Source organism: Dipodomys merriami, unplaced genomic scaffold (assembly GCF_024711535.1).
Source record: "Dipodomys merriami isolate MVZ:Mamm:240054 unplaced genomic scaffold, mDipMer1.0.p SCAF_335, whole genome shotgun sequence".
NCBI lineage: Eukaryota > Metazoa > Chordata > Mammalia > Rodentia > Heteromyidae > Dipodomys > Dipodomys merriami.
In genome coordinates, this window is record NW_027204882.1 from 886,134 (window position 1) to 958,222 (window position 72,089).

Here is a 72,089-nt window from a genome sequence, read left to right on the forward strand (position 1 = left end):
CACACACACACACACACACACACACACACACACACACACACAGGCATACACATGAGATAAATGAGATTTCCTTTTGTGAGTTGCAAACACCAAGGGCCCTGCTCTACACCCTTTATCTTGCAATGATTAAAATGTGTGCCGTGTGCGGAGCTCAGTGCTGACCCGTCAGTGCGTAGTCTGCGGGTGCAGCCGGGGCCAGCACAGCTCCGGACGAGGTGGATTCCCTCCCTCATCAAGTGGGAGAGCGAAGGGCCGGGAGTCGGGGTAACTATTTGGAGATGGCGGAGGGGAGCAGGCAGAGTAGTGGAATTCTTTAAGTTCTCCGGTCTCTCTTCTCCCCGAGCGTTACAGAAGCCTCCTCCCCCCTTGGGCCTCCCAAAGTTATCTATCCTTGGGGTGTCACTCCAGAGTCGAACCCGAAGCCAAAAAAGCCTGGCAGGACGGGAGTGCGGGCAGTCGGGGCCGAGCCGCCTAGAAGGCCGAGCTGCGCCCGGAGCGCGCGGAGTCCCGGGAGTGGAGGAGAGGGCGGGGCGGGCCCGAGGTCGGGGTTCGGCCGGGGGAGGGGATCCCGGTTCCCCCTCCCCACCCTCGCCTCCCCAGATTCTGGTGACGTTGCGGTTTCCTCCTCCTTCTCCTCCCTCCAGCGGAGCCCCAGCGCCCGCCCTCCGCCTCGTGCGCCCACCCTCCGTCCGCCCGCCCGCCCGCCCGCGAGCGACCTCACAGCGCCGCCGAGGCTGCAGCGGCGCATCCCCGGGCGCGGCGCCCACCGGCATCCATGGCGCTGCAGGAGCGCTAAGGACTCGGCTCCGAGGGGCCGGGGGCGGGGCGGGGGGGGGCGCCCGGGCGCCCTGGGGTGACGGGGAAGGGAAAGGGCTGGAGCCAGGGCCGAGGCTGCGGGAAGAGGCGCCGCCGCCGGGAGCACGGAGCCGCGGCGGGGAGCGGTAAGCCGCAGGGCGCGGGGGGCGGCGCTCGGGGCCCGGAGCGCGGCGCACGGGTCGGGCGTGTCGGGCGGCGGGGCTGGCCGCGCGCCGCGGGGAAGCCCGGAGCCACGTCCCTCGCCGCGCGTCCGGGGTGAGAGCTGCGCCCCGGCCCCCTCCACCCCAGCCCCGGGTCCCGCGCGCCGGGAGAAGCCCGAGATCGCGGTTGGGGCGGCGGGGAGCGAGTGGCCCAGCTGCGATTTCCCGGACGGCCCGCGGGGGCTGCGGCCGCCCTCGCCGGGAGTGGGGAGTGGTCGCGGCGCCCAACCTGGGGCTGGCGGCTCGACCTCGGGAGGCCCGGGGCGGGCTGGGGTCCAGCGATCCGGGGCGGGGGACGGGACGCCGGGCTGCGCTGCGCCGTCGGCGGGGCCGCCGGGCTCTGCTTCGGGGCCGGCAGGTACTCACCCTGAAACCCAATCTGTGGCTGCCGAGGCGTGAACCGCCTCTACCTGAGTTCTTTAGATCAGAGTTCACGTTGGTGTCTAGGGATCTTGGTGAAATAAAAGCTTTCCAAAGGGGAAATGTTCCCCCAGTCCTCGTGGCATAATGTTACATTCCACCCGAGACGGAGCCTCTCAGCACGTGGAGATATTTCAGTGCGTTTCCACACTGTGCAGTCTATCCTTCCCCAGAGGGCCCTCTCTCCAGGTCTTGTTTTTCAAGAAGAATTCTCAGGAGGTCATAATCTCTATGAAATGAAATACTGAAGGTCTCTCCTTCAGATGGTTCAGATACTACTGCTGTTCAGATCACAGACCCGTCATGGAAGGACGGAAATGTAGGGATCACTGAGGAGTTGCTTCTTGGGTTGCCTTTCTGCCTTTTCGAAAGTAAGTGCTACTGCTTTGGGGGGAAATGTAGAGAAGGCTGAATGTAGGGCCTTCCTCAGCTCGGGACCCTGGGGTGCTAGGGTTGGCTATGAAGAGCCCAACCTGAGAAACAGCCCTCTCGGGAAAGCCAAGAAAACACAAATGAACAGCACCCGAGAGTTAGAGGATGTGAGAGCCAGTGTGATCAAGTTTCAGTTAAATACAAAGTATCCTGCAAAGTACCTTGTTAACATTCAGATTAAATGTGATACTACCGTCACCTAGTAAAAGGCAATTCTTTAAAAAGCAAAAAAACGCTGAGGGAAATGTGCAGCAGACACAGTACAGGGCTTTGCAGGGGAGGGGGGTTAGGGGAGGTAGGGTCCCATTCTTGGTCCCCCTTGACCAAGTTCCTCCCTCTGACGTTGGAGCCTGGTGGAAGGAAAGAAAATACTTGGTAAGAAGTCAGCGGGGGTTTGCCAGGTGAGGTCAGTCCTATCGCAGCGACAGTGTGTGTGTCCTCTTTAGTATTTATGGAATACTAAATAAATAAGCGGGCGCAGTGCATTTCAATGAGGTCAGCCTTGCGTCCTGGCCAGCTCTGGGAAGACCTAGCAGTCCTCTCTTGAGGTGAAGAAGGACTTCATTTCACAGATGTCTGCCAGTGCCTCATCATAAAAATCTTTTTAATCTCTGAAGGTAGCTTAACCACATCAGTGAAATTACATTCTCTAAGGAAACAACATTTATTACGCATTTCTTAGTGTTGTGTGTGACTGGCTGTATTTTGCCCCTTATTTCTATTTATTTTGGATAATACTGCTTTGCGTGAAAGAACTGACAGGATTTTTAATATTGTGATTTCAAAAAGAGACTGGAAAGGAAAAAAGGAAGGTGCAAATCTCTCAATTTGCAGGGTCACTGGTGGCTCAGGCTTTTAATCTTAGCTACTCAGGAGGCTGACATCTGAGGATTGTGGGTCAAACCAGTCCGGACAGGAAAACCTGAGAGATTCTTATCTCCAGTTAATCACCAGAAAACAGGAAGTGGAACTGTGACTCAAAGTGGTGGAACGGCTCTTCTTGAGCAAAAAGAGCTCAGAGACAGTGCTCAGATCCTGAGTTCAAGTCCCCAAACCAACCAAAAAGTCTTCCAATTTGGGTTTCATGGTCATCTTTGTTTTCAGAGGAGGCAATGAAATTAGTAAAAGACTAGCATTTTGTAGTCATGCATATATTAAATATTACTTAACCCTTGGGATGCTTGAATCCCAAATAATGTATGTATAATATGTGTGTATATGTGTGTATATGTATGTGTGTATATGTACATATACACACATGTATATAAATATACATATATATACATATATTCATATATGTATGTGTATGTATACATTTATATATATGTATATACTTATTTATATGTATATTCCAATAAATGCACTCTGCCATTTTAGCCATGTCTTCACTTTGGCTTTTTGCTGGTTCATTGGAGGTAGAATCTTGAAGATTTTTCTACCTGGCCTGGCTTGGAACCACAACCCTTCAGGTAATTAGAATAGCTTAGCCTTCTGAGTAGGTTAGAATTACAGGCACGAGCCAGGGGCTCCTGGCAGAATATGTGTGTGTGTGTGTGTGTGTGTGTGTGTGTGTGTGTGTGTGTGTGTGTGTGTGTGTGTGTGTGTGTGTGTGTGTGTGTGTGTGTGTGTGTGTGTGTGTGTTATTTTCCCCCCTCATCTCAAACCCCTAAATTTAAAAAAATCCACTATTGTGTTTGTGACAGGCCTTTGGAAAACAGTGGGCACTGTGATAGAGGGAATGAGGGAACTTCACAGCAGATGCCTTATTCCATTTTCTAAGAGGGGCTGGATCTTTGCTCCTCTGTAAGGCACCTACAATTGCTGATGACCAGTACCCCTGCCTAAAGAGCGTATGTGAGCAAAGATCGGACTCTGCGAAATGCCTTAAGGTTTTCTCATCACAGAATTATCTTCCCCTATACAATAGTGTCTGTAGAATAAAATTCTCCGAGGGGCTACCAAATTATTAGCAGATATTTGAACAGCACAACAAAATTTTACAGACCTGGAATCAGTGCCAACATGGGAATGAGGCCAGTGTCTAAGCCCAGAGAATTAAAAAGGGAAATTATTTTCACATGAAATTCATATGGTGAACTAGTGGCTAAATGGACAGTAAGATTAGAATTTCAGACTCCTGAAGAACTGATCAGTCATACCTATTTGGTGATAATAAAAAAATTAGAAACATGTTTAAAAACAATGCTTCTCATGGGGTTGGGAAGGTGGCTCAGTGGTAGAGCGCTTGCCTTGCATGCATGAGGCCCTGGGTTCCATTCCTCAGCACCACATAAGCAGAAAAAGCTGGAAGTGGCACTGTGGTTCAAGTGGTAGAGCGCTAGCCTTGAGCTGAAGAGCTGAGGGACAGTGCCCAGGCCCAGAGTTCAGGCCCCACGACTGGCAAAAATAAATAAATAAAAATAAAAAATAAAATACTACTCAGCTTTATTGCCCAGTCTCATTGGAAATTCTCCTTTAAATATTAAACCTTGCATTAAGTGTGTCATATTTTAATTGTTCTTTAAAAACACCTTCTATTGATATAATGTTATCACAGATTCTGATCTCTCTCTGTCTTTCTCTCTCTGTCTTTCTCTCTCTCTGTGTCTCTCCCTGTCTCTGTCTCTGTCTCTGTCTCTCTCTCTCTCTCTCTCTGGGGTTGTGGTCGCTGTTGGGATTGAACTGAGGGCCTAGTGTTGATCCTGATGTTTTTCACTCAAAGCTAGTGCTCTCACCACTCCACAGTATCACTTCTGGTTTTCTTGTGACTAATAGGAGATAAGAGACTCGGGGACTTTCCTTACTGAACTGGTTTGAACAGTGATTCTCAGATATCAACTTTCTGAGTAGCTAGGATTACAGGTATAAGCCACTTGCACTTGGCACAGAATCTGATTTCTAGCTAGCGTCCCACTTCTGCTATATATGAGAGGTTGGTTTGGTTAGATGATGTTGAAGTATTTCAGGAAAGAATCAAGCCAGAAGAAAAGTCAAAAGTGTCTGGAATGGGATGAGAGAGGCCATTGTTATTAATAAAATTTTGTCTATACATTCACAGGGATATAGACAGTGGGTGGAGAGGAGAGGCCCCTAATAGAGAAGGTAGTTCTAGTAATACTTGGGTTTTCAAATTATCTAGTAACTTTTCATTGCTTTCCAAGGATCCTAATGTTTTCATAATTTAGCCTAGCAGAGATGGGGAGTGTCCTATAGCAACTATTTTACTTACATTTTAAAATTGTGTTTATTTTGGTAGTGGTGGAGTTTGAATTCAGAACTTTGCACTGCTAGGCATGCTCTTCAATACATGAACCACACTTCTAGCTCTTTACTTTTAGTAGTGTGAAAATGGATATACAGAAGGTAAGAGGCTTGTTTGTCATTTTATAAGTAATTAATGGTATATCTTGATGAGATTAACATTAATTGAACATTTAATGATACTTTTCCTTGTGGCTCCAAATTCATATAATTAGAAACTTTATATTCAATAAGCCTTTTATTACTGCTGCCCATAAACTGTCATTCCTCTAGACTATTTATGTGCTTCTCCAGCTTTTTTAACTGGTTGTTTATAGACAACACAATACCTCCCCCCCCACACACACATTCTGTCTCCTACCTCCATTTCCCCAGCTTCCTCCTCTTCTTTTCCTCCCCTCCAGCCCTCTGAGGATTTTGTCCAGGGGCCTCTACTAACATCTGCAAGAGTTTTGGGCTGATTGCTCAGTTTCCATTAACCCACTTCAGTCTTTCCCATTAATAAACTTCATCTCTGTTGTTTTACCAGTGGTACTGCTAACTTCTGCTATAGATGGGCACACTGTAGCCTGTTGAGGTTGAAGGTGTGAATTCCAGATCCTTTTTCAGAGCCTAGAAAAGTATAAACCTGCTGGAGGAAGAGTATCCACAGACCCTGTTAGAGATGACAGAGAAGAAAGAGATTCTGATTTAGAAAGAGAAGAAAAGATAGTTGAGGCTATCTGGTTCTTGAATGGAGTAGTTTGTTCAGTCCACTATGCATTTTCATGTGCATTATCACTAGGTTGCCTTCTGTTTGTTTCAATTCCCTTGTAATTTTCCTGTTCCATATGTAGAAAGTATAGGCAATGCTGATAGTTGGCATTCCATTTTGTAATTTATATTCAGGAGTAGTTATGGTCTTTAGATAGGTGTAGTCTTGCTACAAAAATATAATGTGCAGTAAGTATACATATAAAGTAGATGGACATGGTAAGAGAGAATTTGCCATGGATTATATGTATGTGCATGCTAGGACAAAAACTTCATAGAATTAATGGTGCCTCCCTTCTCTACCAATGTGAAATATAGTAGGATAATTATATTAAATTAAATCCCCAATGGTGTGTGTGTGTGTGTGTGTGTGTGTGTGTGTGTGTGTGTGTGTGTTTAAATTAGCTTCCCTACTCTTAGTAGAAATTGAGTAGGTGCCCAGTTTATTTAAAAAGCTGTCATTTTACACTTCCCACTTGAAATATTCATTGCAAACACACATGCCATAAGATTTTTAAAATAGTGTAGACTATGGAAGACATTTACACTCTTTACATCAGCAGCAAACAACAAGCATTTAATGTATGAATAAATTAAGCTGAAAAAAGGCTGAATCCAAATTTCATAACTTTTAAAAGGAATTTGTAAGGGAAATGGGTTCATTAAGCTTTGGGTCTATAATATTTTTATTGATAAAATATGCAGGCCATATAATGGCTTTACTGTTGCATAGCTATTCCAAGGAAAATCAAGGTATTTGTTGGGAATTCCTATAGTAGGAGTGTTGTTTGTATAAGTTTTGATGTACAATGCAGTAATTTGCAGATTATGTTCTTGAACCAGTGTAGATTACTCATTTGAGGAATAATTAGCTAGCAATTGATTCTTATTTACAGAGAACTCTTAGATTAGATTGGCATGTAGAAAGGTTATTGAATTTCTCTTTCCTTTCCTTTCTAATCCCTTATTGATCAACAGCTTTCACTGAGGTTCTATAGACTAGTTTCATACATAGTTGTAATGTATCTCAGTTATTCACTTTTCTCTTCCCCTTCTTCTCCTAAGTAGTCTCTTATTTAGACTAATTTCTAAGTTTGTGTGTGTGTGTGTGTGTGTGTGTGTGTGTGTGTGTGTGGTGTGTGTGTGTATGCGTATGTTCATGTCCATAAGCATGTCTTATAGATCTAACTTTCACAAATGAGCAAAATCAGACAATATCTTTCTTTTTTCAGTTTGGCTTGTCTTGCTCTAAATGACATTTTCCACTTCCATCTGTTTTTCTGCAAATGACATTATTTTTTTATTTATGACTTCATACTTTTCTATAGTGTGTGTGTGAGACATCTTTTTTTATCCATTCATCGGTTCTTGGCCACCTCAGATGATTCTACCAACTAGCAGGTGTCTTTTTTTTGGTGTATTGATTTACTATGCTTCCAATATATGCATAGTAGTGATATATAGCAGGGTCAGAGGCGATATCTATTCGTTTTTTTGGTATTTTTTGAACCTCCATACTGATTTCCATAGTGGTAGCGCTATTTTTCATTCCCACCAACAGTATAACGTATGAGGATTCCTTTCCCACTATCTTTTGTTGTTTGTCTTCTTGGTGGCTGCCATTCTGACTGGGGTGAGATGGAATATTAGTGTGGTTTTGACTTGAAGGATATTGAACATTCCTTCATGTATCTATTAGCCATTTGTATTTCTTCTACAAAGTGTTGTCGAATTCTAAAGCTACTTTTATCCAGAAAGTTGAGTCCGTAACAAGAAACTGGGGAACTACATGACAAAAGTCACCAAGTAGCTCAAAAATATCCCATGCTAATGTGCAGTCAGCACAAATCCATCAAGTAGAAAGGAAGTGAGCCCCAAGATGCTTGACTGCAGGAAAACGGCTAAGCTAGACAGTGCTGACTGTACACTTACACTCTCACAGTGGCCTGCTTTTATTGTTCTACTCTATCTGCAGATTGACTGTAATTGATGGATGTTTAGAAGGCCACCAATTCTGGGAAAATCTTTTCTTGAGACCTTTGCCAGTTAATGGCATTTCCCATGAGATATACATAGGAAGGTGGACAGGCTCTTCAGCCCCATGGCTACTCAGGCAGCGACCAGCTGCACTCTGGAGTCACCTGAAGCGGTTACACTTCTCTCCAAAGTGGCAGTGGGCCAGGCTGAAATGAAAGAGTATGCGCAAAGAGAATGTTGAACAGCTGTTTTCTATCTTCCCTGAAGAAAAAGAAAGGAAAATCAACGTGAAGCAGGCATCAAGAGGGCTTTATGCTAAATACAGGGAAGTTTTTTATAATGGTTTGTCCTCTAGGATTTCTGAAGGAGACTGAGTTTCTCTCTGTCTAACAGGGTTTAAGTGAGGTTATCTGAAAGGATGTTTGATTTTGCTTTCTGGAGCTCTGACTGATTTCTGTGACTTCTGCTCATCTGAACTAGGAAAACTTGGAAATGAAGAATGATTTGATTATAGGATGTAGAAGAGATTGTTCTACTGTTTTATGTGAAAGCTGCCTTTACAGTTTCTATTTAAAGCAAAGTTTTTTAATTGCCTGATTCAGTAAATACTGATATATTAACTTGGTTCCGTCTTCATTCAGCAAATGTTTCAAATTGCTCTGTCTGTACTGTGTCGCCTTTCCCCAATGAAGCTTTTTTTTTTCACATTTAAAGAAATATTTAATTGACAAAGATTCATTGGATATGTTTACGTGTTGTGTGATGACTGCCACAATAAAATTAATTAGCAAATCCACCATACTGTACTTAGATTCCCCATCTATAGTTCACTTATTCTAGACATTTACTTTTAGCTTTTTTTTTGGTCACAGCTGAAGAACAAATGCCTTGCACTTGCTAGGCAACTGTTCTTTCATTGGACTGAATCCTCAACTCCTAGACATTTATTTTTAAAAAACATCCCTGGTGTTCCATAGAGACCATATGTATGTATACACATACACATCTACATGCATGCACATATATATGTATGTATTCATATGCATGGACATGTATGTTCATGTCTATATGCATATATAATTATAATCTTTTTTCTGCTTTGTTTCTATGGTAGACCCAGACCTGCAGTGGAGGGAAGGAATCTCGGTGGTCACATGCAAATGTGAGGTTTTGACTAGTCATATGGTTAACAAGAAGTGGCCCATGTTAGAGAGTCCCTGGAAACTACTCTTCCAAGCTCCTTGTTTGTAGCTGTCTGTATGGTTCAAAAGAATAATGGTATTGTTAGAAACAATGTGAACTTTGTTTCATTTTGTTTAAGAAAACAGAATTTTGGCCAGTCATCAGCCTTTAGTAGTTACTTAAGAGGCTGAGGTCTGAGGATCACGGATCAAAGCCAGCCCAGGGAGGAAAGTCCTTGAGACTCTTTATCTTCAATAATCCACCAAAAAACTGGAAGTGACACTGTGGCTCCAGTGGTAGAGCTCTAGCCTTGAGCTGAAGAGCTCAGGGACAGCACCCAAGCCCAGAGTTCAAGCCCCATGACCAACAAAATGAAAAGAAAAAGAAAACAGAATTTGAATAGAGTCACCCTATGGTTTCAGACCAGTGGTTCTGTTATTTTTCTCAACATGAAAATCAGACATTATTGTACTTAGTATGTGAGCTTTTTTTTTTTTTTTTGCTCAAGACTAGTGCTCTACCACTTTGAGTCACAGCTTCCACTTCTGGCTTTTTGGTGGCTAACTGGATAAAAGAGACCCATGTAGTTTGCCACATGGGCTGTCTTTGAACCATAATCCTTAGATCTCAGCCTCCTAATCCTAAATATCTAGGATTATAGGTATGAACCACCAGCACCTGGCTCAACTTTGTTTTGTGGCCCATAGTTTTAAAGCAATTTTAAAATGCTGTCGACAATTACTTTTCTCAAAGGAAACTGACTCTTAGAATCACAGAAAACCTACAAAGATCTCTAAGAGTATTTTTTTCTGGCCTCTTTAGTTTTGAGGTAAGTATTTGTTAACTTCCTCCTCTGTGTTCACCCAAACTCTTCCAGAAGTTAAAGCCTGCTGGTTCTAAGGAGACCTCAGGAATAGTGAACAAACTAAGAATTGATCTGTTGCTTTTATGCAGTTGTTCAATTTATTCTGTCTTAAACACTAGTATAAATCTTGATATCACCTTTTTGTTCCCCTTGCAAAGAAACTCATATTCTTTAGGTATCTTGTTATAGCTATGTGTTGTGTTAAGATCCTAAGATTTTTGATCATTAATATTTTAGGACTTCATGTGACTGCCATAGAATCATTCTTCTTAGAAGAAAACAAATATAGTTGTGTGCTGTAAAAACTTTAAAATACAATTTGTTTTTAAAAAGTTGTTAACTTTTGTCTTTGAAATATGTTATCATTGAGAAACATATTGGAAAACACATGCATATAAGTATTTATGAACTGAATTCCCTAAAATTATATACCTTGTACCTAAAAAAAAAGTCAGTTGAGCTTACAGAATAATGGTGCTTAATTTAACAAATCCTTCTTTGTATTCTAACATTTTTCCTTTTCCTCTTTTTCCCCCTTGAAGCCATTGACTGTTCAGAGACTGCAAGTTGTCCAAAAGATAAATCTTTGTTACTTGGGAATGAACCCTTTGATGTATAACTTTCTCCAATGCACTTCTGAACTTGGAGAGCCAGATGAAAGGACACTACACTTGAGTGATAGGGCAACTGAAAGGACTTACTCATTCAGCAAGTATTTGCCAGGTACTTTTGTATTTAAGGAGATGACTGGGTGTCAGGAACATGGGAGACATGCAGAATAAATAAGATGTGTTTTTCAGCCTTGAGAAGCTGTAAAATCTAGGATAATTGAATATGAAACAAGAAGAACAACCCAGGGCTGAAGGGAGAAACATGCGTGCAGTAGGATTACGGGAAGCAAGAGATTGGAGAGAGTTACTAGGGCAGAAAATACTCAACTAGGAAGGAAGAAAGAATTGAGCCTCAAAGGATTTTATACAAAAGTAAACAAAGAAAAAGTAAAATAAAAGCAGACAAGACAGACAGCTGATGGGCTGGGAAGGTGGCTCAGTGGTAGAGCGCTTGCCTTGCATGCCTGAGGCCCTGGGTTTGATTCCTCAGCACCACATAAGCAAAAAGAAAAAAGCCGGAAGTGGTGCTGTGGCTCAAGTGGTAGAGTGCTAGCCTTGAGCTGAAGAGCTGAGGGACAGCACCCAGGCCCAAAGTTCAGGCCCACCACCGGACCCAAAAATAAATAAATAAATAAATAAAAAAGTCAGACAGCTGAGGCAAGGAGGAGATGGCAGAAAAGTAATGGCTGCCTGCCTGATCCAGGACTTGACTTACTGGCTTTTATAGAATCCTCTTTCTTTCCTTTTCCTTCCTTCTTCATATAGTCTTTCATTGTTTTCCACACATGTTTTGAAGGCCTCTATTGTATGTAATCAATGGTGCTTGGCACTGTAGGAAAGACAAAAATGACTAAGAGTGACTCCCAGCTGCTTAACCCTGAAATCAATCTCAACTCAACTCCCCTGCCCCCTCCCTTTTTTTTTGTCAGTCATGGGGCCTGAACTCTGGGCCTGAGCACTGTCCCTCAGCTCTTCAGCTCAAGGCTAGCGCTCTATCACTTGAGCCACAGCGCCACTTCCAGCTTTCTCTGCTTATGTGGTGATGAGGAATTGAACACAGGGCCTCATGCATGCAAGGCAAGCACTCTACTCCTGAACCACCTTCCCAGCCCTCTCAACTCACTTTTGTATCGAAGGGCTGAAATTGTAAATGTAAGAAAAGAAGGTAACTGTGCAACTTAAAATAATTCAGTATGCTTATAAGTTAGGACCAAATGGGTAGAGACATTGAAAAGCTGATGACATTTTTCCTGGCCCCTTTTAAACTCTAGTTCAGACAGTACCTTAGTGTTGTTCTTCCTTCATTTCGTATGAAGTGCTACCTGTACATTCCAATTGTAATTTATCATTCTCATGCAAACTGACTTCCTTCTGTTTTCAAGGATTTTGTAAATATTTTATGTCTTTCATCATCTTTTAAGATGGAAGCTGCCTTAATAACTGGCACCGTTCCTGAATTCTCAAAAATATGGAGTAATGCATGGGAGACAGCTTGTAGATTATAGATTGTCAAGATAAACTCCATTAAAAAAGGCTTTATCCTTTGAATTAGAAGAGTATCAGTCTGGTTGTTGGCAGGTAGAAGATAGGATCCCACTGAAGAGAGTATGTTGTATTTAAGCAAGGATGTACAGGTAAATCGGAGGTAGAGTTTGTAAGATGATGGTGCACCATTGCTGGATGCAGAAGCACATGGACGGAAGATAGTGGTTCATTTTGCTGAGGAAAAGGCTTGTAGGGAAGTTGATTGAATGGTAACGTACTTACTTAGAGAGTAATGCTGTGAGTTGCAAAGTTAAGTGTTTTATAAGTAGTCTTGGTCAGAGTGCCTGGGATTATAGATTGTCTTCTTCACTTTCTGTGTAAACTTGGATTACCCACTCAATTGTCCTGTGTCTCAATTTGGAAAGGGGTTGATATCACTATCTATGTGGGACCGGGGTAAAGGTGGTCTGTGTGAAATACAAAGGCCCTTGATATCACCAGTAGTTCAAAGGAGACTTTGTTGGAAATGCTCAGGGTACGTAGGGTTTTAACACAATTTATATAATGCAGGGCTGACTGAGAGCTGCTTCTCTGCAGCATCTGAGCTCCATAATGTGTGTGGGAAATGTCTCCGATCATGCATGTTCAAAGTATGTGTAATAAATCTGAGAATGGCATTTGTTAGCTACTGTATGTTTTTATTGGTATCTGCCGTAGATACAATAAGAGCTATACTACATACTTTAGAAATGAGCAAATTGGGAGAGTGGTAGAGGAAGTAAAATTGATTTGAATACATTGTGTACATAAGTAGAGATGTCATAATGAAATCGCCTCCTGTATAATCAACATGCGCTAATTTAAAAAAAAAGTAAATACAGGAAAGGAATGAGGAAATTGTAGAGCTAGGACTCTGTTAATTTGGTAGGACTACCATAAAGGAATATCACAAATTGGTGGCTTAAATACCAGAAATGTATTGTCTCACAATGCTGGAGGCTAGGAGTGCAGAGTGAAGGTATTGACAAACTGATTCCTCTTGAGATGATAAGGGAAAAACTGTTCTGTGCCTCTTTCTAATCTGTTGGTGGTTGTGTGTGTGTGTGTGTGTGTGTGTGTGTGTGTGTGTGTGTGTGTGTGTGTGTGTTCGTGTTCTTTAGCATCCCTGGACTATAAATGCTTCATTCCATCTCTGTCTTCATTTTCACATGTAATTGTGTGTCTGTCTTCAATTTTTTTTTTATAACATCATGTCATCCAGTAAAATCCACAATCTCTTTGTTTTCAAAGAGATGAGGGGTTTGGATTTTGACCTCTGAATTGGTGTATGGATATGGGGGGGAGAGAATTCAAGCTATAACAGATTCCAAGTCATATCTTTTAACTATATGCTATGGCCGTGGTGAACTGAAAGGATTATGGAAAAGAGATATCTGTAGATTTGTTGGCCATTGGCTAGTTAGCTGGTCCTGGCTTTTCTGTGTCTTGTTTGCCTAGACTTACACCATTACCTAGATAATCACAGGGCTCACTGCTGGAGTCAATGAGAAAAGAGATGCCCTTGGAGACTGAGGCGGCTAGTTCCTTCTTGCTTGCTGATTTTGAGAATGTGAGCTTTGTCTTTCTTGGGAGAGCACATCAGGGTATAGAGAGTTATGGCAAGTCAGTTACTTCATAAAATCCTTTGTTTGATATCTTCTGTTCCATTCCCAGTTCATTGAATATAAGAATCTCAAGACAAGTGGGTCGATAGCTTCCACATCCATTTGAGTCAAGACATGAGAAAAAAAATTCTCAAAACTTAGTACAGTTTTCTCCAGCATGGACAAGAGGGCTACCTCGTGTTTGACCAAAATCAGTAGCTAAGGAAAAAGGACCTGATGGGTTGGGTGAATATGAAAGTTTGGGTAGATAAATTACACAGGAGAAAAGATTATGAGATGCCAAGAATAGACTAGCACTATCTAAGTAGGATGCTAAAGGAAGTGAAGAACAGACAGTCAATTCATCAAGACAAGGCTGCAGACACCAAGTTCAGCATTCCTGACCTTGTGCGTGCACACAGACATAAACATTATGTATCTGGCAGTGTTGCCAGATTTGAGTTGCAATATTTCTCTCTTTCTTAAATAAAATAGAACTCTTTACATACCTTTAATATGCTAGCCATGGGACTGGGAACTTTGCTTATATTATTCATCTTTCCTGTGGTCTTGTGACATGGGCATCTTGTTGTAATTTTACAGCTATGAAACATAGTTGAAATATTTCTGCAAAAGCCTGTTTTTGTGTGTGTGTGTGTGTGTGTGTGTTTTTTGGGGGGGGGATCCGGTCGTGGGCCTGAACTCTGGGCATGGGCGCTGTCCCTCAGCTCTTACACTCAAGGCTAGCACTCTACCACTTGAGCCACAGCGCCACTTCCGGCTTTTTTTCTGCTTATATGGTGCTGAGGAATCAAACCTAGGACCTCATACATGCAAGGCAAAGCGCTCTACCACTGAGCCACCTTCCCAGCCCCCAAAAGCCTGTTTTTTGTTTACTGGTTTTGGGTTTTTTTTTTTTTTTGTCATGTGGATCCAGGTCATTGACTCAAAAAGTTTTGTTCTTTAACTATCCGCCATCATACATGATAGCACACTATAATAGGACTTGTATAGCTTACAGAAGACATGATAAAGAGTAGTAACCTTCACTTTAATTCATGGCATGAAAAAAAGTTAGCATTACAAAAAAATGATACTTTCTTAAACACTTGCAAAAGTGACACTAATAAAACCTCTATAGCAAAAATCATTACATAATAATAATATCCATGGACATAGGTTAAAAATTGGAACGTGAAGCGGATTGCTGTAAATTTCAAAGCAGAACAGTGTAAGTAGAAGTCTTAACATGAGAAAGTGAGGCCTTGCTGTTCTCAAGAAAGGGTGTTGAGATGTATAACCCCATGTTGGTTGGCTGAATGTTTCAAGGCAGAATTTTTTTAAGACCCTGACAAGACTCAAGGAAACCATCCGTAGATTGTCAGGAAACAAAAAGATATTTGGGACATGGACTGTGATCATAGGGTACCTGGCATGTTACTGGTGGCTTTGGAGAGACTTGGGGGTGATAAGCCCTGCCTGGCAGCCTGGAGTAGATCTAGTGAGAGCCTAGTACCTCTGGGAGGGTTGAGAGCAAACTGGGCACAGATTGCAGCACTCAGTCAACTCTCACAATGACCCTGCATGGTCCTCAGGGTTCTAGAATTGAGAGCATTTCACCTCCAAAAGGCTTGTCTCAGTCCACACACAAAAAAAAGATATTTATTGCTTCTTTTTTATATATTTGTACAGCTGTGTAATTATCTCTATTTCAAGGTTTACATCTTTCACATTAGCTAAATTTACCCAGTCAATAACTATTTTGCAAGTGTTTCCTAAGTGCTGAGCCACTGACTCCCTGGCTCCAGCTACGCTGTTTCTGTGCACATGAGGTGTTCCTAGTTCTTGGAGATTTTTTAAAGCAGATGGAATGCTGATGGACGGGGATGATCAGTTTAAATGCAGCGATACTGGTTCAGAGGCTGTGCAGGACATCATGGTTGTGGGGAAAGTGGACAGATTTAGAGCAACTGCCACCAGAATTTGCGGGTGGTTTAAAGATGAATAGAAAGGTAGGTTACAACTAGAGGAGGGAAAAGGAGGTAGTGCTTGAATTCCTGGCAGGATTGGTTGCTAGAAACTAAAATGGAGAAGTATGGGAAGACAGTCTTCAGACTTTGGGTTAATTACATGTATGCATCATTGTTTTACAAACCAAGTCTGTGGTATTCTGAGTTTGATTATGATTCATAGGAGGATGTGTTTAGAAAGTCCCTTAGGATTTTGAGGCCAAGGAATATGATCTGTAAGGCAATAATGAAAATCAAAGAAAAGTAAAAATGTTGCAGAATGTGAGCAGCAGAAAAATAAACAAAAAATCCACTAATTTTTTAAAAAGTCATTGATCAGCATTTGAAGACTGAGGATGAAAACATCATCCCACACACCCAACAATGTTCATTTTAATCAACTGAACTAAAATTCTGAGTAAAATACCAACAAGTTACTTTCCTGTGAATTTCCTTAGGCCTTTTGCTTAACATCTACATATTTTATTCTTTGACAGTGTCTAAAACTTAATAAAACAGCGCACATCCAGGGCTGGGGGTTTGTCTTAATTGGAGAGCACCTGCCTAACTATCACAAGGTCTTGAGTTCAAACTGGTACCGCCAGTAACAGAAAGGAAAAGAAAAAGATACTATTCTTGGGCATATAGCTTGAGGAATGTAAATTATTGGACAAGAAAATTGCTGCTCTCTTCATAATACCAAGCTATGGCTCAGCCAGCATGCATAACAACTGATGAGTGGATAAAGAAACTGTACACACACACACACACACACACACACACACACACACACACACACACACACACACACACACACACACCATGGAGTATTATTCTACAAAGAAAAATGAAGTTATGGCATTTATGGGAAGGTAGATAGAACTGGAAACCATCATGTTGAGCAAGATAATCTAAAATCAAAAAGCTAAATAACATGTTTTCACATATTTGTGGAATTTAAACTTAAAATGATGATGATGATGATTATGGGACTTGAATGTGAAGGTAGGACTGTAAGGATGGGAAAATAGTATAAGAGAAACAGAAAGGAAAAGCAGAGTAAGCAGAGTGTATTACATATATATGTATATATAATATATACAATTATATAATATATGCTATTCTATATAATATCTTGCAGGGTTCCAGGGTTGGGGCACTGGAGCACGGGAAGAAAGCATAGCAAAGAAAAAAATCTCTATTCTGACTGAATATAATATATATAGATATATATACACATATACATCACCCAAACATACATATGCTGAAAAAGGAAGAGAGGGTGGAGTTACGGCAGTAGAATGGAGGAGGTATGGAATTGTCACGATGAAACCTCCCTAGTGCTATTCATGTATGCTAATTAAACATTTAATAAAAGAAGAAATTTGAAATCAAAGAATAGAATAGAAAAGGATGTGGTCTGGATGTAACCCCCCCACACCCCCACCTCCAATTCCTATGTAAAATCCTCACTCCCAAACGTGGAGCCTTGGGGAGAGGTGATTAGGTCATGGGAGCAGAGCCTTCATTACTGACATTAGTGCCTTTATTAACAGAGCCCAGAGAGCGTGTCAGTACCTGTGCCCTAGCAAGGACAGAAATTCATTGTAAACCATTGTAATATCTGATCAAACTGGTACTACTTGAACCAAAGCCCTCTCTCTCTCTCTCTCTCTCTCTCTCTCTCTCTCTCTCTCTCTCTCTCTCTCTCTCTCTCTCTCTCTCTCTCTGTCACACACACACACACACACACACACACACACACACACACACACACACACACACACACACACAAACTCTATCAACTATATTCCAAGATCTTGGAACTCATTCTCTTTTGAACTGATCAATGTGTAGGGTTTGAGTATCATAGGCCTGCTGAATTAGTGTGGTAAGGCATTGAATGTGGGATTATTGTTTCTTAGAGCTATCATTGTGAGAGGATAAACTGGAAGGGCCTGGTGCTAGATTTTAAAGGGATAATAGAAATACATACTCAAAATTTGTATTTCTAAAAAAAATCTAGCTAAATCCATAAATGAGGGGACCAGAGTAGATTGTACAAGAGAAGTTCAACATATTTTGCAGTTCTTCCCATGAAAATCTGCAGTAGATGAAATTATGACCAGTCTACAGAATTATACAAAAAGTGGCTTGAAGAGCCAGAAAAAAAATTTGCTGCAAATATATATGGTACTGAATGACTCTATAAAAGTAGCCAGATGAAGAAAAGTTAACCTTAGAAGATGATACAGAATCCTAGAATAAAGTCTCAATCAGGAGTCTGTTTTAACAATGTAGACTCATGTTGCATATGTGGAAGCATAATTTGGTGACAAAATTGTATATAGGGGGAAATGGATAGGAAGGAATCAAAGTGATTTTCATATAACCACTTGGGAAAAATAGAGTAAGAGGTTAGTTTTAAATGGAAGATGAACTTAGGTTTAAATGGGAGAGGAGTACCTTGGCAGCCAAATTAGGAGGAAGTAGATGGGAGTGAGCTTAGGAGACCCGTAGCGTCTCACCATGTGAGGTCATGGGACCATGTACATGAGAGAAGTTCCAGGGTCGGGGAACTGGAGCCTGCACATGGGAAGAAAGCATGTGGGGCACAGCAAAGCAAACTCTTGACTCTGACATCAGGAAGACATTACCTGACCACTACTGAGTGATGCTGTACAGTGTACTTAACCATCCAAGGTCTTTCTTCACTTCTCTGCTTGTAAAGCTGTCCTATAAGATAATTCCCGGGAGTAAATGTGGTAAAATGATCACAGTACAAGCAATAATTTTTCTTGGGGAAAAGCGTAAGAAGGATTTGGTGGATGATATTAGAGGTAATTAGGGATTTGGGAAAGAGTGCAGCGAGAGATGACTGCTCAGTTTCTCAAGGAGGTCTCAGAGCATGGCTTTGGCCTGAATAGTCTTCATCGGCATATTAGGATTTTTCAGAGAAACAGAACTAATAAGATATCTGTCAGCCTCTTATAGTCTGTGTAGAAAGAATTCTATGAAGGGAAATGATTCAGATTATGGAAGTTGGGAAATCTCAACTTCCAGTCATTGGCTGTCTGCAACCTGAAGGTTTAGTAAAATTAATGAATGCAAAGGCCTGAGAATTAGGAATTGATGGGAATCCCAACCCAGGATGGGAGAGCAGTATCTCAGCACAAGGAGTCCTGCAGAGAGGGGGATGGGAAGGAGAGAAGGAAGGAGGGGGGAAGGCGGGGGAGGGGGGGAGAGATTCCCCCCCTTACTACTTTTTGGTTCTTAAAGGACTGGAAGAGCCTGTCTACATTGAGAAGGGCAATTCAATTAGCTTTAGTCAGTTGAAATGCTATTTTTTCCTGGAAGCTTCTCCAACATTCCCAGAAATGTTTACTTAAATGTCCTTCATAACCCATGAGCCAGTCGACATTAAATGACCATCATAGTGGTGAGAAAAGAAATCACATATCTAAAAATTGAGGGGTGGGGGTGTGCTGATACAGAATTAAGGAGTCTTAAGTACAAATTTAAAAGAGATGACCCACTGAAAGTTAACATGTGTTGTCATTTACAAGAAATGAGAAATGAATTTCCATTAAACTCTAGAGTTATAAAAAAAGAATATTGAAGTTGGAAGTAATTTTTTCATCTGTTAAATGTCACATGTTTCTGCTTTTAGGATATTTTCTAACTGTCAGCACATATCTATCAGTAATTTTTATCTGTCAACTTTAGTTGGTGAAGAAGTGGTATTAGATTTGAAGACTTCTGTTTTTCTCAGATTAGTTACGTAGAATATGCAGACTGAAAGTTATTATCATACAATTGAGCAGGAAAGACAAACCTTTTGGCATCAAATGCTTTATATTTGTCAAAACATTTGGTATTTTTAGGTTCCCGAAACTGCAAGGTTGTTAAAAAGACAATGCATTGTGCCTATTTTGGGAATAAAGTTCTCTGGGTTAGTTTTATGAACACTTCCTTGTGGGGTCATGGAGCATTTCCTTTCCGTTGGAATAACTTGGGCATTCTCATGAAGAAGATAACGGTGGCTACTAGTATTAATTGAGCAATTTATATATCCCGGAAACTCTTTAAGGCTTCGCAGAAACCCTGTGGGAAAGGTACTATTATTTTATCCGTGTTACAGGGGAGTAATCAGGAACACATTTAAGGACATGATGGTGCTAGGATTCATACCCAAGAAAGTGGTTCTTTTTTTTGGTCTCAACAACTGATTATGTTCTGAGGTAAATTATATATAATGTGTGTGTGTGTGTGTGTGTGTGTGTGTGTGTGTGTGTGTGTGTGTGTGTGTGTGTGTGTGTGTGTGTGTGTGTGTGTGTTTAAAAACCTATCATGAAGTAGTAAGCACTTTGTAGATATTAGCTCAATTAATCTCCCAATCTATCTCGGAGAGAAAATAACATTTTTCATTTCATTAGAAATGAAGACAGCTGTCAAATAAAAGGCTTTATGGATGGGATAAATTAATCTTACATGTTTGAAGTTAATGATCTTGTATTAGAAACAAATTATTGAACTCTTACTCTACATTGGTTTCTAGGCTAACTCAGATCATCACACACATTTCATCTCTCCATGAAGTGGGTACCAGCTTGTGGCTGAGGATGGAGGGTTTGAGAGCTGATCAAAGCTAGCAGACAGCATGCAGGCATTCGTATTCATATCTGCCAACTCCACCCCCAGCCCATTCATCATTTTGCTGTGCTCCTTAATTTGGCACGTAAGGGGGTTTTTAATCCATCTTAATTTGAGACATGTCTAAATTTCTATGAGGTTATTTTTCTCTTCTATCTTTGGCCCTTCTATATATTCTAAATCGAAGGAATTGAAAGATCTTTTATACTGTCATGTGATTCATTCTGTAAACAGGCTTAGGCATTTCTGAAACTTTACGTGCTAGTTGAGGGTTCTCCTCTTTCTTGCTTTCTCATCATACTCTTTCTGTGCTGTCTTGGTGTGAAGAAGGCAAAAATGGAATTTTAATGTTTAACATTCTTTAAAAAAATGGTTTCATAAAGGAAAGAAACTTAGTTTTGGACTCAAGTTCTGTCTCTGGAATTGATTCTATTTCGGAAGGAACAATACTGCTTTACCATGTTCTTATTGGAAAGTAAAGGACTGAATTTGTGAAAAGCAACTAAGATTATAGAAACAAAGTTTCTCTGTGCATCAGCAATTGGAATAGCTGCAGCAGAAGCAGAACTAAAGCAGAATAATTTTGAGTTCTTTTGAAAAGCTACTTAAGATAATTATAATTCATTTCTTTTGGACTAAGTATGCAGAGAGAGAGAGAGACAGCCAGACAGACAGAAGGACAGACAGACAGATACCTCAACAACAGAATTATACATACACATATATATGGCATATATAGAAAGATACTTGTGTTGACTGAATTGCCTTGTAGTAACAGTGATCCTTAAATTACTAGAGTGTATACACAAAAGAATGGGCAAGGAAGCAGTGCTGTGCCTCAAAGTGGTAGAATGCTAGCCTTGAGCAGAAAAGCTCAGAGACAGTGCCTAGGTCCTGAGTTCAAGCCTCATGACCGACCTCTTCCCCCCTCCCCCCAAAAAAGAAGAAAGAATGGGAAGGAAAGCTGGGTAATAAAAATTGGTATACTAGTTGGGTATGGTGGCGCATGCCTGTAATCCTAGCTACTCAGGAGGCTGAGCATAGCGGTTCAAAGCCAACCCAGGCAAGAAAGTCCATGAGACTCTTATCTCCAATTAATCACTCAGAAAACTGGAAGTGGTGCTGTGGCTCAAGTGGTAGAGCGTGAGCCTTGAACTGAAGAGCTGAGGGACAGTGCCCAGGCCCAGAGTTCAAGTCCCCCCCAAAAAATTGGTATACTAGAGAAGAAAAAGAAGATTTCAGGGGAGATGAGGCTCCTACGTCCTTTAGAAACCTCCTGAGACTTGCAAACTATATATTAATAGAATTAGCTGCTGTGAATAGTTGGTGATTTTTTGCCATATTGAAATGCTGAACTCCTAAACTGAGCCAGAGATTTAAGGGAGCTGAGTTCTGCTAATTCTGAAGCACAGCGAACTAGGGGTGAATTGCTTGATAGATTATCCGTAGACTTCCCAGTGTTCACACTCGATTCCTCAAAGGCACCATGTGTTGAAGGGGGTCTTCAGGGGGAGAAAAAGACTGCGAGAGGAGAGAAGCGATAGGTAAGTTTTGGGGTCTTTCTGATCAACCTCTTAGCCTTTGATGGGCATTGTTTCATTGACCGTTGTAATGGACCAAGTAGTCCGTTTAGGTACCACACTCGACCATTTTTGCCATGATCATTTCTTTTCTTTTGGAACTTTTAAACTTGAGTATATTTTAGGTAGAAACTTGATCATCTGAGGCTTGACTTGGTAATTAGTTTTTCCTAATGCACAAGAAAGTTAGGGTCTTACTAACAATTTTTTTTGGGGGGGCCAGTGTCTCAAACGTTGATCCTCCTATTTGCATCTTCCCAAGTAACTGGGATTACAGACATAGCCACCCTGCCTGGCCCCTTACATCTTTAAAAAACAAATAAAAACCCCAATGAATAACATTAGGTTATTTAAGTGTCTAGGTTTCGTGAGTAACGTGTTCTCCCTTAAATTTCCTGGCAGACATTTTCTTCTGGAAAATTTTAAACTTTCTTTGGCTTCAAATAAGAAGAAGCAGGATTTTCTTTTTACTTGCTCATGTCAGTGATGAGATCTCTACTCAATCCTAAGCCTGAGTTTAGGTCTGAGATAATTTCATATACTAGAATGCAATGCACACAGAATGTGTAGTGTGATGCCTGAGCAATGTGCTATATACTCAATACAGTGAAAGTCCTGGGTGGATCCACAAGGCCTTACTAGCTGAGAGAGAAGAGGTAGGGGGCTGGGTACAATCAGAGACAAAGAAAACAGCGTAGAGTTGTCAGTATCACAATTCCTGAGGTCTCTTTAGCAGTCCTGTTTCTGTGAGTTTTTGCACTGGCCCGTGTGGCTTTTCCAGAGTACTCATCCCCTTTCTGCTGTGACTGCACATCGTTTGAAGCAGCAACGAAGGAACCTTTGAAAATAGTTTGCCATGTTGAAATGACAGCCTGGGAATAGCATTCTGGGCTTCAGGGTCCTTTCTTCTTGCTTGGCTGGACTTGGGCCTGCCCCCATATAATGGGAAGCAATGGGGCAGAAGTGACTGCAGTTATAAAGAGAGTTTTATCCTATTGAACGTGAAGACCCCACAGTGTGGAGGACCTTATGGTCCCTGAGCCTGGATAGGCAGGTGGTCTGCATGGGGCAGGCAGCAGGGGGGGAGGGGCGAGGAGAGAATAAAACCAGTCACTCTTTGCAGCTTTCAGAGAATGCTTGTACAGAATCTGAGATGGAAGATTTCTGGTTTTCACTTTTTTTTTTCATTAACCTATTCCCCCAAAGCTGAAAATACCTTCACATGTTTTTCCTCTCCCCCAACACACACAGCTTGAAGGCCAGTAGCTTCTAGAACTTTAATGGTATGGCTGCAGGACCTATAAAAGAACCCTTCAGTCTGCCCTCATCTGGGTGCCTAAATCCCTCATTTCATTGATAACAGCATCCAATCTCAGACTTGTGGGCATTTAATATATGCATACAGGCATTAAAAACTTGTTAGCTGTACTGTTTGATGAGAAGAGCAAGAAATAATCCCTTCAGGCTACTTTAGTCTCAGCCTATTGCCCAAGACCATGCCCCTCCCCAGGCCTAACCTCAGAAGACTATTTCTTTTGGCTGGGTCTCTGACCTTGAAGGATCCAGCCAGCCGCCTTGAAACTTGGGGTGCTAGACATAATACTGGCAGAGTCCAAGAGTTATTTCTATTTGATATGTTTTATTCAGCATGGCTGTTTTGTAGGGGTTGGTTGTTGTTCGTCAAGTTCTGCTCTTGATTCTGAAATGCTTCATAAAACCTTTGCCATTTTATTTTCACATAGTGTGTGTCTAGTCTGGTCTAAGCATTTATGGTCTAAGGACAAGGTGGTATCCACATGGATGATACCGTGTTCCTTTCTTTTGGAGACAGAGCACATTGTGATTCTGAGCTGGCCTTCCCTGTGCATGAAAGTTTTTTTGTTTTTCCTTCTCTCTTCTGAATGTGATGAGGCAGTTTTTCCTTGGAAAAATAGTTTGTGTTCAGCTTGGGAGGCTGATTTTTCACCATCGGCTTTTCTCTTTAATAATTGAAAACCACTGTTCATTATTTACATAAAACTGTCTTTTTTCTAGTCTGCTTTCTATAACCTTTCCCCTCTTAAGAATTTTAAGAATTCCCTGACTTTCCTCTGGGGGATTTTATGCTTTCTGTATCCCAGATGTGGGACATAGGCTGAGGGTTTTTTTTCTTTAAGTGTTCCTACATTTGAAAGAACCTTCTTTTGGCCAGTATTTACCACTGGAAGAAAGGGCTTTTGAGAAAGTGAAGTCCTTGGACTAGAGGTGTGGTTCAAACTGTAAAGCACCTATCCAATAAGTGCAAAGCCCTGAGTTCAAACCCCAGTACTGCCAAAAACAAAAAAGAAAGGGGAAGAAAAATGCAGTAATTAATAAAATGTGTAAGTTTGGTTTTAAATTTGGCTCCTGAGGTGACACTAAAATCACATATGTAATATGAAAAAGCAGACCACAGTGTCAAATTACAAGATAAATCCATCCATGTTGCTTTGGGCCTTTGACTCCCTCCCTCCCTCCTTCTTTCCTTCCTTCCTTCTTTCCTTCCCTCCTTCTTTCCTTCCTTCCTTCTTTCCTTCCTTCCTTCCTTCCTTCCTTCCTTCCTTCCTTCCTTCCTTCCTTCCTTCCTTTTTTTTTTTTTTTTTTACCAGTCCTGGGGCTTGAACTCAGGGCCTGAGCACTGTCCCTGTGTTTCTTTTTGCTCAAGGCTATCACTCTACCACTTGAGCCACAGTACTACTTTGGGCTTTTTCTGTTTATGTGGCACTGAGGAATCAAGCTCAGGGCTTCATGCATGCTAGGTAAGCATGCTACCACTAAGCCACATCCCCAGCCCTGAGATTATATTTTCTGAATGAAGGTGTATTGGCCTTGATTGCCAGCAGCCCTCTAGTTGGTCTTCACCATGCTCTAGCTTGATGGCAGCCAAGGAACCCACTGGGTTGGCACATATTTCCTCTCTCGGTCTTCATATTTTGTTTACATGAAGGGAGTACTTAACATTGTTCATTCTGTTTTACTCTCATAGAAGTACCAATCTTTATCCTTGGTTTAGAATGCACAGCATAAAGAAGAAGAGAGAAGGGGGAGGGAGGGGACTGGAGTCATAAGTACAGCATTTTCCATTTTGTTAAGGTTTACTCAGATGTTTCAGATGACTCTGTTCACCACTAGCTTTTGGTTATTGTGGCTTTGTATACATGTTAAAATATACCATAAAATCTAAATTTTGTGCATGATAATATGTGAAGAAAAACTTACTAGGTACTAGTAAGTTTATTCTAACTCAGATTTTTGTTGTCCTTTTTTTGTTTGTTTTTGGTGGAATTAGGGATTGAAATCCAGGCTTTGAGCTTGCTAGGCGGGTACTCTACCGCATAAACCCTTTGGCCAGCTGTGTGTGGTAGTTACTGTTGAGGTCAGTATCACATTATAAAGTCCAAACAGGCCTTGGACTTCGATCCTCCTGTTGGTGCTATCCTTATCTCTGTGATGACAGGAATTTACCAACTTCTCAGCATTTGTTTGTGATGGAGTTTTGTGCCCTTTCTTTGTCCAGACTGGCCTTGAACTTAATCTTCCTCATCTCCACCTCAAGATTGCAGGCTTTAACCAGCTTACTCATCCACAGTTTTGTATTGAAGAAACTAAAATTGCTAATCTTTGTTTTTCAACATTTAACCCTTTTCCCTGGCTACAATGTTCTTTATGTCCACCTTGCTCCCCATGGTGGCTGACACATGCTCTTCTTTGTGTCTCATCTAGGATCTTTTGAAGATGATTTGGCTGCCTTGGAGATTTGGAGATCTGATGCCACGATGAGGACTCACACACGGGGAGCCCCCAGTGTGTTTTTCATACATTTGCTCTGCTTCGTGTCAGCCTACGTCACCGACGAGAACCCAGAAGTCATGATTCCTTTCACGAATGCCAACTACGACAGCCACCCTATGCTGTACTTCTCCAGGGCCGAGGTTGAGGAGCTCCAGCTCAGGGCCTCGAGCTCACACAAGCACATCGCTGCCCAGCTCACTGAGGCTGTGCACACCATGCTGTCCAGCCCCTTGGAGTACCTCCCTCCCTGGGATCCCAAGGACTACAGTGCGCGCTGGAATGAAATCTATGGGAACAACCTGGGGGCCCTGGCAATGTTCTGTGTGCTGTATCCTGACAGCATTGAAGCCCGAGACATGGCCAAAGACTACATGGAGAGGATGGCAGCGCAGCCTAGTTGGTAGATTTTTGTCTTGTTCTTTTTAACTGTATAATGTTGTGATCCGCATTCAAGTGCAGCCACACAGGCTACATTTCCACATACTTCTTCATGTGCATGTGTATTGGGGAAGAGGATTACTTACTGCTTGTGTTGCTTCTGGTTTCTGAATGACCCACTGTTTGAAAAGGCCTAGTAAGTTTCATGTTTTAAATTAGAACGAAAACACCTAGATGCGACCTAAGCAAAGAAAAGGATGATTAGCTGGACCGAGTAAACAGCAGCATGTTGACTGCTGAGATGTCTTTCGCCTGGGTAAACATGTGCCTACCATCATGCATCACCGAATGACAGGGATGTGGTGGGAAATGCATCATGAGGTGACTTTGTCAGCTTGCAAACATTGTAGAGAGTAGTTATACAATCTAGATGTATGTCTATCTATGCTGTTCCTTACAATAGGGTAGCTTGTTGCTCCTAGGGCCATGATAAACAGCACAAGAATAAGCCAATCTCAGGAGAAAATAATGCTATGAAGAAATATAAACAGGAATACTGTAGCATACAGCACAGTATACTCAATATGTAAAGTCACTTATGCTGTAAAAGAACTGTTCTTGGCAGTACCACAGAGAACCTTCTCCAGGGGGTTTCATGAAAGATTCCCTACTCTCTAAGCATCGTTGCAGTGCATGTTTGCTGAATTGCATAGTGCTGCCGTTGCCACTTCAGTAGACTGAGACGAGAGCCTGTGCCTGTTTTGTGCAGGAATATATATCCCTCCATGGAAGATCTCCCAAGCAAATGTCACTAAACCGTCCTGGGAAGAGGGGTTACAGTCTAGGAGATGAGTTTAACCCAGGCCACTTTTTTTTCCAGTGTAGCTTAATCCTTCTATAGAATTTGACCTATTTTAAAAAAGGAAGTTATCAGGCAGTGCCCTTACATCACATATCTCAGCCCCATTGAGTATCTCAGCTAAACTCTTGGCATGTGAGATGCTGTGAATGTGACTTTATATTCCTTAGCAGAGTGGTCTTGCAGAAGTGAACACAAAGCAAAAGGTTCAGTTATTGGAAAAGACTACAGATGCTAAGTCATCAAGGAAAGGGATGTTAAATTTACCATGTCTTACCTGAATCAATGGGTAGAGGAATGCATTCAAAACAGATCTAAGATATGATTGTTGCAGCAATACAATTGTTAAAATAAAAAACAACTAGCTGCTGGCACAGATTTAGTTATCCCGTGTGCGCTTCTGAACAGCAGGCTTCAGTGCTGTGCTGTGAATTGTCAACTCTGGAGAAAAGGACTGGCAGAGTGGTCTTTGAAGGTGCAGGCAGATCTCCAGTGTTTGCATCATGGCTCTGCCGTTTTAATTAGTCAAGTCTCCTTTGGCAAATTCTGTAACTTCTATAAACTTCTTCCTTTGTAAGTGTGGATGATTGTTCCAAGGAGTGAACAAGATAATTCACGTAAATCTCTTAGCTTTATGTGCTTGGCAAGCAGTTGTACTAAAATGAGTATTCTGATTACACAGAAAGGGATGTGTGAAGTGGCAACTTTATTCTGTTAAGCTTTTAGATACAAAGTATTTTCCATTTAACCTACTCTGTAACTGGTGCTGTGTTTTGGGGACTTATTTGTTATGAATCATTTTTTTCCTCCCATTACAATGTTTTTGCTTACTTATCATCAAGCAGAACATAAATCATGGAGGAAAGGAATTACTTCACTTTTGTGCTGGAGCCAGTTGGCTACAGGAAATCAGAAGACCCTGTGAGGGAAACAAAGTTGAACTTTTGGACAGAGAAGTAATTGTATTCTTTTTTTTTCCTCCCCTTTCTGCAACAGACTGAATATTAAACCCTTGCCTACAGATTGCAAACTTCTGGATGGTGCCGTCTGAGGGCATTTTTACAAAATAAAACAAAATAACAACATAAAAAGGGAAAGGCAAAGTGTCATATTGAAAGGAACCAGTTAGTTTTCTTGTTTCACATTGCTTAGTATAACATGAAGAGTGGGTGTGCCCTTGTCAGCATTCCTGCTGGGCTCCAAATGCAATTCTGTACAGCTGTTTCTCCAGCTTTTTACTTCTCTAAATTGCAAGTTCAGGCTGAGACTTAAAACAGGGAGGAAGTAGCTGGGCCCCAGCACATGAAGCCACAGTGCCAAGAGTGAAAAGATCAGGTTTTCCTCTCATGACCTTCCAGTGATGAAGGCTGTGAGACTTGGCCCAGCATGCACCTGGAATCCATTAAAGTGGACTGGTGGAAACAAATGCTGGGCTGTCAGAAACCCAGCCCCAAACCCCCAACTTTCCTCTCATTCATGATTTTTCTTTCTCTTTCCCTTTTCCCTCGCCCTTTCGGCCCCACTCTTTCTTATTTCTTTCATTAAGAAAGCTCTCCACTTTTACCCAGCTTCAGATCTTGGCAATAGAAGAAGGGTAAGGTAACTGTCGGCTAACAAGCCTTTTTACAGCAGTTAGCTTCTTTAAAATGTACATAAATGTGTTAGGAACCTGAGCACTGGGAACTCCTTTTTGAATGCCATTTAAAAAAAAAAAAGCAGATGTTGCTTTAAATGTTGTTTTAAATGCATTCTTGGACAAAAGTGGAAATGGGTAGCCTAGTGGCAGGAAGAGTTATGTGGAGGGGGAGGGGGTTGAAAGAGAAGCAAAGTCAGGTGTGCAAAAGAGCTGAGTTCTGTCTAAAGAATGTGTTTAAATGACTATGGGCTGGGCTGGGAAGGTGGCTCAATGGTAGAGCGCTTGCCTTGCATGCATGAGGCCCTGGGTTTGATTCCTCAGCACCACATAAGCAGAAAAAGCTGGAAGTAGCGCTGTGGCTCAAATGGTAGAGTACTAGCCTTGAGCTGAAGAGCTGAGGGACAAGCCCAGGCCCAGAGTTCAGGCCCTATGACCCACAAAAAAAAAAAGACTACGGGCTAAGTAGTAAACTAAGTTCTTGCTGCTCAGCTAACTTGTACTCTGTCCTGTTCTCCACCTAGTTCAAATGCAGGTTGGGATAAAATAGTTATGATAATGCCTCTTTCGAACAATAGCTTGAAGATAATTTATGGCAACTATAATCATACATCATCAAGAAGAAATCTCAAGAAATTCTTTTTTAGATCTGTTATGTTCTGTAGAAGATTCAGGGTCTGCTTGCCTCTGAGATGATTGTCTGGCTCTGTCCTACTTCCTAGCCTTTTAGTGCCACCCATTGCCTTTTAAAATATAGTATGTGTTAGGAAAATGGAAGAGTATGGAAAAGGAATAGGCCAGACTCAATCGGCAACAGGCGAGGACTGTTTATTGCCATCAAGGGGCACAGACTTTCCCAGGGGTTTGGCGGTTATGCAAGGGACTGGATTTTGGGGCTGGGTTTATGTGGGCCTTAACAAGGAAACAAGGGGGTAAAAATCAGGCTGTAATTACTGGGGATGGGGGGAGAGTACTAGGTACTTTTGGTTAGGTCCAGAATGGAATGTCACAGGCTTAGGTTGGAATAGCCTACATGCAGACTGACATGTGGCCAAGCCTGTTGGCGCACACCTGGTGTCTTGCTTGGGCTGGTTGAGTAAGGCAGGAGTCAGTCCTTCAGTATGGTCTTTAAAAAAAATTATTGTAAAAATACTGTACAGAGGGGTTACAATTACATGGGCAAGATAATGAGTACATTTCTTATCAAGCATTGTAGCCTCCTCCTTTGTTTCCCCTTCCCATCCCTTCCCATCCTTTCCCCTACCTAATTCTCCTCCCCCCCTCCAAAGTTGTAAAGTTTGTTTTTGACATAACAACTTGTACATCTCATTGTTGCAATGGGTCCACCTGTATCCCTATTTAAATAATTTGTTTTTTCCCTTCCCCTCCACAAATTATATCAACATCAAATACAGTGAAAGCAGGGGTTATAACGTGGGGGATCAGTGTGGTCTTTCACAGTTGCTGTAACTTGTACTGAAGACAGCAAAAATCCTCTCTCTTTTAATGGAATTACCTGGGCTTCGTACAAGCACAGGTAATATGAACAAATAGGGTTACACAGTCTTTCCACAAGTCTTTACAATCTGGCTCTTCAATTTTCTATTATATGAATTTAGCAAGCATGATGTGCATTCCTTGTTCCATATCTTGAGGGAAAAATATTAGTTGGCCACAGCTGCATATAGATCTGAAACCTGTTTTAGTGATATAATTTTTTAAGTTTATTTATTTAGTTGGTCATGGGGCTTGAACTCTTTGGGTCGTGGGTACTCTCTGAGCTCCTTTAGCTCTAGGCTAGCCCTCTGCCACTTGAGCTAGCCTCTTCTGGTTTTCTGGTGGTTAGTTGAAGATAAGAATCTCACACACTTTTCTGCCTGGGCTGGCTTCAAAACCTGAGCCTTAGATTTCAGCCTCTTGAGCAGCTAGAGTTATAGGTGTGAGCCACCGGTGGCCAGCTTATCTTTTTTTTTTTTATGGAATACTTAACTAAATAGTCTTATTAAGATGGAGAGTCTTGGTAACATTTCATTCTTGCTAGTGCTAGATAGATGTTTATGAAAACAGAGTAATATAGCATGAGTGAGTTCTTAGCGTCTTAGCAAGCCAGGTAGACAATTTTTACCTTAGGTATCTGCAAGTGGCTACTACTTTTTCATCTCCTCTGCCCTACAGATTAAAGGAATACATTTAGCCCTGCCTAACCCAAGCTTCTGTCCATCTTCACTTTCTGTCTGTGTCCCCATAACCGCTTTGGAGGTCATTGCTTGCTCCATCATAGCCTGTGTCCAAAAGCTTTGTGTGTAAGATGGCCTGACAGAGATGGCTCAGGGGAAGAGAAACTGGTTTGAAGCTTCTAATATTAATCTAGGAAGAAATGAAACCACAGTGAGGGTGAGGAAGAAGAATACATTATACAGACATTTAGGACAAAAGAAAATCTACACAAGGCTTAATTGGACAGATCTTTCAGCATGTAGGGTATTCTTTAAAAGACAGATTCCAGGGACCCCAGTCACCCCATCTCCCCCAGTCATTGAATCGTGACCTCTTGGAGGTCAGAAGTACATTGTCCATACATTTAAGAAGGGAGAGAGAGGGAGAGAGAGAGAGAGAGAGAGAGAGAGAGAGAGAGAGAGAGAGAGAGAGAGAGAGAGTTGTTTAAAAGGTGGTCCTGGGTTGCAAGTTGCATATTCACAGCCAGATCAAATGGATTCTCCATTTGATTCAGTCAGAAGGGGAGGACAGTAAGAGAGAGAGAGAGTAACTGTTACAGTGGCTCATGTATATTGTTATAGTTTGCTTCTGGAATGTTCCAGTAAAGGGTCAGATGTTGAAGACTTGATTCCCCAGCTGGTGGTTCTACTGGGAAGTAGTAGAAACTCGAGCGGGCAATTCTTGCTTAGAGGAAGTGGATTCTCTGGGGGATGGACACCTGGACGAGTATACAGAATTCACTCTGCTTCTTGGCTCCCAGGAGCTGAGAAGTTTTTGTCCGCCATGTTTCTCCCCATGGCACACCCCAGTCCCAAACAGTTGGATCAAACAGCAGTGGACTGAACCCATGAGCTCAGTTGTTTCTTCCTTACCAGTTATCCCAGGTGTTTGGGCACAGAAATAAAATGCTGACCAATACAGTGTTGCTTGGTGGCTATCTTGGTATTTATCATACCTAGGACCTCTCCCCACACCCAGTCCATTCTTGACCGTTGTTATTCTGAATTCATTTTGCTCTGGTTGATTCTGTCCATGTTGAATGTGTGAGCCCTTGAGGGAAAGAAAATACCTTTGAGAGTTGAAAGAAAGTGGGTTCTATTATCACCTTTACCATGAAACATGTCCCCATCCAGGATGTACATTTTGTGATTTTATGGTTTTCAAACTTCTCACTCACAAGTTGACTTGACATGCAGTCAGTGGGAGTTCCCCTGACCTTCACGCACTGACACTGAGTCTAGGCAGAAATACCTTCACCAGCCAGCCCTGAGCTGCTCCTTCTGCCTGCCGGTACCCATCCTAGTCTTACCAAGCCTGCCTAGAACTTGATGATTGATGTTAGCTTTTCCTTTGTCCATTGCATTCTTGAGCCTCTCATTGTTCACAGTCCTTATAGTTACTGGTTTTTATTCAGCACATTGGTTTGTAGTCGCATATGGGTTGTTTATCCTTCATATCGGATGTCCATTATCTTATGTGTATACACTATTCATGGATGTTCCTGGTCTGATAACCACAAAGGATCTTTGGTTTTGTTCACTTTAAAGCTGCCTTTCAGAAGTCCCAGTGGACCCCCCATTGACTGAATGTCAGTTTGTCAATGAAAAGTTTCAGTTCTTTGAAGCCAGTGGCAGAGGTGTTAAATAAGTTAAAGAAGAGGGTATGGAGATTAAGGGAGAATTCTGTGGGGCCAGAATTCCTGTGTTTCAGTCCTGTTTATAAACTGTGTGATCTGGAGCATGTTCCTTGGCTTGTCTAAGGTTCAGTTTCCTTACCTGCAAATAAATGGGAGCTAAATATCCTTGCCTCCGTCAAACACGATGTGGCATAAAGTGTCAGATGTTACCTTTAAGTGCTTCTGTTATCGTTACAATACAAAGCTAGTGTTACCATTACCTTTATCTCTGTGCTTATATTTTTAATCTTCATGTAAATGGATAGGGTTTATTTTTTCTGTCGCTTCCTGTAGGCTAGGAGCAAATTTCTATTGGTTATCATGACTGTAAAATACAGTCGCTTCCACTATTGCAATTTGTGTTAGTATTTTGTGAAATTGGAAACCGCTTAAAATAAGCAAACTCTGGGGCTGAGAAGGTGGCTCAGTGGTAGAGCGCTTGCCTTGCATGCATGAGGTCCTGGGTTCCATTCCTCAGCACCACATAAGCAGAAAAAAAAAGCCGAAAGTGGTGCTATGGCTCATGTGGTAGCGCGCTAGCCTTGAGCTGAAGAGCTGAGGGACAGTGCCCAGGCCCAGAGTTCAGACCCTACGACTGGACCTCCCTCCCCCCCCCCCCCGAAAAAAGAGAAATAAGCAGACTCTGTGGAGGCCTACAGATTTTCAAAATCATTTGCATTGCAATATTGTATGAATGTTGGGAATTAGATCAACTATTCTTTTTTTTTGGGGGGGGGGTCTGGTCCTGGGGCCTGAACTCTGGGCCTGGGCGCTGTCCCTCAGCTCTTCAGCTCAAGGCTAGCACTCTACCACTTGAGCCACAGCGCCACTTCCGGCTTTTTTCTTTTTGCTTATGTGGTGCTGAGGAATCGAACCCAGGGCCTCATGCATGCAAGGCAAGCGCTCTACCACTGAGCCACCTTCCCAGCCCCTAGATCAACTGTTCTATTATCCATACAAATAAATTCTTGGGTTATGCAGGTATGTGAGGATTTGATGGGTAGTAGTGAGTTACTGACACCCATGTTGCAGCCAGATGTATATATTGTCATTGTAGATGCACCATTACATGGTAGAGTAGTATTGGACTGGACAACAGTAATTTGGCCTCTGTCTGGCACACCAATCCCCATGAGTCAGTGGAGAACATGTTCCCAGCACTCTGGCAACAAGCGTGAAGTCTGAGTTGTTCTTTTCCTAGAAGTAGGGAATTAAGTCACATTCTCAGTGTCTGTTTATAAACAGTACACATGCTGGCAAACTGACATGTTAAAGCTAGGCAGCTTTTTCTGTGACCAAATAATTTAAAAACTCATTAGTCTTGTTTTTTTTTAGCACCAGGCTGTTATCACCAGGAGAGAGAACTGAATGTTGAAATTACAACTAAATGCAAAAGGATCCTCCAAATTCCTACTGTCATAATGATCATATACTCCTTATAAACAGGGTAGCCTAGTTTTATAGATTTGTTCTTTCATTGTTTTCTTCCTAGTCTATTATCGGCCACATACTGATATATGATTGGGGATCCAATTGTGAATGCCATGGGGGGGCTGGGAAGGTGAAGAGAGAAACCTGCTCTACATACATGTAGTTGCAAATGTATTTCCTAAGAAGAGGGAAATGGACGGAAAGAAGTGAAACACAGAAGTTCTGATGGGTGACTGGAGAAAGTCAAACCAGTATCACTTCCAGTGCAAAACATAGTCTAGAAACTGTAGTCTCTCAGAATATTTTAAAACATTCTCACCTTGAGTTTTATTTGAAAGGAACACTGCATCTTAGTTTTCATTAACTCCTGCAAAAAGTTTGCATTTGTTTCCTCAGGATGAATAAGATTAATCAACTGCAATAATATTGGGAAAACCTATTACTTTGTTAGAGACAACTGTCACAGAGCTTTTCATCTTGCATTGCATTTGTTATTAATATCTCAAAATAGCTGGGCACTAGTAGGCCACACTCATAATCCTCGCTACTCAGGAAGCTGAGACCTAAAAGACTGTAGCTCCAGCCAATTTGGGCAGGACGTCTGTGAGACTCTTATCTCCAATTCACCAGCAAAAATGCCAGGCTGGAGGCATAATTCAAGTGGCAGAGCACCAGCCATCAGTCAACAAGCACAGAAGGCAGTGGCCCTGAGTTCAAACCCTGGTACTTACACAAAAATGAATGGATGAATGAATGAGTGAATATCCAAGTTGATTTTCATCACCCCTTATAAATCTATGTATTGATGATTTTTTTTTGTGTGGTGGGGCTTGAACTCTGGGCCTGGGCACTGTCCCTCAGCTCTTCAGCTCAAGGCTAGCGCTCTACCACTTGAGCCACAGCACCACATCCAGTTTTCTGAGTGGTTTATTGGAGAAAAGTATCTCATGGACTTTCCTGCCGGGCTGGCTTCGAACCGCAATCCTCAGATCTCAGCCTCCTGAGTAGCTAGGATTACAGGTGTGAGCCACCTGCGTCCAGCTGATGATTGTACTTTAAAATAAAAGATTTCTAATGTATTAATTTTTTAGGAATTTTAAAATCACTCAATTGCAAGGGGGCTTCATGGCATAGAAAGTTGAGCTTTAGCTTAATTACTGACTGGGATCTCTTCCACCTCCCCGAATACAGTACACTCTCCATTTGTTTCCCTCTCTTGGAGATTACTCACTTACATCCCGCACAGTTGATGAGGATTTTCAGGATAATTCCTTACAGTTCTAACTGTGCAAGTTCCATTTTTGCTTCCTGTTTAGTGTAGGCCCACACACTGTTGAGCTATTTGTAGGATAATATAGACAGGAAAACAGAAATTTGGCTCTCTAGGACATGACAATGAGAGACTTCACAGAAGTCAGCTTTTAGACATCTATGGAAGTGTCAGAAAACCTTTTGGCGGAAATGCAGTTCATTTTAGGGAAAGAATGCAATGCAGGAATTTCATGGTGGAATCAGCTCGCGCGAGGCATCTCACCTTAACAGCTGTCCTGTGTGTGGTGCTGATGAGATAGGTCTGTCCTGGTTGAGAGGTCAAGGATGTTGACCTTCACACCTTCGTGCTGAGCAGCTGCAGGAAATAAGACTGCTAGCTCTGTTCCCCTCTTACAGCAAGCCAGCCATGAGAATAGAAATAAGAGCTTTTTATGCACATGGACATTGGTGAGAGCCGTACTAAGTGGGTACTGCCACTACATGTTGCTTCATGTCTTTGGATATTTTCTGCTACCTTTATCGATCATTGGAAAAAAAATCTGAAGTAACTATTTTGTAAACTCTTGATGTTGCCAGAGGCTGGAAGAGGAAAGTGGTAGGGCTATAATTTTCATATGAGACAGATTTTTATGCTTGTGTCTGCCGTAGAGGGAAGTGAGTGGTGTGTCATTAAACCCCTTGGTTTATGTTGTAATTTGTGCTCTTTAGTTTTGAGAAATAGACTCTTCAGAAGAGCGATGAAAACTGTGAGCCCTTCTTATGCCCTCCTTTCCATGGTTTATTTTTCTTTACAGGTTGGTGAAAGATGCCCCTTGGGATGAAGTCCCACTGGCTCATTCCCTGGTTGGGTTTGCCACTGCTTATGACTTCTTGTACAACTACCTGAGCAAGACACAACAGGAGAAGTTTCTTGAAGTGATTGCCAATGCCTCGGGCTACATGTATGAAACTTCATACCGGAGAGGATGGGGCTTTCAATACCTGCACAATCATCAGCCCACCAACTGTATGGCTTTACTCACAGGAAGCCTAATTCTGATGAATCAAGGTGGGTGTGATCTCATCAAGGCCGGGGTGATACCTGAGCTGGCATCAGTCATTATTACCATGTAGCATTTTGAATGAGTGTTCTTGGGTACATGTTTCTACTTGGATCCTAACTAATCCCAGCAGATGAAGTAATACCCAGGACATCTCTCAGTTAATTAAGGGATATCTTTTTTCTTAATTTCTTCTAGCTGTATTAGCTTGTGGGTTATTTAATTATGGCTTATGATTGTCCCATATTTATTTTTCCAGAGAATTATTATAGTGAAGACGGCCAATCTAGAAGAAATGATGTTATTGAAATGAAATAGGTGTTTTATTATTTGAAAAGAATATTCCTCTCACACAGATGTGAATCGCAGTATCCCTTTTTTCTTTAAACAAAATAACCAGATTAGCTCATAATGTGACAAAATTAGAAGTAACTTTTATGGGTTATTCAGCTACTTTTTATAGTTTTCCATGTTGTATTTTCTTTATTCTTGTAATCTAACTTAATTATAACTCCTGTGGAAACCTATAAATGCCTAGTATTGTATTTCAGAAAAGCAGATGGGGGAAACTGGGAGAAAGCACAGGAAGGGGCGGGGGGTGACATTGTCCAAAAAAAGTAATGTGCTCATTACCTTATGAAATGGTAACTCCTCTGAACAACACCATAATAATAAGGTTATAATTTAAAAAGAAAAGAAGATCATAGTGAATTATTAGAATATTAAATATATATCAGAACTTTGAAATCGAAAAGAATTTAATGCTTGCTTATATTCCCCCATTAAGAATGAATGGATGAACATTTTGTAGATTATTCATCAACAGATTTTACCCAAATCTAGCTTTCTCACTTGTCACATCACAACATCAACTTAATATAATTACTTATAATTAAGACTTGTAGGAAAAACTCAACAATAGTATCAATGACTTGAAGGGACAGAATATTTTGTAGTCCCTTGTAGTAGTCTACAATAGTATTTTGTTAGACATTGCCTAAAGAGTGAAGAGTTCAAAGGAAATCAAGTACTGTGGTATCCAGGGTCTTGAGATACCAGTCACATTGTTGTCTGTGGAGGAGGAGGACATAGAGAAGAAAAAGACCATCACTGGAATTTTAAAGCCACAGGCTAGAGGGTGGAGATGGGAAACTGTGGGGTTGGCAAGTTCATTGTGGAGCAGTGGCAGGAAGGGCCAGGCTGCAGTTATTGGTCACCTCGATGCTACTAAGCCTGAGAGCAGTATGTCCACAGTGCTTCACTTGGGACCTGGCCTTGGGCTCAGAGCTGCTGGTACTTGGGCCTCTGGAAACCCCAACGTAGCTGAACCCGTCTTGTTGGCCACAGTAGAGCAGTCAGCACTCAGATGACACACATTTGTTTCACTAAAGCATTAAAGGCTCCACCCAGTAGGTAGAGCTTTGTGTGCTTTACAAAGAAATGAACAAAACAGATCAAACCTTTAAGTCCTAGGTGCAGATTATAGTTTGTTTATTTTGAGTCACATGCCTAAAGTCTAGAACAAGTCAGCCTTTCCATAGTTTCAGATTAGCAAGGCATAATTGTGATTGTTAAAAGGATTATGTGAGACTTTGTTCAGTGCTGTGTAAATTAGACATGTTATAGACACGTGAGTTTTTACCATTGCTTTTAAAAGCAAGAATTTCTCAATCTCAGTCCAGAAGATGGTGTAAAATTTTAGACTGTGGATCTTCAGTTGGGAGACTAGAAAAAAAAATGTGATAGGTAGAAGAACTACTTGAACGAAATCATGTAGTTCATACTTTGGCAGACTTGTGACTCCCAGATGGTTTTTTTTTCACCATTAAATTTCCATTCCAGCCCTGTTGTGTTGTATTTTAAGTCCTGTGCTTCTAGAAACTAAAGGCTGTTTCACATTTATTATGTTTTGCTGAGTATTATAAATTCTGTTAAATAATGATACAAAGTGACAAACTCAAGAAGTATTTTCAAGTAGTTTTTAGGGAAATTGAATAGGAGTTCCAAGGTACAAAGCTAGTCTTACGCACAAAGTTACATGCAACTTATGATCTTACCTGTGAAATTTTCTTGATACTCTCTGAAGTGTTTAACTCCATTTATTTAATAAACTTTGTAATCTATGTCATGTGCTTACTACATACCTTGATTAAAAGGATATTATTTGTAAAGTTGACAGTTTTACTAAGTGCAATTTGTAATAATATAAACTGATCTGTTAACTCTTAGGGATTTTTTGGGTCAGTCATGGGGCTTGAACTTAGGGCCTGGGCACTATACTCATAGGGTTTTATTTGTTTATATTTTGTTACAGTCATTATTTCATGTATTTCTCACCCTTTAGGGTACTTACAAGAGGCCTACTTGTGGACCAAACAAGTTCTGACCATCATGGAGAAATCTCTGGTCCTGCTCAGAGAGGTGACAGATGGGTCCCTCTACGAAGGAGTTGCCTATGGCAGCTATACCACCAGATCACTCTTCCAATACATGTTTCTTGTTCAGAGACACTTTGACATCAACCACTTCGACCATCCATGGCTTAAACAACACTTTGCCTTTATGTATAGAACCATCTTGCCAGGTACAGTAAGAAGGCTAAAATAGGAAAACATTACACTATTGTTAATTCTTTCCATTTATGAAAATGAGCTAGACTAGGAAAAATAAATGAAATATGTGGGATTTGTCACATTGTATTCAAGTATTTGGTTTTCTTGGTGGTACTGGGGTTTAAACTCAGAGCCTCATGCTTGCTAGCAGGTGCTATACAACTTGAGCCATGCCCCAGCCTTGCCTTTTGCTATTTTGGAGATGGAATCTTGTGGAATTTTCTGCCTGGGGTGACCTGGACCTTTGACCAGATCTCAGCCTCCTTAACTAAGATTGTAGCTAAGGGTGAAGGAATGAAATGAACTATCAATGGCTGGTACCTTTTTTTTAATCACATAAAAGTTGAATTCAAGAGCTGCATGTAGCCAGGACATTTTGGGAGCTAACATGAGGATTTGTAATTTAGGTACTATAAAGCTTACGTGTCAAATATATTTTCCTAGTCTCCACTGTACTTTGATTTTTGCATTTATCTGAACTTGAATAATCAGAAGTGTTCATGAAAATAATGACTCAAAATAAGATTTAAACATTAATGATTATATCCCAGTTTATTTTTATTCTTTATTCCTGCATAATTGTATTGTATTTTAAATTGTTTATTCCAAAGCACACAGACATGATTCCAAATGAAAGACAATGAATTGAACCTGTAGCATTTCGTTAAATATTTTATAGGAATAAATGGTGTAGAATATAGAAAACAAAAAGGCAATTTGCTATAAAACATCAAATTTCATATTGCTGTGCAGTTTACCCTCTCGGAGAACTGGCTGTAAAACACAAGTAGTTTGTGTGTGTGTTGTAGTAGTTTATTAATTTCTAAGAGAGCTTTATAACTCCTTATTTCTAAACCTGGACTAGCATATTAGAGAAAGTTCAAGAGGTCACTTTTCCTCAGGGTAGATATTTTCCCTTTGAGAAATAGAATTTTTATTTGGTGATTTTAGACCTGCAACAGAGTATTCAGTATGTAAAGTCATTTTTCTCAGGTTGTGTATATATGGATTAAATAGAGTCTCTTTTATTGAATTAGTTATCAAAAATATTGCAGAGTAAATTCAGAAAAAAAATCTTGCTTTATCACTTATTCTTAGACACACAGAAGAGTTTGCAGTGCATAGTGGCAATGAACAGGGGACCTTTGAGAGTTCCTAGGAATTTGTCATTTGAGTTGAGATATAATGGCTGGCCATTTCAGGGTTTGGGTGCACCTTGTGCCTCTTCCTTGCTAGGAAGAACAATAGGAATGCTTCTAAGCGGAACACTTACATGTTTATTTATTAATTTATCATACTTTTATTGAACATCTATATGTCAGGCATTGTACGCAGAGGATTTCAAGAGGAATAGAACATGTCCTGTACTTCTATAGAACTCAGAATTGAAATGGATTTTTTTTTGGGGGGGGGGGGTTCGGTCGTGGGCCTGGGCCTGGGTGCTGTCCCTCAGCTCTTCAGCTCAAGGCTAGCGTTCTACCACTTGATCCACAGAGCCACTTCCGGCTTTTTTTCTTTTTCATTTTTTCTTTTTTTATTTTTACATTTTTAAAATTTAATTTAATTTCATTTGTGAACATACTGTACAGAGGAGTTACAATTACATGGGCAGGATAATGCGTACATTTCTTACCAAGCATTGCAGCCTCCTCCTTTGTTTACCCTTCACATCCCTTCCCAGCCTCCCCCCTCCCCCCCAATCCCAATCCTTCTCCTTCCTCCCCCTTCCCCCCCCCCCCACACCAAAGTTGTAAAGTTCGTTTTCTACATGACAACTTGTACTTCTCATTGTTGCAACAGGTCCACCTGTATCCTTAAACAACTGGTTTTTCCCCATCTCCTCCACAAGTTATACTGACATCAAATATAGTGAAAGCAGGGGTTATACTGTGGGGGGAGGGACATACAAAGCAACAAAGAGATAATCTTATAAATGCGTTAGAAACACATGCATGAAAGAAAAAAACATTAAAATACACATCTAAGGGTTCATTTTCCTGACATCACATTATCTGACCTTTTCCGCTTGACTCATACATATACTAGATATTACAAATAAGGGAAACCACATAGGTCCCATGGTTTCCCTTTTTTTCTTTTTGCTTATGTGGTGCTGGGGAATTGAACCCAGGGCCTCATGCATGCAAGGCAAGCACTCTACCACTGAGCCACCTTCCCAGCCAGAAATGGATACTTTTGAATGCCATATTTTATAATAAGATTTACTTGGAAGAGCATTTACTAAAGCATTAGAAAGCAAAATCATTTGTTTTAAATTATGTAAATACAATCATAGTAAGATTTTAGGAGAGAGTTTGGGTTTTGTTTTGGGGTTTTTTTTGCCTTCTCTTTTTCTGTTACCTTTGATATTCTGGTAATGATTATTTCTGTCTGCTCTAGAGTTTTCTTCTGTTCTTTTTCATGTGCATCTTGTAGTATATCCTGTCTTGCATTTGTTTTTCTTCTCTAGCAATGATGACACCTGGCTTGCTGAGCCATATATTTTCTCTTTGTGAATCTTCTGCTGAATCTCTACTGGGAATTGAGTTTTTGTCCTGAATTTATATACAGTATAATTTTTCCTTTTTGTTTTTGAAGTCAATTTAAAGTATCTTGTGCTGTTATCTCTTCTAGAATACAGGTTGGGCATTGGCAGAGTTAGTGCTTATTCCGGGTGAAGGAACTTGGTGTTCACGAGAGGATATGCACCCACAAATACAAATAGTATTGCACATGGTGTAGACTTTGGAAAACAAAGAAGAGGTGCAGCATATACACATATTGATAAGTGTGACCCACCTATTACCAGTCAATGACAAATTGCCACAAACAGAGGCTTGCACACATGATCTGTAGTAGACTCTCAGGGAGATTTTGATGACTTCATTTGGTATAGAATAGAAACATCTTTGGTTTATTTTTCTTATCTAAGTAAGATACATACATTGATTCTAATTCGTAACTAGGTTTGAACATGCTTATTTAGATCTTTCTGGGAATCTAGTTTTAAACTTACCTTCATGTTTTTAAACTTCCTTCTTCAGGATTTCAAAGAACAGTGGCTATTGCAGACTCAAATTACAACTGGTTTTATGGTCCAGAAAGCCAATTAGTGTTCCTGGATAAATTTGTTCTGCGTAATGGCAGTGGAAACTGGCTGGCTGACCAAATCAGGAGGAACCGTGTAGTGGAAGGCCCTGGAACACCCTCCAAAGGACAGCGCTGGTGCACTCTGCACACAGAGTTTCTCTGGTATGGCACATTGGGCTGGCATTCAAGGAAACGGTACAGGGTGCTATTCATATACTTTACATTTACACAGAAAACTAGTCTAAAAATCTTTCTCCATGTCAATTGGGTATGTGCAACATCAGTTCAAATCCCATCAGTGTCTTAAAACTCAATTAGATGTGTTTCTTCACATTTAAGACCTGATCTTTATTCCCAGTCTTTGAGATGTGTTAGGGTTGTGTTATATATGTTACTGATAAGCAGACCTTGGTTTTACATCATTTTTTTGAAATCATGGAAGGAGAAAAGTCCTAGTTATTATGATAATCACACCAAAGGAAGTAGTCAATATGGTTTTGGTAAATGGTGCATTATAATCTTCTAATAGCAAAGCTGTTCCTAAACTTTCAAAAGTGTTTTAAAGTATTTTTACAGTATTTGACAGCTTCGCTTTGATAATAAAGAGACCGTGTAATTTTTTTGCCATAATCTTTTAAGCCCAGGAAAGGCTTGGGTCTCTCTTTTCAAGTATTGCCAAGTATATTGTTGGCATCCATTAAGTTAAAATCATAAGGATGGGGCACCAGTTTGTTATTAATCCTGATACCTTTTGGAGTTAGTGAAATCATCTTTCAAATCCAAAGTAAGTCTTATATAGTTTACTTCTCTTTATTCTTTTCTTTCAGAGTTTAAACAATAAAGGAGAAAAACAGTAAATTTGTGACAGTCTATAGTTAAACTAGCATTTTAAGCTACTTTTACATATGGCCTAAAAATTAATATGCAACAATTCCCTTTCATTCAGATTACCTATAACTAAAAATCCAAGAGAGTTCTTTAATGTGACTCTAGGAATTAGATTAATGCTAAATCTAACTTGAATTTAAAAACATCTGCCTTTATAGGAATATGCTACAACCAAAAACTCAGAGAAAGATGACTATTTAGCTTGCTTCTGTATTGTTTAAATATATAAGCCAGTATTCTACACCTGAATAGAGACATGATTTCTGAACAACAGTTGAGGGTAAAAATCAAATACCAATAAACACTGACTGTATGATAGGAGATTGATTCAGTAGGCAAAAGTATATATGAGTTAACAACATAAATCTCCTTCTCCTCCCCTGACCAGAAAATCACATGACTCTCGACTAGGCAGCTTTCCAAAATCATCAAAAATAATGAACACTTCATTATTATTTTTGGACCTTTTGTGAACATTTAATGCTAAATATTATATTACTTCATAATAAACATTTATCATAAAGGAAGGAACAGTTGTTTTTTTTTAAATTTGCATTATCTGCAAATTAAAACCAAAACCTTTGGCTGTGGACTCAGCCATGGTAACCACAATTTTACACCATCCATGATTAGTTTCCTGGAATTGTATCTATTTATAGTCTTAGATAGGTGATGGGCAATAAACTTAATATGTCAAATGCTACCCTATTCTAATTCATATTTTTTAGAGGGAAAGTATTTGGAGGAGGAACTGATTGCAAACCGAACATCGAATAACTTGTTTCTGTAGAATAATTCAATATAACTTCCAGCCAGTTTTAAGAGCCCAGATCTTAACCCAAGATTCCCTAAAAGTGCTGAAATTCTACTAAGCACAGTCATTTCCATGGTAGCTCAAAACTGTCTAGTAAAGAAGGTCCATGGAGAGAGTAACAGCAGAAATCATCTCAGTCTGAAACCTAAGGACCAGAAGTTATAAAGATGTACCCTCTTCTGATTACCAGTAGTTTTCCCTTCTACGTGTTCATTATCAGTGTTTCCAGAAACTTCCCCAATACAGTCAAAGCTGCCAATGTTCTGGGAGCATTTGTGTGTTCTTCCTTCTGGCCACACTATCATGTGACATCATAGTTCTGGTGAGTTCTTTTTACTTTCACCTGAAAGCCATTAATTTTTTTTTCAATTAATCCCTTCAGGTATGATGCCAACTTGAAATCGGTTCCTCCTCCAGATTTTGGCACCCCTGTGTTGCATTACTTTGAAGACTGGGGTGTTGTGACTTATGGAAGTTCACTGCCTGCAGAAATCAATAGATCTTTCCTTTCCTTCAAGTCCGGAAAACTTGGGGGACGTGCAATATACGACATTGTCCACAGAAACAAATATAAAGATTGGATCAAAGGATGGAGAAATTTTAATGCGGGGCATGAGCATCCAGACCAAAACTCATTTACTTTTGCTCCCAATGGAGTGCCTTTTATTACTGAGGCCCTCTATGGGCCAAAGTACACCTTCTTAAACAATGTTCTGATGTTTTCCCCTGCTGTGTCCAAGAGCTGCTTTTCTCCCTGGGAAGGTCAGGTCACAGAAGACTGTTCATCAAAATGGTCAAAATACAAGCATGACCAGGCAGCTAGCTGTCAGGGAAGAGTGGTGGCAGCCGTGGAGAAAGATGGGGTGGTTTTTATCCGAGGAGAAGGTGTGGGAGCCTATAACCCTCAGCTGCACTTGAAGAACATTCAGAGAAATCTGATCCTCCTGCACCCACAACTTCTCCTCCTTGTGGACCAAATCCACCTGGGAGAGGAGAGTCCCCTGGAGACAGCAGCAAGTTTCTTCCACAATGTGGATGTACCTTTTGAGGAGACAGTCGTGGATGGCGTCCACGGGGCTTTCATCAGACAGCGTGATGGTCTCTATAAAATGTACTGGATGGACGATACTGGCTACAGTGAGAAAGCAACCTTTGCCTCAGTGACATACCCTCGGGGCTATCCCTACAATGGGACCAACTATGTGAATGTCACAATGCACCTCCGAAGTCCCATCACCAGGGCGGCTTACCTCTTCATAGGGCCATCTGTGGATGTTCAGAGCTTTAGTATCCACGGGGACTCTCAGCGACTGGACGTGTTCATAACCTCCAGTGAACATGCCTATGCGGTTTACCTGTGGACAGGGGAGACCACAGGACAGTCTGCCTTTGCCCAGGTCATTGCAGATCATCACAAAATTCTGTTTGACCAGAATTCAGCCATCAAGAGCACCACTGTCCCCGAGGTGAAGGACTACGCTGCTATCGTGGAACGGAACTTGCAGCATTTTAAGCCAGTGTTCCAGCTACTGGAGAAGCAGATCCTGTCTCGAGTCCGGAACACAGCTAGCTTTAGGAAGACTGCTGAGCGCCTCCTGAGGTTCTCGGATAAGAGACAGACGGAGGAGGCCATCGACAGGATCTTTGCCATATCGCAGCAGCAGCAGCAGCAGCAACAAAGCAGATTAAAGAAAAACCGAAGGGCAGGCAAGCGCTATAAATTTGTGGATGCTGTCCCTGATATTTTTGCACAAATTGAAGTCAATGAAAAAAAAATCCGTCAGAAAGCTCAGATTTTGGCACAGAAAGAAGTACCCATAGATGAAGATGAAGAAATGAAAGACCTTTTAGATTTTGCAGATGTAACCTATGAAAAGCACAAAAGTGGAGGCTCCATGAACAGCCGTTTGGGGCAGGTACGGGTGGTGACAGCGACTCACAGCGGAGTGCCATCCCTGTCTGCATCCTATACCAGACTGTTCTTGATTCTGAACATTGCGATTTTCTTTGTCATGTTAGCAATGCAACTGACTTATTTCCAGAGGGCCCAGAGCCTCCATGGCCAGCGATGTCTCTATGCGGTTCTTCTCATAGACAGCTGTATTTTATTGTGGTTATACTCTTCCTGTTCTCAGTCACAGTGCTAGCACTGAAGCTATCCATGGTTTGATCATTTATGACCATATTGCAAAAATGTATCATTCATTCACCTCAATTTCTTACTGCCCCTGCCCCCGACTTTAAGAAACAAAGGGAAGGCATGATTTCTCAAGAAAGGAGGGATGTAGAGAAATCAGAATTGGAGCAGTGAAGAACTTGCCAAAGGTATAATGGTAGCTTGGTTGTTCCCCAGTATTTCTGGAACTATTTGGCTTTGCTGATTTAGCAGTCAGTATAATATACTTGTAGAAGAAAGGAAAAAAAAATCTATGTTTGAAGTATTTTTTTTCTTAAGATACAAAAATTAGAATTGGGCTTATTATTAATTTAAACTTGTTAGTATTTTTCTTCTTACTTTTATAGAGGAAAAGGATGAAACACAATTCCAAGATATCTAGGCTTTTAACATAGAAACATCAGATTTTTTTTTACAAGAACTGGATGACTATTCGGATAGCATAATAGAAATGATGATAGATCATTAAAACTCAAAATATATTTCCAATAGGAAACATTAAAAAAATGAGTATTTTCTTGATGAAGTTGATCTCTGAGAGCATGTAATTGGTTGATTTTATATATTCAGTGGCATTTTAGTAAATAAGACAAATGCAGGTAATTCAATATATTTTCCTTTTGTGGGAAACTTTATAGATCCAATGACTGTTTCAAAATAAAATATTTGCTATCCTAACTTCAATACCAAAGAATATGAGAGCCTAAAATTTGGATATGATTCTTACATTTTTAATAGAAATCTTTCAAGTTTATTTTGCTAAATAAACATCATATTTGTGATTTTCTCTATTGTGTTCTTGGTTCTCTTCATTCAAAATTACTCAAGTTAACATTCAAAAATCTTTGAAGATAGATCTTTATTTGAACATGGACTTATTAAGCTTATAATATATTGCTTCAGAAGAAATAATCCATTTATTTACCTTTTTGGTTTTTTAATTTTTATTCATTACTTGTTCACCTTTTTTGTTTTTTAAACACATTTTAAACATTTTAAGCAAAACCCATCTTCTCATATTTAAGTAACATCAATTTGTTTTTCAAGAACAAAGTTTCTATAGCTATTTGCAACTGAGTCCTCAGGAATAACAGCAGCACAGAATACTGGAAATTTTCCCATAGTTTGTACCTGAACATAAGAAAATAAGATACTTAAAAAAAGAATTTAAGGAATAAAGTGATCTTACATTCAACATATTCCTCCCTTGAAAATAGGTAATGTGTCATTGAGTTATAGGTCTAAACTAGTCATTGTAATAACGTTTCCTCTTACTTGTTCTTTTTGTTCATGGAAATGCTAGGGGGCAACAAAAACAAGAACTCTGTGAAACTCCTTTGAGTGCCTCTTTTGAGTTCTAATTTTGAATCTTTTTACATAAATAAAAGACACGTTGGCTTTTAATAGTGCTTCACTCATTATACTTGACTTCTGAGGAAGTATTTTTTGTCCCATGCAAAATCTCCAGGGAGGATGTCATTACACACTGTTTAGAAGAATAATGTTTTTAAAAGCATAATGCTTCCGTTTGCTTTGCATGGATGCTCTTACTGGGATTTAAACTTGCTTTCTGGGACAGATTCTCTGCTTACTTAACCTCATTCAACATTTCTCTCGTTCTTATCCAAGAGACAAATTGTCTGAAGTGATCAAAAGAAAATTTTGGGAAAAAAGGGGGTTGAGGATTACTCTTTGAAGCTTCCAAGAAAACTTGATCTCAAATCCAAAATGCAAGCAAAATTTCTATGCCTGAGTTGATGAAAAGTCCAAGTGAGGGCCAAGTCCTGATTTTCTTTTGAGTGCATCAGATTGGGGCTAGACAATACGTTTGTCATGGTAGTAGGGTCCTAGGTAAAACATTATCTCATTTTTTTGGTAGCCATTTAAGAAAATATGGTAGCCTTGTGTCTTTAAAACACAATGAGTTAAAAATTTTCCCCCTCCCCCTTCTAATGAACGTGGTGTTTTGTCTTCTCTTACCAGCATACTTCTTCAGGTAGTAATTTAAAGTGTCAACTTTAAAAAAAAATAATGCTGAAATGAATCACAGGTCTTCATATTAAGACATTTGGTATTGGGGATATTGAACATTTGAGTAAAACTAAGGAACTCTGTCTTGAAGAAAGCCAAGCAAAAGCTAAGTGCTGGTGGCTCACACCTGTAATCCTAGTTACTCAAGAAGTTGAGATCTGAGGATCAAGGCTCAAAGACAAACAGGCGAGAAAGTCCAATAAACTAATAATTTTTTAAAAAGCCAGAAGTGGGGCTGTGGCTCAAGTGGTAGTGGAGCAAAAGAAGCTCAAGGACAGCATCCAGGCCTCGGGTTCAAGCCCCAAGATCGGCAAAAAAAGGAAGTTAGGCAGGCAGGCAAGCAATCTTAAATCTTCCTTGAAACTGATAGGTTATGGGATCTATTTCAATGTTGCTCACTTGAAGTGTTGCAGTCCTTTGGCTAATATATAGCCTTTTGTATAAGGGATCAACAAGACTTTGGGTCCTAGCCTTAAAGAAAAAATGAGCATTACTAACAGAGAGAGCTTGTTTATGAAGTAGAAATTGTGTATTCCCCTCTTGGTAACTGGTGAGCATATAATCAGCTATAATGATGGATGAGGCATCATAAAGAAATAGAAGTAGGAAAATGCAAGTTTCCAATCAGGAATTCATTCCGATTGGCACTGTTGGTCCAAGGGGCCTGCAATGGAGTGAAGTATGGAGAGGGATTACTTCAAGCACAAGTCACAGGCCAAGCAATGTATATTTTGTGGGAGTGTTGACCAGACAGGATAAATCAAGGATTGCTAACTGTGTGCATGTCTCTGAGTGCTCAGAGCCACAGCTCTGGCCCAGTCACCTCAGCTATCCATTACTAAACCCTGGCAAATATCCAAATCTAGTCACTTTTACTTCTAGATTGCATGATTCCAGAAAATTGAGTCTGGTTTGACTGGAGTGTAGTGGTGGGTGATAGAGTAGGTTTGTGTGGTGGGGGAGTAGTTTTTCCCCCTGCCTTCATTTAATTTTAAGTCTATAAGCATTTTGATTAATGCAGTCAGATGGACTACCTTCTAGACCAGAAAAGTAAAGATGCTTTCCCTTTTATGTGTCTGGAGGAACTAGTTACTAAGGACTTTTGTTATGGGACACTTGTGGTGTCAGTGCAGAGTCCCCATGGAAACAGTAGTCATTTGGAATGGGCTCCTGAGGCTTAGGTTTAAGGTAGAATTTCTTTAGACAAGAGCTTCTAAAAACATTCCTGTTAGCCCAGCATATTCCAAATTCAACCATGAGAACTGATTTTAATACATACTTGGGAATTATTTTCTGTACAACAAGAAAAGCTGTAATGGTTTGGGGCATGTTGTGAGTGTGTGAAGGGAACATTGTGAGTTGTTCACACTTTCTACCTTTGGTTTTTGTTGTTTATACATTTTTATTTTGGTCCAAAACCAGAGGACTCAAACTTTCGGAGGCCCTTCAAGTTCCTGTGCAGATAATCTTGACTTCTTAACTCCTTCATGCCATTGTCTAAGAAGGAGTCCATGACATTTGTAAGGGTTCCCATGTCAATTGTAAGTATTAAGACTTTTTAGACCACTGTATCTACTTAAAAGCTGTTTTTAATACAAAAACATAGAAAAGGGAACTACAAATTATCTTGAAAGACAGGACCTAGAAGAGTAACAGTGAGCTTGCATAGACAGAATGTTTGTGTCTCTATTTTCCCAATCCATATGATGAAACCTAATCCTCAGTGAAATGGTGTCAGGGACAGGAACTTGTGACAATAGGATGAGTGGGGCCACCATCATATTATATGAACTCCCCCCCTACAGAAGTCCCTTGTCTCATCTATCATATGAGGTCACCATGCAAGGACAGCCACCTGTGAATCAGGCCACTGGTGTAATATGCCGGCTCCCCCCCCCCCAGTTGTTTATAGATTCTTGATCTCTATCTTCCTAGAGCTGAAAGAAGACTGTAAGACCTGTAAGAAATGTAAGAAATAACTTTCTTACAGAACTGTAAGAAGTAAATTTCTATGTTTGTAAGACAGTCTCAGAGTATTCCTCAATGGAGGAAGAAGTCTAGCTTCTATCATGAACTAAGTTCATTAACTGCTCATGTAGCAGGGAATCTTGGCCATGGGAAATGCTTCAAATAGATCCTGGCATCTTTTCAACATTCTCATTAGTAGAAACTCTAAAATTCTATCTCTGAAAGAGTGCACACTTGGAAGACACCCTAACCAGGTTCAGAAGCAGCTGCTAGGAGGCTGTTCTACTTGGGGTAGTCCTGCATAGGACCGAGAGAGCCCAGATGCCAAAGCACAACTTAAAATAGCCTCCCATCTCTATGGGATGTTGTAAACCTCCAGTAAGCCAGGGGCCATTGTTAAGCATTAGCAACTGCCTGGGAGAGTTTACACATTGTGCAATAGCCCAGCCACGTCAACTCACCTGACTTCCTAGAGAACACAGTACAATACAGTGTGGGTGTGGGGGCCATGGGCGGGCAGTGTAGTAGGAGCATTGGTTATTCAGCTGGTAGCTCGGCCACACCTGTACATGGAGCATCACGCCATGGTACCTTGGAGCACTTCTTGCAAAAGATTGGCAAACAGAGCACATCACATAAATATGCCTGTTTTCCCTACTGATAAGAGTTTGTGTGTCATCCAATGGGGAGACTTATAGATGATGAAGAGATCTCTGAACTCATTACTGAGAAGTCATTTTTTTAAATGGATCCCAGAAGTAGGGAATGAAGGCATACTTGATAATCCTGTAAAGTAAATATTGCCTTTTAAATTGTATATAAAGAGTATATGTGCTAAGCATATTTTTTCCTTTTTTTTGTCGATTATGAAGCTTGAACTCTGGGCCTGGGCACTGTCCCCCAGCTCTTCAGCTTAAGGCAAGCACTCTACCACTTGAATCACTACACCACTTCCGGTTTTCTGGTGGTTAATTGGAGCTAAGAGTCTCTCAGACTTTCCTGTCTGGGCTGGCTTTGAACCCTGATCCTCAGATCTCAGCCTCCTAAGTAGCTAGGATTACAGGCATGAGCCACCAGCGCCTGACTGCTAAGCATATTTTTAATAGACTGATGTGATTAAAAAAAGAAAAAAAGTCTTGCCTGGTTTAATACAATAGTTCTATTATTCTATTAACACATACTAGAACAAGGCACCAATGGTGCACCCCTGTAATACTCTCAGGAAACTGAGATCTGAGGATCATGACTTAAAGTCAGCCAGAGACTCTTATCTCCAATTAACTACTCTACCCTATGCCCTCCCCCCCAAAAAACAGAAAAAATGATGCCAGAAGTAGAGCTGTGGTTCAAGTGGTAGAGAGTTATCCTTATGTAAAAAAGTTCAAGGACAGTGTCCAGGGCCTGAGGTGGAGTCCCAGTACTGGTACACACACATACAAAAAAAATTCCATATTGGACTACAAAGATAATAGTAGCCTTTCTAAAGCAGAGCTGAGTTCAAAGAACATGATACAGATCAGCACACCCTAAGGAAGATATTTTATATCTTTTTCTTTTTTGCAGGTCCTGGGGCTTGAACTCAGGGTATATGCGGGTGCTGTCCCCAAGCCTCTTTGTGCTCAAGGCTAGCACTCTACCAACTGAGCCACAGCATCACTTATAGCTGTTTTTGATAGATTATTGTAGATAAGAGTCTCAAAGACTTTTTTTGCCCGGGCTGGCCTCAAACCGTGATCCTCAGATCTCAGTCTCCTGAGTAGCTAGGATTGCAGGCCAATTCCTTGTCTTCCAATAGGAAGCTGGTAACAGAGAGGGCTAAGAAATATCACTAGAGACATTCATCTAGAAATTATTATGGGTTGTATTATAAAGTTCAAGATAGAATACTTTTCCAATACTCAAATTTTATTTATTTATTTATTTATTTGGGTCCGGTTGTGGGGCCTGAACTCTGGGCCTGGGTGCTATCCCTCAGCTCTTCAGCTCAAGGTTAGCACTCTACCATTTGAGCCACAATGCCACTTCCGGCTTTATTTTTTCTGCTTATGTGGTGCTGAGGAATCGAACCCAGGCCCTCATGCATGCAAGGCAAGCGCTCTACCACTGAGCCACCTTCCCAGCCCTAATACTCAAATTTTCATTATCTGGAGTTTCCTAATGCCAAATTTTGGTTGTTTAAAATATTGAGTCATCAACATTAACTATTAAATTTCTACTATGTTTTTTTTAATCTTGTAAACCTTAAAAAGAATTTTTTTGTCAAGGTGCAATATCTTTACTAAAGGTACACTAAAGGAAATCTCACATAAATTACTGAAACTTGGCCAGGTGTGGTGGTGCATGCTTGTAATGCCAGTTAGTTAGGTGGTAAAGGTAGAAAGATCATGGTCCAAGGCCAGCCCCAGCATTAAAAAAAAAAATGAATATTCTATCTGGAGAATAAAACAAAAGGTACTGGAGTGAGTCATGGCTCAAATGGTAGAGTAAATGTTTTAGTAGTGAGTTCAAATCCCAGTACTGAAGTATACTCAACCCTCTCCCCACAAATGGAGTCACCACACTATTTGGTGTTAACTGGGCAGCCCAACCTACAGAGGGTATAAAGTGAAAAGTGTCTTAAGAAAGCAGACTTCTGCTCCTTGTTTCTTTTTTTTTTTCTGTTCCTTGTTTCTAATCCTATCTTGCACTCAAACTCAGAGGCACACTGACCTTCATAAACACAAAGACGAATGATCTCCTAATCTCTTTGTCTTCATTGCTTAGTAGTGTTTGCTTTTATTCTCCCAACTTCGCCTGTCTGTAAGTCATAAATGTTTGTGCATTTTCAAGGGATTGAAATGAGTGAAAAAAATGTTGAACTGCAGTGTTTTTAATTGGCTAATACTACTTTATATGAAATAAACCTACTCTAACACCCTCTCCTTTAAGGAGACGGGATTTGACTGGATTATCAACAAACGGTATCTGGAGACATAAAAGATGCTAAAAAACGATCTCATAATACATTGTTCAGAGAACTAATCATTTCTCATTCACATGGCTGCTTTAAACTACATTTATATGGGAGAGAAAGATGAAACAGCTAAGTTTCTGTCTCGTCAGATTTGACAAATTCTACCTCATTACGGTGACCATGGAAAACTTGTTTTGAAGTTGCCACTTGTGAATATGTGACTTAATTTTCCTCACCAGTTTTGGGACTAGGTAAAAAAAATATCATTTTTCTGTGGACAAGTTAATTGTGAGAAGTCTAATAGATGATTGCCCTCAACATAGTTTTGGACATTCATATGAAAATAAAGAGCTGTATCCCTCCTCTTCCTCCCAAAATATTCTACCTTCTTTGACTTTTGATTGAGTTTTTTCTACTTCTTTATCAAGTGTTTTTGTTTTGTCTTGTTTGATGTTTGTTTTTGTTTTTCATACCTGGATGGGTTTTAACTCAGGGCCTGGCACTTGATAAACAGACACTCTAGTACCTCAGCCACAATCCATTAAAATTTTTTCCAATGTTGTGCCTGGTTCTTTTTCTTTGCCTTCTCTCTTTCTCCTCTTCTTTCTCTCCTCTCTCTCTCCTCTCCCACACTGTCTTTCAGAAACTAGATCCTTATTTCCAAAAGAGATTGCTGATATTCCATATCAGAACAGTTACACCATTGCTTTCTCTTTTTCTTCACAGGCTCCAAGAGATTACCCCAGAGGTGAGCACATTTTAATCCAATGAGCCGCAGCAGAAGGTAACCTAAGAGACCTGCCAGCACCTAAAGTGAGGATTGGGTAGGAAAAAAAAAACTTGGAAAGATCGGTACATTACCAGCCCACAGACTGTAAGAACTCTCACAGCCAGATGGAGTGGCCAGGGCTCTCCAACTCCAAAGAAGCAAAGTCTCAAAATCAAGTTTTTTCGGCTCCTTTTAGCACATGTTTAAGACACCAATTAAAGAAGAAAAAAAAACTTTTAAATTTTTATTTATTTTTTTCTCAGTCATGGAACTTGAACTCAAGACCTGGGCACTGTCTCTGAGTTCTTTTGCTCAAGGCTAGTGCTCTACCACTTTGAGCCACAGTGCCACTTCTGGTTTTCTGGAGGTTAATTGATGATGGGATGGCTTTGAACTACCCTCTTCAGATCTCAGCTTCCTCAGTAGCTAGGATTACAGGTGTAGGCCATCAGCGCCTGGCTGCTTTATAAAATTTATCTGTGCAACTAAAATGTTCTTAATACTGTTCTGGACTCTTTATATGATCTTTCATTTCTCATCAAGATTGTATGGCACATTGAGACGCTGCTGTCAGTAGGCAAAGGAAATAACACAATGTGGTGAGGGCTACTTCAGGTGTAGAGGAACGCTGTGGACAGCCGACCAACTGCTGAGGGATTCCATGATGAGTGGGAAGAGCTCCTGGGTCCCTGGAGCTCTAGGGAAGTAACAGAGGCAGAGCTCTGGGCAGAAAGATTGCAAGAAGTCCACGAAGAACTGTTTCTAAATAGTGAGAGAGCAAGGAAACAATGCTCTCTCTGACTGAGAATGTGAAAGATGACGTCAATAAAGAGATGACATGGGACTGAGAACTAAAAGCAGAGGCCAGATGCCTAGGGCTCACACCTGGAATCCTAGCTATTCAGGAGGCTGAGATCTGAGGATTGTGGTTCAAAGCCAGCCCAGGCAGGAAAGTTTGTGAGACTCTAATCTCCAAGTAACCTCCAGAAAACCAGCCTTGAAACAAAGAGGCTCAGGGACAGCACCCAGGCCCTGACTTCAAGCACCAGGACTAGCAAAAAAAAAAAGCAGAGTAGTTTGCTACATGAAGAGAATGTTGCTCAAGCAACAAGAAAGGCAAGCAAGAGGGTATGGTGTTGAAAAATGTAAGAGTGAGGGGTCACTGGTGCAGAAAAGTGGGGTGCATGGGCTGAAATAGGACACAGATGTTTGGAGAAAGTCTAGGGAAAGTTTTCATGCCAATGGAGGCTCATGGCTTGTCGCCTTAACCACAGAGAATACAAGAGTTTCAACTGGAAAATATTGTAGTGGATTATTTACTTTTTTCCTTACTGTTTTAACTGAGAAATATGAACCACAGTCAGGAAAAAATACTCAAATACGGTGTGTAAAATATTGTAAAGCAGACACCTCTGTAATTCTGGAACACGTATAAAAATACACGTAGACACCTCTGTAATTCTGGAACATGTATTAAAATATATACAGCTGGGTTCCATAGCTCATGCCTGTAATCCTAGCTACCCAGGAGGCTGAGATCTGAGGATCACAGTTCAAAGCCAGCCTGGGAAGGAAAGTCTGTGAGACTCTCATCTCCAATAAACCACCAGAATACTGGAAGCCACTGGAAGTGGCTTAAGTGCTAGATGCTCGCCTTGAGCTGAAGAGCTGAGGGACAGTGCCCAGGCCCAGAGTTCAAACCCCACAACTGACAAAAAAAGAAAAAAGAAGAAATGTATACAGACATTTCTGTAATTCTGAAATGTGTATACAATTATATGCAGACACCTCTGTTTTTCTGGAGCATGTATAGAAATACAGACATTTCTGTAATTACGGAACATGTATAGCAATATACACCTCCAATGCCCTGCCTTGCCCCCAGCCCCAAGCACACTCTCCCCTGAGGCCCAAACATGATAACCACTCTCTTGATTCTTAATCAATACCTGTGTTTTTCTACTTATATATACCCCTGCAAAAAACAGAATTCAGTTTGGACTACTTCTGAACTCTTTATAAATGAACTTGTGCTATATCTTGTGTTTGCTTTCACTATTTAATATTGCACTTAAATATTAATCCTTGCTTTTTATTTTTTGGTGTCAGTTCTGGGGCTTGAACTTGGGACCTGGATGCTGTCCCTGAGTTATTTTGCTCAAGGCTAGCACTCTACCACTCAAGCCACAGATCCACTAATGGCATTTTTAGGGTAGTTAGTTGGAGATAGCGTCTCATGGACTTTCCTGCCTGAGCCGACCTCAGACTGCAATCCCCAGATCTCAGCCTCCTAAATTGCTAGGATGAGCCACTGGTCCCCAGCCCTGTTCTTTGATTTCTTTACAAGACCTTATGTTGACTATCAAATTGATTTTTAGTAGTTTTTAAACCAGCTGTTTTTGAAAAATACAGTTATGAGTCTTCATATTCTGAGTGCTATGTATACATAGCACATATGTATACATATCTATACATATACATCCCTAGAGGACAATCATCTATGCTTTTTTAAAGACTAATTCCTAGCAGTTCTTCAATGGAGAGACACAGCTGAGCTGAGCCAAAGAGCAAGAGGTTTCCTGATCTACCCATGCCTGAAGCTCTACCATCCCCCATAGTGGCTTGGTAGGTACCTTTGCTGAAGGTGGGTGTGAGCAGGTGTCCAGGTGGCTCTTCAGCTGTACCTGGAAGCTTCCCCAGGGCTCTGAGCTCTCCCAGGTGTTGTCCTGTCCCTCTGAATAAACTGTTTGTCACGAGGCTGACAACTCAGATGCCTTCTGTCTGAGCTATGTGGCCTGCTCAGACAGGCCTGTGTTCAGAAAAACATATGGCCAGAGCTGAATAAAACAGGCATAATTCTGACTACAGTGGGAAAAGAGAAAAACCCAAGTCTGCTTTTCATTCATTCAGTGGCTCACTTACTATTACCACAAATATTTGTTGAACATCCATACTATTCTAGGCACTACGATTTGGTTACCTGTGGGACCAGAAAGGGATCAGTACTGATCTTTGATTTCAAGAATTTATAATCTACTTGAAGCGATAAACAGCAAATGTGAAATTATGAACCTGCCACCTGTAACAGAAGTTAAAAAACCACATAGGTGAGGGGAAGTGGTGAGGTACTGTCAAGAGAGGCTGGTCATGGAGATGTGGCTGAGACTCCTGCTTAGCCATGTCCAGTTTTCTTCGCCATCTAGGCACAAAAGAGGGTCGGGCGTCCCTTGCTTTTTCCTTGTAGTTAGCTGGAACTTTGTGGCTACTTCTGTCTAGATATTGGTATTTCAAGCAGGATCCTTCCATCATAAAATCCCTAACATAGGTGATATAAATTTGGCAACCAGTGATAGACGGTATAGAAACTGGCCATGGAGGGATAGCCATATGTGATGTTTGCTCAGAGCAACTTCTGCATCAAATTTAGGGAATTAAGGAAAATGTGATTCTGGGGAGAAAATGAGGCTCCTAGGATTTGTTCGCAACTACTGCAATGTTTTGGCAGGGCTTCCCCCCTCGAACCCCACTTTGGCCCCTCATGGGACTTGAACTCAGAGCCTGGGAAGTGTCCTTGAGCTTTTTTTTTTTTTTTTTTTTTTTTTTGGTGCAAGCCAAGCACTCCACCACTTAAGCCCACAGCACCACTTTCAGTTTTGTGGTGGTTCATTGGAGATAAGAGTCTCATGGCTTTCCTGCCCCAGGTGGCTTCCAACCGTGACCCTCATATTTCAGCCTCCTGAGTAGCTAGGATTACAGATGGGAACCAAGGGTACCCAGCTTGACAAGGCTTCATAAGCTCAAAAGGAATTGGTCCACTTGAGCCATACCTCTACCCCCATTTTTTGTTGGCCATCCTTTGGAGATGGAGTGTCACGTACTCTTCCGCCAAAGTTGGCTTTGAACCACAATTCTTGGGTGCTCAGCCTCACCTAAGATTACTGATATGTCAGCATGTGATAGATCATAAAAAACAAAACATTATATTTTTTAAAAGATTGCAGGTGTGAACCACTCTCGAACATTTTTTGATCAACTTGGTGGTCACAGAGTAATAATCTGACACTGTTATAGATCCTGGGAGTATTGGAACATACCTGTTCAAAACAATAAAAAGTGTTGAATTGATGAGTCGATGAGTACAATATGCTACTCAGTCGAATGGCTTGTGGCTATCAAGCCGAAGAAAGACCAACGAACTGAGCTGTCCAGGAAAGACCCAGTAGCAGAACCTGACTCTCTTCTTGGCTAGGTTGTGGTTTAGCTTTGTAAAAGAAAAACTAAATTGTGTCTTCCACTGTTTCCTGTAAATGACCAGCGTTTTTGTAAATGGAGGTTGGCCCATTAATTAGGGTTGGCCGCAATGTGTACTTTTCCCAGTTTGCTCAAGTGGCAATTGAGTTTGGGGGAGGAAGGGCAGGAAGAGTAGCCGTGCTGTCAAATTGGAGAAAGAGGAAGTGACAACAAAATAAGTGGGGTTTTGTGGTGATGGTGATGGTGGTTGGTGGGTTGGTTGTTTTTTTGGCAGAGTTCCTTGCTTAAGTGGGGGGAGAGAGGTCTTCAGGGCCTTGGCCTTTGGAAATGGGTGGGTGCTGGGGGTGTCTGCTGATTTAGTTAAAATGGGAAATCGAAAGCTCTGAGGGCCCCCAGAAGGCCTCCTCTTCCCTTTTCAAAAGCTACTTGAGAGCAAACTGGAGAGTCCCAACCCCAGAGGCCCCCCGCCCCCAGCCCTCTGACAAGGAGGGCAGCGAAGAGGCAAGAACTTGGGGGCCTTTTCCAGGTAATCTACCCCATGGAGAAGTTGAAGGCAGTGCTGGACCTGTACCTGAAGCACCACAGCACACTGACCTATGGCCTGGTGACCCTGCTCACGGCGGGCGGGGAGAAAATCTTCTGGGCGGTGGTGTTCCAGTGCCCGTGCAACGCCACGTGGAACCTTCCCTACGGCCTGGTGTTCCTGCTGGTGCCCGCGCGGGCTACATGCTGAGCGCGCGCACCTTGCGCCTGCTGACCGGCTGCTGCGTGCGCCGCGGGGCCGCGCGCGGGTGTGCACGTAGCTCAGCGCGGCCGCTGCGCTCGCGCCGCTCACCTGGATCGCCGTGGCGCTGCTGGGCGGCTCCTTCTACCAGTGCGCCGCCAGCGGCAGCGCCTGGATCGCGCAGCGCCTGTGCGCGAACCTCAGCTCCACCTGCGCCGAGCAGCTGCCGCTGGTACCCTGCAGCCAGGACGACGCTGGGAAGCTGAGCCTCCTGAGACAGCTCAAGGCGCAATCTCAGGCCCGGCGCAGGCTGCGCGGAGGGGAGGAGCAGGTGCGGGGCGGGGGTGGGGGCGCTTCTGTCGGACTGAAGTGCCTTCGGGGAGAAATGTATGGCTTCTCTCCACACTGGAGAAATTGGAGCCCGGAGCAGGGGCTCACGCCTGTAACCCCAGCTACTCAGGAGGCTGAAATCTGAGGATCAAGGGTCAAAGACAGCCCAGGCAGGAAAGCCTGTGAGACTCTTATCTCCAGCTAACCACCAGAAAACCAGAAGTGGAGCTGTGGCTCAAATGGTAGAGCGGTAGCCTTGAGCAGGAGCTCAGGGAGAAAAAAAGCACTCAGGCCCTGAGTTCAAGCCCCATGACAGACTAAATACATAAGTAAATAAATAGTAAATGAAAAGGAGAAGAGGCTCCCTGTGTGGCTGGCGCACTGTGCACAAAGACCGGAGCGTGAGAGCGTGGGTCTCAACCGCGCCAGTGTGGCCTGGGGCCTTCCCACACGAGTCTCCTGCAGCCCAGGTGTTACTTAGCGTCACTGTACCTCAAATTCTCAGGAGAGGTGGAAGCCACGTGAAAGCAATAGAGCTAGGTGAAGAGGCCTGCCCTGAGGCCACACCCACACTGCTTCCAGGTTTAGGAATGATCCTTTCACTAGATTTATAGAGATTCCAGGTTTTGAGTCTCCAGGGAGTGACATGCAGTCTCCTCCCTGTGGCCCTGGCACCACTTGGACCAGGACTGACTTGGCAAAATAGCAGTTTTAACCTGGGGTAGAGAAACTGTGCCTTCTTACAGTGAGTAGAGGAAGTTCTTGCTCTAAGGGGGTCAGATCTGTAAGTTTCTGACCAAAAAAAGTCTCAATTACTATTTTGTGTTTTCTTAAGGTGCTTGGCTGGGTCCTGATAGCAGCTGTTATTATCTTCCTTCTGATTTTTCTATCTATCTCCCGATGCCTGTCACCGGTTAGTTTTCTACAGCTGAAATTCTGGAAAATCTATTTGGAAAAGGAACAGCAGTTCTTGAAAAGTCAAGCGATGGAGCATGCAACTGAACTGGCAAAAGAAAACACTAGATGTTTCTTTGAGTGTTCCCACCCAAAGAAATACAATACCCCAAGCACAAAAGATTGGCAGCAGATTTCATTACCGTATACTTTCAATCCCAAGTACCAGTACTATAGCATGTTGCACAAATACGTGAACAGACAAGAGGATAATATCAAATCCAGTGATGGAGACACAGTGATTGCTGTACTTAACTTTGTAGATTCCTCTGTTATAAACAGTTTTGTTTTATGAACTTAGCAATGAATAGAAAACGCATTTTGAGTTATTGCTTCATTAAAAATATGTTGTTTATAACTGTGTTTTTTTCATCTGGGTTTTGGGATTTTTTAGGTTAAAAGTTGAAATGTAAAGGTAGTTTATTAGACTAATTATTATAACATAAAACGAAGGGAAAATAACTCACCCAAAGTAGCAAACTTGTGTAGATGCTTTATTTCTTAGGGTTCTTTTGATTCTAGGATCTTTTCTCAAATAATAAACGTTAGGCTTTTAGAATACTTCTTTGTGAAAGTGGAGCTATGGTTCAAGTGGTAGAGCACCAGCCTTGAGTAAAAAAAGGCCAGGCAAGAGTGCAAGAACTTTAGTTTAGTACTACACACACACACACACACACACACACACACACACACACACACACACACACAATGCCTTCAAAGCCTAGTTCAGTAGTAAGAAGTGAAAGAGCAACTGAACTTTTGCCATTTCTGTAAAATTAACTGATACTAATGTGAAGTTCATTTTCTTGCCAACAGCACCCGGTTAGGAACCAAAAAAGTTAAGGTATTTTGGCCTGCTCTGTGCCACAAGAGATGCTATATGGATGCTATACAAAAAAATCAATTGTGAAAGAAAAATAAAAATATAAGTCTTGAAGTTTAGGCAATAGCTCATTTTTAGTTGTAAGAGGAAATATTTCAAAGCTGTTAGCAATGGTAAATTTAAAATATCACAAACGTAAAGAACATCCTATTATGAACCCTCCTTCTAGACATTACACACAGCTTCCACAAGGAAGATCTTTACAATCACCTTTAAAAGTTGCCACATAGATAAATATTAAAATAAAACTTGTGCTCTGGTTTAGATTAAGGAAGGAAGACATTGGAAAACCGGTAAGAAACTAAGATCTATGTAGTAGGGAACAGAGTTTCAGTCCAAAGGAACATCATATGCAAAGATGTCAAAGAGATCTTTAACTTAACATAGTGACAGGTATTGAGGCAACTGGAAAAGTAAAGAAGGGTCATATCATACAGTGCCTTGGAACCAAGCTAAGATTTGGGGGGATGTCCTATCAGCATAGATCCACTTCTTTTTAAAGGAGATTTTAAGGAGATTGATCCACTCTGGGGGGAGGGGGCGGAAAGGGACAGGCAGGGTGAGGGTGGAGGGATTAATCTTGCAGCTACTGCCGTGGAAATAGGCAGGAGTGAGCATGATCCAGGTTGATGGGGGTCAAAATGAGGAAGGTAGATTTGTGCAAGACATAACAGAAATCATTGACAGCAGGGCTGGAAGCAGTTCGTGAAAACAATGGTATCGACACACAAAATTCTGTGACCTGGCCCTGTGGGGCTTTTCAGTGACACTACCTTCTTCTAGTTTGTTGTTTTCCTGCCCATCTTCCAAGTTTATGACTACTTTCTGTGTTTTAAAAAGTGAGGCATGAACATAAAACTGTGAAACAATTGTACATTAGTCATATCTAGGCCTTCTTCCTTTCTTGGAGGAACTTTGTGGTGCTTCCATTTGCCTTTTGTGGCACAGGGTCTTTGAAAGGAACTACCCAGCAGAGCTGACTATCCTCTTGTGGAGAGACAGAGCTAATGAAGTTGGCTGTGGAAACCACATGATCATTTTCATTGTTGTTGCCTAACAGAACAGTTTTGAAAAACATACCATCCCTGCTTTCCTTTTTGCTTACTTGTTTTCATTTCGCAGTTTCTTTTTTGGTGTTCTTCCATTGCAGGATTTCTGTGGGAACTGACTTCTACATTTACATTCTCAGTAGTGTCCTGTTATCTCCATTTTTGTTGTTTTTCCTAACAGTCTTTAATCATTTATTTATTTATTTAGGTGTGTGTGTGTGTGTGTGTGTGTGTGTGTGTGTGTGTGTGTGTGTGTGTGTGTGTGTGTGTGCGCGCGCGCGCATGTGCACTGCTCCTAGAGCTTGAACTCAGGACTTACTACTCTCCTTGAGCCTTTTTGCTCAAGGCTAGTGTTCTACCACTTGAGCCACAGCTCTACTTTTAACTGTTTTAGTGCTTAATTGAAGATAATAGTCTCGTGGACTTTTCTGCCTAAACTGGCCTTAATCCTAAAATCTCAGCCTCCAGAATAGCTAGGATGACAGGCATGAAGCCACTGGTTCCCAGCTTCCTTAGTAATTTGTACACAAGATAAATAATTATCATGGTAGAAAGCTGTGTGATATAAAAAAGTAAGATTAAGTTAACCTGTTGTAATGGTTCCTAGAAGTAACCTCATGCTTGTCTACAGAAATATTATCATACCCAGTTCTGTTCATATGTGTTCATATGACACATAGTTGTTCCATGTCAACATAATTTACCTCATTGAGAATTGCTGCATAATATTTTACTGGTTAGTAAGATATGGTCCCCCTCCCCCTATACCACACATTATTTTTTGTCAACACATGTACATAAGTACCAAATTGTCAAATGTGTCACTTCAAAAGCCTAAGTTGGTGCAGGGAGCATATTTTAAATCACATGTACTTTTTTTTTGCCAGTCTTGGGGCTTGAACTCAGGGCCTGAGCATGGTCCTTGAGGTTCTTTTGCTCAAGGCTAGCACTCTACCACTTGAGCCACAACATCACTTCTGGCTTTTCCTGTTTATGTGGTACTGAGGAATCAAACCCAGGGCTTCGTGCATGCTCAGCAAGCACTCTACCACTAAGCCACATTCCTAGTCCCACATGTGCTTTTATCCTTGAATTTGCCAGTTATAAAGAATAAACATTTGCTGCGTAATGAGAAAAAGACTAAAAAGAGCCCTACAATGGTATAGGCATCTATATCATTAACCTTATCATTAACTTTGTATTATTAACTTTATTTATTTATTAACTTTTTCATAGACTTGTGGGATAACCAGGAAACAAATCACCCACATCTAGGGAATTGCAGGATGTGTTGTTATTAATCTGATAAAGGCTGAACTAAGCTAACAAGTTGATTCTAAGTCTGTGACTCAATGGGGTTCCCTGGCTGCTTTCATGACTGGACCAGATGCCATGTGCCTTTATGCAAAGATGAGACACAGAGGCTCTTAATAAGGGTTAGTATTTTCCATCTCATTCTGAAAGTTGGCAACTCCTGGTAGCTAAGACCATATTAAACAAATATAGTGAAACCAAGACACAGCAGGGCTATTTCATGGTGGGAAAGTGGTCACTGTTGCTTGGCGAGACACACCAGTCCTCTGGGTCTGACCTCAAACAAGCCACACTGTGGACTCTAGAAGTATTTCTACCCTTACCATGTACTTATTTTCTGTCTTACCAAATGAATCTTCATAATCACCTCCAGCTTTCCACTGTCCCGAAAACTTAATCTTAGGAGGCATTCGGCATCAGTCTATGCTGTTAATATTTGCTGAAAAACAAACATACTGTTAGAAGAGGTGATTCTAGAATGGACTGAGTACTGGCAGGATAATACAATTTAGATTAAGCATGGTCTCCTAGCCATCCAAAGGCAGAGCTAGACATCAATGCTCTATAAAATGATGAAAGACGTCAATGCCAAGGGAAGCATTCTAAAATAGAATTCTAACCATCTACCCAAATATCCCTAGGTAGAAAACATATGGAAGCCCCAAGTTTCATAATATCCTGCACCTTATCTACCAGGTAGCCTGTGACATTTAATCCTCTGTCACACAAAGGGTAGAGGACATCTCCCAGTTTGAGTCAGCTACAGCTGCCTCTCAGCCACAAATTCCCACAGAATACCTACTGCCAAACCCTGGCCTGCCCTGAAAGCCAATCTAATTTGATGTCTTCCTAGTTATTACCTATTAATGAAATAGCTCTTGCAGTGTAAAGACCATAAATTGATACTATTATATTCTTCTCCAAGGAAACAGAATGGGATCAAAGCAGAGATTCCACCTATGAAGGCCCTTTGCCACAAGAATCAGAACACTAGAAAGTTCCAGAGATCAAGTAGAATTGCAAAGCAAACATCTATCTCTTCAACCACCACAAAAGGGAAAGGATATCCTTGGGTCCTGGATTGTTATGAGAGTCTTTCCCCCTGCTGTAACTAATGCAGTTCTTCTCTCCCTCTCCCTCTCTCTCTCCCTCTCCCTCTCTCTCTCCCTCTCCCTCTCCCTCTCCCTCTCCCTCTCTCTCTCCCTCTCTCTCTCTCTCTCTCTTTCTCTCTCTCTCTCTCTCTCTCTCTCTCTCTCTCTCTCTCTCTCTCTCTCTCTCTCTCTCTCTCTCTCTCTCTCTCTCTCTCTCTCTCTCTCTCTCCCTCCATTTATTTCTCCTTGCTTCAAATGCAGGATATCAGTCTTTCAAAAACACCAAATTCTAGGACCTGGGCTGAGAAATTCTTTGCTTACTCCAACAAATCTTCACTCTAAGTTTGACATATTGAAGAAAAAGACCACTACTACTCAATTTCTGAAACAAGGAGCTGAAGTTATTGCTTATTTTGCAATAGAGTGCTGGGCTTGTGGGCTATGCTTTCTTACACAAAGGAATGTGCTGAGTTTCCAGAGAGTTTCGGGAAGTGGTTGCTTTGGGGAAATTTGTGAACTTGAAGTGAAAATTGTGAGTCGGTAGAATTTTAAGTGTGGAAATGCAGTAAGTGGAATGAAGCTATTGTGGATTGGCTAGCTCCCCTAAGTGACTGAGCAGCTCTAAGCTGCAGCCACTTCAGCAAGTGTCCTTGGCCAGTTGTCACACGATTCTAATTTAAAGCTCATATGCATGGCCCTTTCTGTGACCTAAATTCCTTCCTTGAATTTGGAGGCCAGTAAATTTTTCTTTTCACTTACTTAGAAATGTGGTTGAAATATATTTAGTATCTTTCTTACATATAGTAAAGAAATAAAATTTAAAGCACAATAAATATTGTTTTTCTTCTTCATAAAGTGCCTACCAACAACTTTGGAATGCCTGGTGTACCATAAAGCACTGTTTGGGAACCCTGTGTAAATCAGATATTATACAGATAATCAGAGGCAGATGGCCACCAACTCTTTGGTTTATTTCACAATATTCTTAAATCATACAGTTGAATCCAAAAATAGTCATTGGAATGAATTCAAATCTGAGCCACGTTAAAGTTGTAGATCAACCTATTCCAAAAGCAAAGCAGGTTGATGAATACATAGGGGATTCATTAAGCCCTAGTTTATTTCATGGAGACTAGCTCATCATGTGTCTAGGCATCTTTAAAGATACTTAAAAGCACTTATAAGGAGGGCAGAGCATAAAATCAAAACCAGATGCTTTCCTCTTTAAAAAAAATCAAAACAATCCTCACCCCCTTTCAGGCTTCCAGCTCTGCTCAAGATTTGTTGATGAGACAACTGTTCTTATTCAAGTCATATGAAATCTAAGAGGACTAACTTTAACAAGGCCACATTTAAAAGTTTCTAAGTCAGCTTTGCCACTGTTCATACCAGCAGAATTTCACAACCTTTGCAAGCTCATAAAAAAGCATATTTATCCCATCTAGAAGCTGCCTAATTCCACTTTCAGATTTATGCTGATGTTTACTCTTAAAAAAGCTCAGTTTATTTTCTTAAAATTGAAACCTTTATTCCATATCTTCAATATTATAACTCCAATTAGATATTTTTTTCTTTTTAGCCAAGTACTGGTGGCTCATGCTTATAATCCTAGCTACTTAGGAGGCTGAGATCTGAGGATTACAGTTCAAAGCCAGCTTGAAAAGGAAAGTCCTTAGACTCTTATTAGTTATTAATTAATTAATCACTAAAAAGTCAGAAGTGGTACTGTGGTTCTAGCGGTAGAGTGCTAACCTAGTTCACAGATAGTTCCCAGGCTCTGAGTTCAAGCTCCAGGACTGACACAAAAAAATTATTGTTTTTAAAAATAATGCTTGCTGAACAAGATTATTGACAATAAAAGATACTCAAAGGAAGTATTCTGGCTAAATGTGTTGGTTTAAATATATACATTCCACTTCAATAAAATGATAGTGAAAGGATTTTGGTTTTAGTGGCATACAACAACTGAAGGAATGAAAAGGGAGACAGATCAGCACAATTTATGAAACTAGGAAATCAGAAAGTAGGGGAGTAGATACTAAAGACATAAAAAATTTGAAACTCAAGCCAGAAATGGAAAAACATAAGCAAAATGACCATGAAGTCTGTAAAACGCTGAGTAATGAACACCAACAGTCACCTCTGGAAAAAGAGCTGGAGAAACAGTCAAAATAGACTAGCTGAAGTTAATAAGCCAATGGCTCATGTTTTTAAGTCTAGCTACTCAGGAGGCTGGAGATCTGGGTATCACCCTTGGAAACCAGCCAGGAAAGAGAAGTCTGTGAGACTCTTATCTCCAATTAATGACCAAAAAGCTATAATGGAGCTATGGCTCAGTGGTAGAGAGCTAGCCTTGAGCAAAGCTCATGGACAGTACCCAGGCCCCGAGTTCAAGCCCTGGGACTGGCATACACATAAAGAAAAAGATAGGCTGAGAGCTGGTTTAAGATGAATTGTCTCTCAGCCTTCTATCCCTATTCTACTCAGTGAGTCACCGCTTCTGCATACTATCTAGACATTTTTCGAAAACATTTCTGAACTGAAGGACACTAAGGCACAGTTGAAAACAGGTACATTAAATTACACAAATCAAGTTAAAATGTACATACAGAATTTTTATTTCCCTCGCATGCATCCCCAACTTGGCATCAAGGGCGATGGGCCTGTAGGCACTGGGCCTACAGTCTCCAAGGAGTGCATCTGTGGAGCCATTTCTAGCGAAACCGACTGCCTAAAGAAAAGATTTCAATGAAGCAGAGACATGATAGCCTAGGGAAAATGCAGCATCGTAAATGGTGGCCTGGAATTTAAAAACTCAAGCTTAAAGCTTGTCTATCAACTTTCCTTAAGATTAAAGGAACAAAGTCATTTTAGGGGAAGTAGAGCCAGATAGACAAGGGAAAAATAGACTAGGGTCAGCTTACAGCAAATACAGGAGATAGACCTTCATATACTTTCCTTAAGATTAAGGGAACAAGGTTATTTTAGGGGAAATGAAGCCGGACAACTTAAGGAAACAGTCCTGGTAAAGACAACTCAGAAATATGGTATTTAGAAACATAGAATTACTGTATTTGCTTCAAAGATAGACAACAGGATACATCCCTATGTGAGCGATGCATTCCTCACCCCAAGAACTAACACTTATCAGACAGGAAGTATGTCTTCCTGAGAAAGTTGCTCCTAAGAAAAATGCAGATAGCAGGACACCTCCTTATCTCAAGGATAAGGTTCTGTTTGAGGGCAGGATGCATTCTTACCTTGAAACTCAGAAAGTAACACCAGGTGTGATTAGATGGAGTAAAAGACAAAACACCTATCTTTACATAACTTTGAAGCCGGTCCACTTGCCCTTACCCTATAAATACCCCCAACAATACAAGGAGCTGTCTCTCTGTCTGTCTGTCTGTCTGTCTGTCTTTCTGTCTGTCTGTCTCTCTCATAAATGCCCCAACAATCCAAGGAGCTCTGTCTGTCTATCTGTCTGTCTATCTGTCTGTCTGTCTGTCTGTCTGTCTGTCTATCTATCTCCCTGTGAGAGCATCCACACTGCTAGAGAGAGCCCCTGCATTTCTGCTTGTCTGTTTGCTTTTTTTCAGTTTGTCTGCTTGTTTACTCACTCAATAAAGCTCTGCCAAGTTTTCTTACCATCATGACTTGTCCAGAAATTATTATTCTGCAATCAAAATCAAGGACCCTAAGTGAAGAGTTTCTACCATTAAAGGAAAACTTCACTAACCCTCACCTGTACCCAGTGAAAAAAAGACACATGTTGAGATTCACATTTACATTCTTCAAATTACCCAGTAAAAGCTCATAACCTAGATTTCATATTTGAGCCTATAACCTACATTTCATATTTGATCCAATAAAAATGGTCAGCAAAGAAGCTCAAGGGACTTGAGAAAAATATGAAAATCAGACACCAAAACAAACACAAAACAATTACATGTAGAGAACAAAACTATTCACTTTTAAGAAAACCTTAAAATATGTATGATGAATTAGAGATAGAAGAAGAAACATTTTTTGTAAAGATTAAGAAATACAAATATGTTTAGAGAACAAAAGAAATCTTGAGAATTAACCAGATGGTAGCAGAAATTAAGAATGCAATGGAAGGTCTGAAAGATAAACCTGAGGGACATTTCTTTAGAAGTTAAAAAAAAACTATGATAAAGAGATGGGAAATCAAGAACAGTAAAGCTTTCCAGGAGTTTTTGTGTCCTACTACTTAGTAAGAGAAAGCAGAAAAAATAGAGGCTAGGATAAGAAAACACTGAAGTTTTCTCCAAAATGGAAAGGCAAGGATTCTAGACTGCAGAGTTTCATTAGTGGACATGAACCATAATGCAATTTCAGAACACCGAGTCAAGGGAGACATCCTATATTTCACCAAATAGAAACAACAGAGCAAGGAGAGACAATCAAGTAGCACTGAAGCTCTGCAAGTCAATTGGAAGCTGGACAGTCATCTTGTCACAGACTTAACTGATCATGTCTTCTTTGTCAAGAAGACTCTAGAATACCCAGCTTTCCAGAGAAAGGAGTGCATCATGAAAAGGAGGTAAGCAGATCAAGGAAACAGGTGATCTCATGCAAGATGAAAGAAAAAGGAATCCAAGAGATAATGTCTGAAAGGAAAAGACTCTATGAAAATAATGGCAAAACCAGCCGTTGTCATAAGATTAGCCCAAGATATCAAGGGTTAGACAGGAAGAAAGTTAACATGCTAAAAGAAAATTATGAGTCCCTACTGTTTAACTGAAAAACCAATGAGACCTCTTTCAAATAGCCTGTAGTTGTTTCAAAACATGCTCCCAGACTTCTTGAAATTCTTTCCTTCAAGAGAAGAAATTAATGTTCTCCCCTGAGTGTGTGCTAGACAGAGAGACTGCCATCAAATGAGGGGGAAAGGATCGTGGTGACAGGGGTTTCAAGGCCTCGTCTAGTAGAGGAATGAGGATCAGGAAGGATGTCTGTGTGGGGCCAGGGTGGAGGCATTGGTGGCCAACAAGAGGAAATGTCAAGGGAAGGTTTTAAAGAAAAGCAGTTCATGCAATAACCATTATTAATTCAATTCTCCCTTCCTGAGATCTTCTTCATGACAACTCTCAGGTCTTATAATAACCTTATCAGCTAAAAGGTAGTATACTTTATTATAATCTCCATGACCATTTTTCATTTTAAACCCTTACCTTTATAGCTTTTTCTTCTTAAACTTTACTGTCCTAGAACTTGGAAGAAAATTCCAAGTTATTATTTGATTTGCCTCTGTGTATCCAGGTCAAAATGTTTCTTTCTCTGAAAGGTAGCTACCAGAGAGCCCATCAAGATTTATTTCAACTATAAGAAATTATGTTTAATTTTATATTATAGGGGGAAACATTAGCCAATAGACAAACTGGCTGAGTCTATGAATAGAAGTACAGCCTTAATCAACTAGTGGGTCTGGAGAAATTGTTTCCTTGATAAAGAATTGCCCTTGAACTGTCTAAACTTGAGTAACCAGTTTTCGAACATCCCACCCCCCACCCCACCCCATTTGTTTTGACTTGACACCCTTCTGAGAGACTCCATCCAGCAGGGGGTCAGAGAAACTAGGCCAAATTTTCACATTTTAGTGGGTTAAACGTACATTTTTTAACTTAGATTTCCTCTGGAAATGTGAAATGTCTTAGGTGTCCACAAGACAGATACAGGTCACAGATTTTTGGAGGTTTTCTGTGAATGGAGATTATATGGGGATTTTCTTCTTTTTGTTTCTTTTAAGCATTCCTGCAGCGGTAAAAATCATCTGTGGTCTATTTTACTTATTGGCACTAACTTTGCAATTTTTACTTTTCCTTTCTTTCTTTCTTTCTTTTTTTTTTTTTTTTGGTCAGTGGTGGGGCTTGAACTCTAGGCTTAGGTGCTATCCCTGTGCTCTTCAGCTCAAGGCAAGCTCTCTACCGCTTGAGCCACAGAACCACTTCCGGTTTTCTAGTGGTTAATTGGAGATAAGAGTCTCACGGACTTTTCTGCCTGGGCTGGCTTTGAACTGTGATCCTCAGATCTCAGCCTCCTGAGTAACTAGGATTACAGGTGTGAGCCACCAGCACTTGGCTTTCCTTTCTTTTTTTATGTCTTTCTTCAAATAGTGGTGGTTGCCACATGTCATTTGCTGACATGAGTTTTACTCATAACTTGACATCTTTGGTACAATGATCATTATTATAGCTCAGGAGCTGAAGTCCTGGTCCTAAATGGTGACCCCACTGAGAGGTGATTGCATTGGGAAAGCACTCCCTCCATCAGTGGATTCACCTGTTGATAAGTTTACAGCTGAATGGGGGAGATGGGATCTACTGTGAGGAAGTAGGTCATTAAGAATATGCCTTTAAAGCATATACCTCACCCTTGGCCTCCTCCCTTCCTTTTTCTCTCCTTCCTGGCTGCCATGAGATAATCAGCTTTTCCATCATATCCTTCCTTCCTGATGTACCAACTTACCAAAGGCTCAGAAACCATTTATGTCTTGACAGTCACAGTTCTATTGTTTTTCACGGCATTTCTCAATGATCCTGACTATGTGTTAGCAGAAGCATTTTAGGATGCAGGAGCTTCTTAAGACAGTACTAATGGGCCTATGGCCTTTGGAGGCAGATAGAATTTGTGCTCATAGTTCACTGGGAATCTCATGTGAGTGTGCCTAAACAGGATGTATTCCTCTGGTTGTTGGTGTCATCATGGAGAATCATCCCATAGAGCTCAAGAGAAGTAAAGGTCATGCCCTCCTTCAGCATATGTTCCATCACTTAGTCTGAAGGCTGATTATTTTGCTACTTTGAAGAGGTTATTGCTGAGAGTAGGGACAGAACTTTACAGCAGAAAGCATTCTCATCCAGCCCTTGTCCACTTGCATCTCCACAATGACCTTCAAACTTGTTTCCCAGAAACTTGTAGCCAATGAGATGGATCAAAGCTTTTCCCCAAAACCTCTGATCCCATCCCTTCTGTGGCCATACAGCTTCCTGATGGCTTTCCAAGTCAGACCCTTCTCCTGAGATCTGTATCCTTCCCTTTTTCTGCTCTTCATTAGATATTCTAGCCCTCATATTTTTAAATGAAATTCATCCTTAAGAACAAAGTAAGAGAGCAAACAGTACAACCTTTCACTGAGTGTCCAATATTTGCTTCCATTTATAGTCAGGTTGCTTAAAAGAAGTGTCTTTGTGCCATCTCATCTCCCATCAACTCTTTCATCCACTATGCTGAGCATTCTGATTCCACCTCTACTCTAAGGTTGCTCAGAGGCAAAGACCTTCTCTTACCAAGCCCAATTTGCACTTTCTGCTTAATATTCTTGGCATATCTGTAGTATTCAACACCTCTGATCACTTGATTCTTTTGGGAACTTGGCTTTAGGCCACAGTTTCTCCCTGTTATGTTCTGACTCAAATCTTAGCCTTTCTTTAGCTATTCCCTCCTTGTTGTTTCTTGAATGGTGTTCATTCCAGATTTTATCTTTTTTCTTTTATACTTCTTCAAGTCCATTCTCATGCCAGGTGCTGCCACTCATACCTACTGCTCTTACTATGATCCATACACCGATGGCTCCAAATCTCATCTTCCATTCAGTCCTTCTGAGCTAAAGACATTCTTTGATGATCTCAAAGGTACATCCACCTCCAAGGATCCTGTGTTTCACTAAAGCTAAACAGTTGGGAACTATCAGCAACTATGTTTATCCTCCAGTCTCATGTTTTCATGCACTAAAAAACTGGCACGTTTTTGTTTCTTTGGAGTTTCATAGCCAACTACTTTCTTCTCCATTACAAATTCAATGCTACATAGACTATTGTAAAAATTAAACCACATACCATATACCTAACACATGATAAAAATGTTAGTTAAATCCAAATTCCAGTCAACCAGCATTTTCAAGTACTTCCATTATATATGCACTGCAAGGAATTAGCAATTTCCTCTTCAGAGTCATCAATGTCTA

General features: G+C 41.0%; 2 protein-coding genes across 4 annotated transcripts; both read left to right on the forward strand.

The window, feature by feature from the left end:
- The first annotated feature begins 863 nt into the window (after positions 1-863).
- Dse (dermatan sulfate epimerase) lies at positions 864-46,571 on the forward strand. 3 transcript variants are annotated; one of them, XM_069986958.1, is made up of 6 exons: positions 864-941; positions 25,629-26,097; positions 35,957-36,210; positions 38,547-38,786; positions 41,859-42,066; positions 43,989-46,571. In XM_069986958.1, exons 2-6 carry the CDS (start codon positions 25,682-25,684, stop codon positions 45,751-45,753), a joined length of 2,883 nt encoding a protein of 960 aa, XP_069843059.1. In that variant the 5' UTR covers positions 864-941; positions 25,629-25,681; the 3' UTR covers positions 45,754-46,571. The 3 variants fall into 3 exon arrangements, with proteins under 3 accessions (XP_069843059.1, XP_069843060.1, XP_069843061.1); XM_069986959.1 differs by lacking the exon at positions 864-941 and having other exon boundaries at positions 26,041-26,093; XM_069986960.1 differs by lacking the exons at positions 864-941; positions 25,629-26,097; positions 38,547-38,786; positions 41,859-42,066 and having other exon boundaries at positions 36,041-36,210.
- An 11,671-nt stretch (positions 46,572-58,242) lies between these two features.
- On the forward strand, positions 58,243-60,058 carry Calhm6 (calcium homeostasis modulator family member 6). Its single transcript, XM_069986946.1, is given in 4 exon segments — positions 58,243-58,470; positions 58,473-58,532; positions 58,535-58,776; positions 59,644-60,058. Coding segments are annotated over 4 exon segments (894 nt in total). The 5' UTR covers positions 58,243-58,292; the 3' UTR covers position 60,058.
- The last annotated feature ends 12,031 nt before the right edge of the window (positions 60,059-72,089 follow it).

Excerpts from the sequence above, each read along its gene's own strand:
- Dse (XM_069986958.1), top strand. The coding sequence starts at position 25,682 with ATGAGGACTCACACACGGGGAGCCCCCAGTGTGTTTTTCATACATTTG. Across the intron at positions 36,211-38,546 it reads CCTAATTCTGATGAATCAAG|GGTACTTACAAGAGGCCTAC; the intron begins GTGGGTGTGATC and ends CTCACCCTTTAG. Across the intron at positions 38,787-41,858 it reads GTATAGAACCATCTTGCCAG|GATTTCAAAGAACAGTGGCT; the intron begins GTACAGTAAGAA and ends TTCCTTCTTCAG.